This window comes from Medicago truncatula, chromosome 8 (assembly GCF_003473485.1).
Source record: "Medicago truncatula cultivar Jemalong A17 chromosome 8, MtrunA17r5.0-ANR, whole genome shotgun sequence".
Lineage (NCBI taxonomy): Eukaryota > Viridiplantae > Streptophyta > Magnoliopsida > Fabales > Fabaceae > Medicago > Medicago truncatula.
Window position 1 is genome coordinate 31,249,248 of NC_053049.1, and position 72,089 is coordinate 31,321,336.

Genomic DNA, 72,089 nt, shown 5'->3' on the forward strand with positions numbered 1-72,089 from the left:
TTAGTAAAATAAAAACTACAAACTTTACCGAACCATGCAGTTCAGTAAGAAAATGATTTGAATATATCCGAATCAAATACGGTTTTTTGTGGTTTCAATTTGGATTGGTTTGGTTTACAGTTTCGCTATTTGGTTTGTTCTATTTTGAATTCCCTTATCCAAATGTGTGCGGTGTCGGAATCGAAGACGTGACGTTGAAATAGTGTCTAAAAACATTTGGATAATAGTCATTTTAGTCGCTGAATGTGTAACAAATAGTCACAATAGTCCATCGATGTATCAAAATTTTAAAATAGTCATTGCACTCCGTTTGTCAAAATTGTCTTTGACGCTAAAAGAATCTCTTAATGTTCACAATAACTTTTTTCACAGAGGGATTTAAATGACAATAAATATGTACTTATATGACAATAAATAAATATATTGAAGGTTTAATATCACAATATTAACGAAATAACAAGAGAGATAGAAGAGAGAAAGACTAAAAGTAGATGGTCCCATGTAATAAAACAATCTCTCAATTGATGCATAGAAAGAGCCGAAAAAGTGCTCCTCCCTATAGTTTTCCATTTTAAGCTTCATAAAAGACAAATTAAATAATACTTCCTTCGTCCCATAATAACTGAGTCATTTTCAATAAAAAAGTGTCACAAAATAAGTCAGCCATTTCACTTTTCAATACATCATTAACTACTTTTTTCCCTTTATAACTCTAATTAATAATATTTTCATCACTCTCAATTCAATATATTCCACTTTGCATTTATGATAGTGGAGAATAGATCAATACTTAACAAGAGCACTTAAAACCATTTTTCTCTCTCTTTCATTTATACATTTGTCTTAATACGTGTGATTTGAACAAATGACTCAGTTAATCCGGGACAAAGGGTGTATAAAGTTGTTTTGTTTTAAAATACAATTATATTTCTCTCGTCTCTCTTTCTCTTTATATCAAATAATACATCAAATCTATTTTATTTCTCACTTTTTTCTATCTTCTCATACTCTCTCTTATCTATAACTTCTCTTCCAAACCAAACACATCCTGAGGGACCAAAATGGTTGTTAACCCAAGAACATTTCCACATGGAAAAGGGAAATAATCTCATTTATCAAATATATAAAAATATAAAGTTGCCTCATTTCATGCTTTGCCTTTTGTCCTTCCCAAAATCTAAACAAATGTGCTTTCGTGTATATATAACAATCCGCATTCTCCTCCACTCTCACTCTCACTCTCACTAGTCACAGTCTTCTTCAAACTGAAAAACAATGGAAACAAATGACTCCGAGCCCTACCACTCTTCTCTTAACACAGGAGTTGCTATGCTCTCACGTCGACTATTCAATTCTTGCCGCAAGTTCATCGGTCGTCAGCCAAGATCCGACGCTAATATTGATGCACAACTTGATCGCATTCTTGCTGTTGTCGATGTACTGGAAGCCTCTTCACTCCGATTGGGTTCCACCCGCCACCCAGACTACTATTCCATCCTCAGAGTCAAACAATCAGAAGCTGCAAACCGTGACCTTATCCGGCAGCAATTCAAAACCCTCGTCCGACTGCTTGACCCAAACAAGAACAAATTTCCATTTGCTGATGAAGCTCTTATGCGAGTCCGTGAAGCCTGGTATGTTCTCTCTGACCCGGTTAGACTAGAAAAATTAGAACGCCAGATCCGTGGAGATGATGTTTCAGCTGCGTCATTTTGGACTATGTGTCCTTATTGTTGGTATTTGCATGAATATGAGAGAAAGTATGAAGACTGTTCTCTTAGATGTGCAAATTGTAAGAGGACATTTCACGGTACAGCCGTGAATCCCCCGGATTCAGAGTCTATGGTGGAGGGAAAGGAACAATACTATTGCTATCATATGAGTTTGCCTTTGAGGTATCCTGTGGATGGAGGGTCTCAGTTTGAACTTGATGGAAAGAAGATGAGGATCAAAACTGTGGCTAATAGAGTTAGAGTGAAAGCGTTTGCTCCTGAGAGTGAATCTGACCCTGAATCTGATCCAGAAGAAATGGAAGTGGAAATGTGAAAACCTAATTTGAAGTGTATTTTGGGGGAAATGATGAAATTGTGGATTATGTTGTTTTTATGTGTATGAAAAGATGCTATGCTTTGCTTGTGTTGGAGATTTTAGGAGTAGATTCAACATGTTGTAATCTTGTAAATATTGTGTAGGACTAGTTAAGTTGGTAATGCATGTTTAACTTATGACTTATGAGTAACTTAAGAGAATGTGAATCTTTCTTCTTAATGATTTGGTTCTTTTTTTCAGTTTGTTTTGTTGGGAATATTGTTTGTTGGTTTAGCTTGATTGTTTTTTGGATTGTTCATTCAATACTAAGGTCTCTGATTTAGACAGGTATGTATGACATATTATAATGTCGGAGTTTTATTCATTGAATGAATTAGACAGAAATTGAGCAGATTTTTAAAGCATAAAATAGAGTGAAATTGAGTTGATTGTGATATCTTTAATGAAATAATATTTCAGGTGTTTAGAAGGGAAGTTCATAATGCTTTTTGAGATTCTCATATATGCTGAAGTTGATAATGACTAATGAGCCTTGATATTCAATTCATGTGATTTTAATTTTTTGCTTTTTATTAATTAAAGTTGGATAACAGGCAAGCTGTCTATACAAAATCTAGTGATTCAGATTCTTGTGAATCTCCTGAGTTTTGTGCTATCAGCCTATACCTGTGTTGATGCACTTAAATTACTAGGATACAAATCTTAATAAAAGGAGATAATTATGGTGAGAAACTAGATAATTTGAGGTTGATGAACAATTCTTATGTTTTTTTTATCAAAGAAAACTTATGAGATATGAGAAGATTGAGTGACCAGATTGCTAGCTTTTACTGCCAATAGTTAATAATTGTCTAACATGGGCTGCAAGTGTAATTATTAAACTGCTACATACATGACCTAAAGTACTGCAAAATCTTTTTATTTTCTTCAAATTCAATGATTACAACCACAGCTGGAATGTCCTCAATCTCCTCATGAGGATGATGATATGTTTGGCTTCAGTTTTAAAGAGGTTAAAATTGATTTTGAAGGTGTATAATTGACTTTGGTATGTTTGGTTGTTCGAGAATAATTGATTTTGCTTTTAGAAATTATAGTTTTTGATTCTAAAATTAATTTTTACATTTAAATAGTTCAACTTACTTTTATATTAATGTATTCAAACATAAATCATTTTACTTTCAAATCATTTTTATTTGGAATCAGTTTTACAAAATCACTTCACCACTTCACTCAATAAATTTTTGTCAACGCACAATCAAACATACACGAATATGAATTTGTTGTAGTAATTGCATGACAAAGTTACTATTATTAAGCATCTGATTTGGATCAACAATCGAGACAAACCGTATTAAAATTTACAGTGTGAAACTGATCATAAGTAATGATCATAAGAAATTACAGTGTGAAACTGCGTGAAATTCTTCAATAGCACATACACAAGTTTGAGCCGTTGGTTTGCTCAAAAGGCAATATGCAGTGAATATACACAAGTTTTAGCAAAAGAGCAAAACAAAAGGGAGCAAATACAAATATTTCAAACTGAAAAAGATACTCATGAAAGAAAATACATTCATGAATACATATGAGTATGTGACGCACTTTAACGGATCTGGCACATATGAAGACAATTGTAGCACGTGTGCTTCTTCGCTGGGCAGCAATTGAGCTCTAGTGGAGATGTAGTTAGTATCGTAGCGAGCCTACGATGATATTCTAGCGGAAGCACGATGCTTGTCGAGCTTGGCCATGAAATTCAAGAGAAGTGAAATCCAAACCACTTACACATGAAATTAATGGACAATGAAGAGAAACATAATGAGAGGCAGAAAAGCTGTGTAAGGGAGCGAATTTCGGGAAAGACAGAAATTAGGAAGGGAGACAAGAGCTTAGGTTAGGGTTAATGAGATAAAAGATAAATAAGTTAAAATCATCTGTTGAAATGAAAAGTTGGTATGTATGGAGCATAAGAATATCTAACAGTTAAACATAAAATCTCCCTCTATAATTACTTTGGGCGGTTTTAGTGAACTTGACTATATCGATATGCATTCCCAATTTATCTGGGTTATTCGATTTTTAGGTCAGTGACGGGTCCTTATTCGATGATTTTATCTTTGATTTCTTTACTCTTGTATTGATTTTTTTTTGACTGAGTATTGATTATTTTCTATTCATCCATATTTTGCCATACTTTATTTTTTTTCTTCAGTGTGTTATGTCCTAGTCATTCTTATACCCTTGGGTGTCATTTATGCCCATGAATATCATAATTCATATAATGCTAATATACAAATTACTAGCAGGTGCCATGAGAGTTATACCAGATAAATGTTTCAACACTGAAAGCAAATATATTCCCTTATATATAAATAAAGATATGTAAAAGATTCAACTGATTTTACAAAGTGTATCAAAGCTACTAAATTACAATAATTTCCTAAAGCCATGGTGTGAACCAGGTCTCATATCAGAAAACTAGTCTATTGGCAGCACGTAAGGCAAAACCTTAGTATGTACTGGAACCTGTTTGTGCCACACTCATCATCACATCTTCAAACGAAGTTGCATCTACCATGTATCAGAAAAATAGTGCATGAAAAATATAATTCAAATCAGGTGTCAAGTCTCAACGCTTATAAAACTTCAATTCTCTGCTACAATTGGCTTTCAGTGCATCCTCCAATTTCTCAGCTTGGTCAAAATCAACTTTAAAAGTAACCATGGATATGTCCTCTTTACCCGTATCATAATCCTGCTTCATATCTTCAACATTAAAAGACTGCAGCTGTAAATGACAATAGCAATGAGCATGAGATGCGTATACATTTAACAGAAACACAACCATACAACTCTTGCAATTAAAGCAAGAGATTCGAGCGGTAGTTATGACTAGTTTTATCAAAAATGATTGTGGAATGCCAAAAATAATAACAGATAGTGTTGCAGGGTAATAGTGGAAGCCGCATAGCGCAATTAAAGTAAGTCAATTATAAAAATATGTTGGCTACATCAGCTAGCAAACCCCCTGGCGCTGTGGCCCTAATAGAGAAACTAGGATAGTACCATGGTTTCCATAGTGGATTCATTAAAATCTGTTGTTATAGTGTCCATTATCACCGCTATTTGACAACGCCGGTAATGACAGTACAACGTCGATTTGTTTATATACATACCCCATATTTATACAGGTACACTCCTTACCATCTTAAAATACTATCAGCACAAGTACTAGAAGCTAGGTTATATAAAAATTACTAAATTAGAGTTATTTCACCAGCAAAATCTCTAGGCATTCATTGGAAGTTAGGATATAAAAGGGAGGGAGTGGAAGCAAAGGAAAGAGGAAGGGATGCTAAAGACTTCTACCTTGTTTACATGTAAAGAATCAAACAATTTGGCAGAACTTCAGAAAACTTATAAAGGATGATTTTCAAAAATTCCTATCTTGCCAATTGTTTTAAAATGTTTCCAATCAAGAGAACGGTTCATCATAACCCTCTCTTTTCTCTCTTCCACTCCTAAAGTCCTCTTCCAAACAAATCCTAATGAGCAAAAGTCAACAACACTATCCAGACAGAAAGAAAGAAATTGATAAAACAAATCAAGATTTGCGGTTCAAAACCGATGTAGAATTCATTAATTACAACGGTTAAATATGAACATCCAAACATAATTTTGAGAAAATCTCATACTTCTCGCCAGTCTATTTTATTAGCCTACCCAGGTCATACTATAAGAAGGATATTCTTAATCAGGGAGTCATCATTAGAAATATGCAAGAACAAACCTGATGGTAGAGTACTCCAAGTAAGTCAAAGGGAACTTCTACACCCATTGGCACCTACATTTTTCATAATTTTACTCATAAATTTACACATCACAAGTATAATAATGAGTTCCAAAATCAATCAAGAAAGTGAAACTCTAGGTATAGAATCTATTGATAAAACCAAAGATGCATTACAGGCTAAGAAATTAACCACCTTTGTTTTCACAAGGCAGGTTGGAGCATTCTTCAAACATTCTGATGCAACTCCTCCATAAGCCCTGACTAATCCTCCAGTGCCTAATTTGATTCCACCAAAATACCTGAAATTCAATATAGATCACAATACAATCATGTTCTAAATCCAATATCAAAGGATGAAATACTTAACCCTTGAAATGAACGAGAAAAAAAATCCACAAGCACACATACAGCCGCTATTTTGTCAATGGTTAAAAAAAAATAGATGTTGAACTCATGCAAACCAACAGAAGTAATTAGCTTAAATTAATTGACATTGATATACATATGTGAAATGTTAAAATTAGGTTGTTAAAGTATTAACCTGATCACAACCACCATTACTCTATCTATTCCTGAAGTAGAAATGGCAGAATATATTGGTTTCCCAGCCGTACCTGAAGGTTCACCATCATCATTGGACCGATATTGATCCCCTACCTGTTGAACAAAAGATAAGATAAGCAACGTGCAGAAGTAGTAGAAACTCATTAATAACATTATACACTGTTATGTTTTTCTGTTTTCAATTTTACTGTGCCTCTCCTATGTTCCAATTCAATCAAAGAAATTAAAACCAACTAGTGAAGATACAACTTGTGAGTCTGAGACTAAAAGAATTTCTGGTAAAGAACACTTAGAGGTTCCTCATTCCAAAATACAAATCGCTTAGTCAGTGTTTCAACCTATTAAAAATAGAATGAATAGGAAAGTTGTCTTTAAAATCGTGAACATCGATCAAAATAGTTCTAAAATTTTGTGCATTGGTAAATACATCCTTAAAATTATAATGTGTCAGTCAAAATGGTCATCTGTTAACTTCTGTCCTTAAAGCCAGGCTATGACTCGATAAGTAAATATTATATTAAAATAACATTTAGCTCAGTATCATTAGTACACTCTCTCAGCACCTTCGATAAAGAGTTTCACAGGATACCTAATCATGTGCTATAACTAAATGTAAGAAAAAGTACACCAAATTCAAGAGTTTCACAGGATACCTAATCATGTGCTATAACTAAATGTAAGAAAAAGTACACCAAATTCAAGAAAAATGGAGCTCTACTTTGATCCGTAGAGCACTACAGTCTACACAGAAAAAGCACAGACAACATAGCAAATTATTGTTCTTCATGCCCATAGGATATCACCCAGCATTACACTCTTCCTTGGCAAACCATCTCTCATGAAGACTCCATAAAGGGCACATATGCAGTTCCTTACTTCCTTCACACTCTGGTTATGGCAGTAAAAGATCTTCATTCTCCACCGTATTAACACCAAGACAAAAAGGGAGCAACATCACAAGGACATTAACAGCAAACAGCCATAGAATCTAAGTCAATAAAGCTTGTGTCAATTACATGCCCTCATACACCAATACCTTATCAAGATCACAGCACCGTTGAAGCATTTATGCAGTCTAATTTAGAGCATATAAACAGCACTAGAGCATGGTAAATAATAGGTCGGATTTCTGAAGCTAAAAAATTAGATGTTAAAAAAAGGTGAAGCATGATTCGTTTCAGAGGCCACCAAATGCTAAACTAATTGCATAACACAATGCCTACCCGCATGAAATTAAAAATACAAAACTAGATCAATTTAAGACCAAATACTTAGATGCAATACATGTCAACCTCCACTACCATAAATTCATCCAACACAAATGAATAGCCTAATGTAGCGCAATCAAACATCAGTATCATCATTTCATACCATTTCACAGTAGTTTTCACCATAAATACAGCACCAAATTACCCATTTCCCTTCCTTTGCCAAAACATCCACAATACTTTTTGCTTCTCAATTAACATGGACAAAAAGAGAATTGTACCATCAATTAGCATAGATAACAGATTCTGCAGTTTGTTGCAATAAAAACTCAACTTCCACAAACAAAAATCCAATTTATTCACCCATGCTAGAGCATTTCTTGAGTCGTACTCAACTATTATGTCCACACGCTAGAGTCATATTTGAACTCGTCCTCATCATCAATGCGACGTCATTTTTTATTCAAACACATTAGATAAATTTAACTCCCTAATTCTACATGCCATTTGGTCATAGTGATTTGGCATTGAAGCAGGTTCCATGAAGAACACCATATGTTGGCCTCTACAAACATATAGCTAACACGCTCTATAGCACATACACTTTTAGTCGATCACGTGTCAGACATATGTTAGTGTGCAAAACTAACACATACGATTACATTTAATTATGTCATTTTCTCACATTATTACGAGTGTCAGTGCCACTCTTGTGTTCGGTGTCTATGTCAGTGCTTCACAATTTTGAGAATTAATTTGCTTATTATCAATAATTAAAAAAAAAAAACATTTAAGGTACCTTATAAGCCCAGCAATTATGGGTAGCCTTTGGATCCCGAACCTAACAATAAACAAAGTCCAACAAAATGATCAAATTATTCACTATGTTACAAAAAAAAAAAAAAAAGGGAAATAACAAACCTGAGAAAGGAAAGACATGGCAGATTTGTCATCGGAGACGGAACCAGCAATGGCGATGAACTTGCTTTTCTTAATGTCTTTTTCAAAAGTGACTCTTTCTTTGATTGTTGTGAATGCACCTGAATTGTTACTACTGCTGCTGGTGCTGGCCATGGTGGTGAACTTGGCTATGGCGAAGAGTGAAGCGTAGATGCGGTGGTGGTGACGATGGTGATGATGAATGGGTATCGTTGCTGCCACAAGCATCTCTCAACATTTCTCTTTTTCTCAAATAATGCTAAACTATTTAGTTTATTTTATTTTACTTTTTACACATAATTTTTTGTTTGTTTAACACTTTTTTTATTAGATAATGGAGAGAAAGTTTGCATGGTCATATGCTTCTGGGCGCACACGTTGCACGTGAGCGTGTATAATATTTGAAGCTTCATAAAAAACTGATGAAAAAAAATCTATCGTCGCCTGAGAGATTCGAACTCTCGCGGGGAAACCCCATGTACTTAGCAGGCACACGCCTTAACCACTCGGCCAAAGCGACTTTGTTGATACTGCACTTATAGTTTACGATTTTAAATGTTGTTTTCTCTGTTACATAAATTAATTGGTGATTTATTTTAATAAAACGTATTTGGTTGTTTTTTTTATTGAACTCATGCTGAAAAACATATTCAAGTGTATTACTTAAAATTGAAAAGTTAGATTTCTTTCCTTTGCAAAACTACTGAAAAATGAAGTAGAAGGCAAACAAAAACCCCACTGACACTAACACAACGTTGACACAGAAATGTTAATATACACATATCCACGTGTATTACTTAAAATGTATATATATGAAGTGTAAGCTTTGACGGATAATGTATTATTCAAAATTACGGCAATATCACAATTTTTCATAGAAACTCCATCAAATAATTTCTATCAAAATTACGATAATTCGCCATAATTTTAACAACTTTCCACTCAATCCAAACAAACACCAAATTTTCAGATAGATTTCTTGGTGCAGTTGACATACGATTGAAGATACGCATCTCCAATTTTCCATCCCTTGCCTCTTTCTTAAATTGAGGATGTTAGAAAAAAATTGTTGCAACAAGAAATCTTATATGCATCAACAACTTCTGACAGGTCACACTATGTCTACTACACCTTATTTAACCATTTAGTATGTATTAGATTATTTCGAGACCCTTAAAGAGAATCACATTCGTCCCTCATAAACATTTGACAAGGACAATGCATTGTTATATGTAGAGACCAGAGTAGATTCCACTTATTCACCATAAAAAATGAATTCTAACGATTAGACTGCTTAAAAAAAAACACATTCATACGCCTGATTTTACTTTAAAACTTGTGATAATAGAGGTAACGTGTTACAGGGGTGCCATTCACTTAGTTTCATTAGTAATTACCAATTTTTTTTTCTCCCTTGACATGAAATAATTAATCCTCCTTTTCACTCTCTTTTTTCCTATTTAATTCTTAGCAATCATAATAACCCAAAATATAAACATGTTATCATATTGTTGAATCGATAATGCCATTTATATCCCATACACAATCCACATGAATTGTAAAAGATATCTGCGTCATTTGAATTTGTACATATGATAAAGAAGAGTAGCAGCCTAACCCTAAATCATATGAAAATTTCGGTTAAAACCCAAAGAATGAGTTAGAATCTAATCATTTTAGCTGTAGCACCAAATCATTAAACAATTGGTCTGTCACTTCCAGTTTCAAACCCTTGTTATGAAAACACCAAAACACAGAAAACCTTAACACTAAACTTCATCTTCTTCCTGTTGATCCAGCTCGCGGCTTACCTTTAACCTCAGACTCCTGTTCACATCAGAAAAACAGTTACAACTAAAGGTTCAACTTTATCGATGGAAAAAAAAAAAAAAAAAAAAAAAAAGAGAAAGGAACTTATAGAAGAATAAAAATGTATGAATCCATTTTGATACATAAAGACAGGAAAAAACTAAGATGAACAAAGCATCCCTTAAGGCTGTCCATAGGAATGTATGTCGTAGTAAGAATTCATTTTGATAAATACAGGTAAAAACTAAGATGAACAAAGCATCACTTAAAGTTGTCCGTAGGAGGATTCTTCGACAATTTAAACAATGTATTCACATATGAATCTAGGCACATGCACGTATGTACCTGTGGTAAGTGCATATATATGTAGTTCTTTGCTGTAGTTGGATTGTGATTTTCCGCACCTTTGCTCCAATCATAACAAACCTATAGACATGTGTAGAGTTTCAGAGCTAAATTATTGGTAATTGCAATGAAAGTGCATATTAACATGTCCGTAAAAAAGCAAGCATATTTTTGTTTAATTACATTAAAAGCATGTTCATTGAGAACAACATTGGGATTTTTCCACTTAACAGGAACCAAACTAATCACACATCTATAGTATATGCATAAAGCTGACAGTTCCACCACACACATCTAATCTACGTGACAGGTGGGATTTAAGCAACTCGACTCATACTCTGTTGTCTGTTTCAATTATAATTAAATGTCCAAAGATGCATGTATTATGTGATATCCCTAGAAAAGTCATTCAATGTTTGAATTCCTCACTTTAGCATTTTAATTTTCAATATCTCATTCTTCATACAATATCCAGCAGCATACATTGTTGGCTCAGAAAAATTAATAAAATGTCTACCACATAATATATTTAACGAGGAGTGCTAGCAACATACTTTCTAACACACTCTTCTATTGGTTGCAATTCAAATGGATTTCACTAAATCATGTAGATTCCACAGGAAATTAGTGGACCACATGAATTTCAACCAATAAAAGAATGTGTTGATAGCACACACCACAACTGATTGAGTGCACTTTATACACATACACACACACGCATATAATATATATATATATATATATATATATATATATATATATTGTGAGGTTCTATCATTTTTTAGTCGAATGGCCCGTTTATCCATTAGGCATGTCATAAGATGTTATTCATGATTGGCATACTCCTTGAATCTTAGAATGTGCTAATTGCTTGCAGCTTTGCATCATGCTGTTTTATTTTGATTTTTGTTTTAAGTGTGGAGGAATTTGATCAGTGCATTTCTGCACATATTTTATAGCATTGCATTTTGATATTTTGAGAGCTTTTTATGCTTAACATTAGAATTTTAGCATGTATTTGTATTTTGGGTCAGATTTGAGCGTTAATTTCCATTTTTAATGTGTTTTGACCCTTGTTCACTGTGCAGGCCATAACTTTGGTTGCCGTTATCAGAATGAGGCGTAAAAATAAGCGTTGGAAAGCTAAGGAAATTATCTACAACTTTCATGTTGAGCGCGAAGCCCAGTTTGGACGTCATAAAAAAAGCCGTTCTCTGAAGCAGTTGTTTTGACCATGAATTTGGGTCAAATGTTTTTACCGTAAATAGGTCGATTAGCCGTCTTTTGGCCCAACTATTTCTGTAGCTCGTTTTACAACTTTAGGTTAATGTTTATGCCTATAAATAAAGCTGAAAACAGCATAAACGCTCTTCTTTTCCCATTCAGCCGTTTTATTAAACTTTTGTGCAAACTTATTGTCATGGAAGCTTAAGGGTTTCTGCTGACAATAAGTTTGCACAAAAGTTTAATAAAACGATTGACTGAGAAAAGAATAGCATTTCTGCTGTTTTCAGCTTTATTTATAGGCATAAACATTAACCTAAAGTTGTAAAACGAGCTACAACAATAGTTGGGCCAAAAGATGGCTAATCGACCCATTTACAGTAAAAACATTTGACCCAAATACGTGGTCAAAACAACTGCTTCAGAGAACGGCATTTTTTTATCAGGAGGACGTCCAAACTGTGGGCTTCATGCTCAAAATGAAAGTTGTAGATAATTTCCTTAGCTTTCCAACGCTTATTTTTACGCCTCATTCTGATTACGGCAGCCAAAGTTATGGCCTTCACCGTGAACAGGGGTCAAAACACATTAAAAACGGAAATTAATCCACAAATTATATTAACGCTCAAATCAAACCCAAAATCAAAACATGCTAAAATACAATCATATAAAGGGATATCTTGACCACAAATTTTTTTAGTACCGCTAAACTAAAAAAATACCACAGCTATAAGACCTGTAATGTATATAGAATATATGATAACACAGGACAACTTTAGCAATACAATCGTTGGGGAGAACATTGGGATAGCCCCAATTGTAGAGACGGTACAATCTTGTCTCGATTGGTTTTAGGCATGATTGGAGAAGACCTATAGAAGCTCCAACAAGGAGTATTGACTATGAGGAATCCAATAGTTAGATTTAGAGGGGCAAAGGAGATGTATATGCCAAATCATTTAACAAGATCTAGCGATAAATAAATAATTATTTTTAACCTAACACATGAAAAAACTTCAGCGTCAATTGGTCCATATGGCAAACTCCACCTAGTGAAAAAAGCTTGGTTGTTGTTCCCGTATCAACAACGCAAAGGTCTAAATTATTATAAGAGTCCAAGAGGAAAGTTATTGATGTAACAGATCCTAGGCACCGAGAAATGTAGGTTTCTTAATTTAAGGAGGAACAAATTATGAAATGGAGAAAAAAAAAAACATGATAAAAACTGCAAAAGTAAATAACACTGATTTTTAAACAGTGCTATGGAGCATACCGCATAAGCATATATGGAACCATCATTATTGAATGTACCACAAGGTATGGGCTGACTACACCTTTGCATTGCCTACAAAACACATTCAAAGTACATTATAAAATGACAACAGAAAATAGCTTCAAAAAGGTGGAAAGAAGTGTATTATTTTCTAGATGGATACATGACAATACAATTAGGGCTCTAAGAACCCAGAAGGTGATAAAAAACAAATTAGAGACCAAGTGTCCCCACGGCTCCACCATGAAAAAAAATTCTAACGAGAGGAGTAACAACAAACAGAAGTAGGGAAGATATCACTGTTTTTATTAGAAAGAAAGAACCAGGAAAGAATCCCCTGATTACGGTTGGAATTTCAAGGGTTTGTATCTCCTTATCACCTCTGTCTAGCCCTTTCCTATCATTTATATACATCATAGTCTAACACTCTAACCAAACTAACAAGAATTTACCTATCATGTTTATGTTCAGTCATACAAAAAGTAAGAAGAACAAAGTGCAAAAGCTTTTATTCTGTAAGAAAAAATTCTGGCATTTTTGAAATTACGTAGATCACATTCAGAAAGAAAGGATAGTGAGAAAGAGAGATTGGGAAAAAAGCAAGAACCTTGAGTCTCTGTTTACTGTCCTTATCCCAGAAATTAAAAGCACCGTCAGATCCAGCAGTTGCAAAAGTGTGATGTACCTGAAATCAAAGAAATCAATAAGATCTTGGACAAAGAAATAATGAATTTTAAATATATCCACAACCATCCAAATGAAATTCATGTAATTTTGATATTATACAGTGCATTACCGGATGGAAATTTAAGGAGTTGACCGAATATATCTCGTTACTTTCTCTGTGGCATTTAAAAGTAAAATTCTTGCTTTGTTGTGCATCATCAAGGTGATGTACTCCAACCCTTCCCTCTATTGAGCCAACCTACAGGGAAACAGTAATCAATAATCAATAGTATCAGCATCAAGATCAGTGTATATATAGCAAGCATATGTAGTAATAATAACACCAAGAAAAAAATTAAGGGAATAAAAGCAACGCACAAAACTGTTTAAATTGAAAGAGAAGACAAAAACTATGGTGTGTTGTGTTAGTATATGTACAAAACATATACAGAAAATGATAATAGGGGCAGACAATTCAATTAGCATTCCTTGTATGGTTCTAAATAAATAAAGCCTTGACGTTGACATTTGATAGCATCTGATAGCATCGATTCAAAGCCTTCTGACAAATAACACATTTATTACCCAATTGTCTACATACTTCGATATACTATATGAATTAGAGCGTCCTCAAGCTTTAAAGGCTCTTCACAGTATGAACATACAAACTCCAAACCAAGTGGAAGAGAATTGCCCCACATTATTGCAGATATGGAATTAAATAAAATATAAGGGCACAACTAAGACTTCAGGCTTCTCTAACTGTATCTGAATGCAAGTGAGGAGTGAGTACATACCAAAAAACCTTGCTGATCTGGAAAAGCAGCAACACATCTTGTCTGATATTTCAGGGGTGATACTATCCTTTTGTACTCAGTCTGTTGACGTTTTCACACAAGTTACAAGAAAACATATAACATCAATATTTATTGAAATCAATAGCTCCTCAAATAATAAATATGTAATTTGCTCTTTTCAATTGTTCATATTCGAAGTCATATGGAGAAAAAAGAAAGGCATAGAAAAGGTGAAATATAAAAAACCAATAAACTTGGATAAAAACAGAAAAGTTTTAACAGACAGTCTGAAATATGAAACCATAATTGAGAAAAGAAAAATGTGTCAACAAGGACACTTGTTTTCTTTCAGTTTGGGTTGCATGTTCCATGAGTTCCCTTTATATTCGCTCAATTTTCTCTAATAAGTACTTATGTACTAAATTCAATATTTTCACTTGTTGGCTGCTTAAAGAGATAAGGTTTAATCCTTATGGTGGAAGTGCATAATCAAATTTTAATCATAGTAAAGAAAAACATGGTTGTCTAGAAGTCCTAGCTCAACTGGCAAATGCCGAAATTGCAAGGCCGGACGTTGTGACCCGGGTTCGAACCCGGGATCTCACAGTTGTGTGTGAGTTTATTTTCAGTGGATTACCACTTCATCTAAGACCAAAAAAAAAAAAAAAAAAAAAAACATGGTTATCACAACACTTAGAGCAGAAGGTTATTTTAGCATAATACATTCCTTGTATGGATTTAACTGTTCTGTAGGGTTTTTCCTAGGTGTGATACTACAGAGTAAAGTTCGAATGATCTGAATCCAGTTCCAGTAAAGAGGATTGTGCACTTCAGATATCAAGGGATTGCCACTAACGATATTTACACAAATATAAATCACAGATTACACTTAAAAAGGGCAACCCGATGCACTAAAGCTCCCGCATACGCAGGGTCCGGGAAGGGGTCCCACCATTGGGTGTATTGTACGCAGCCTTACCCTGTTTTTTACACAAGAGGCTGTTTCCAGGACTTGAACCCGTGACCTTCCAGTCACATGACAACAACTTTACCAGTTGCACCAAGGTTACCCCTCAAATCACAGATTACACTTGCGTAGAGAAAAAGCAGATAACGCAGATTTCATGTGATGTTGAAAATGTTATAAGCAAGCACCCGTTAACACAAGAGGATACTGAATATAATTTATAGTTGAAACTTCATCTCTTAAATAACAAAACTCATTATTCAATATTCACATCAGAACACCAACTTACTGCTTGCAAAGCTACAAGCAACAACGATTTATCTTAAATAAAATATCACCTGAGGATTCTGCAAGTTGAAGACAATCAGATTCCTATCGGCAGTTCCCACAACCATCAGAGGATGTCTCACTGACATTGTATAACATCGATCAGGGAGTTGTTGAGTATGCACTGGGTTGGATTGCCTAGTATCCCAATACCTAACACAGAAAATAAAGCATAAAATAATTAATGAATAGATAAATCTTTCTAAACCAACATGTGGATAACAAGAAAAGGAACTAGAAACAAAATATGCATTTTCCTCACAAAATTACTAGCAGTCATCGCAGTTGTCAGTGTCATACTTGGGGAAAATTGTACACTTCATAAAGATAAAAGTAAAATAATCAATCTAGCTAATCTAATGAAAGAATCAGTTATCCATAAACACAAATCCATCTTTACCTTGTACTGAAATTCAACTTTTATTTTGAAGAAAGACGACAATAAGTATCATACTCTCACCAACTAGGTCATAGAGGTTTTAATAACATATCCTGAACAAAAAATTACAAAACTTAAGTTGTTGGGTTAAGAACACGAATGGTTTTATTACGTCTCTTAAATTACTCTCAGCCATCACACAAGAGTCCTTTTGGATTCAAGCATATACAATGTAGTGGCCTATTAAATATTCTAGAGTTAACTTAGAAGATTGTAAGCAGCAAAAGCCAGACTCTTGATCATTTGCTCATACTCAGAGGCTCTAATATTATGCCATAAAACACCTACCCAAACTAAAATTATTGGGTGAAGATGATTGGATGATTTTATCACATCTCTTAACATGATCCAACAAGCAAGAAGACTTTGGGCTTTATGTGTGCACAATGAGTTGGCTTGCCTTTTATAAGGAGCAAACTGCTTACCACTTGGTCATGGAGATTTAGGTACAATAGCATGAACCAAAACCACCAACTATCCTAATAGAACTTTTAGATACAACGAGACAAAAATGGATTTATTACATCTATTGGCACTACCCGTTCAGCAATTTTAGAGAAGAAAATACAAAAATAAGAGAAAGATTTGAAATGAAGTCACCAATTCCGAGCTATACTTTTCATATATAATGTTATAAGCTCAGTTTTACGTATTAGGATGCCTAACAGTGAACTTAAGCACAGCACAAACTATCATAATCTATGAAGCACAGACTCAGACAAGCCGAAACTGATAATAATTTGAGAAAATGGCATAACTCAATGCAATCATATGTGTCGGTTTTGTGTCGGTGTCAGACACGATATGTATCCAACACCGGAACACGGCTAATCCGAGGAGTATATGTGCTTCATAGATCATAATTGAGTATGCATCAAATAGAAAAGGCCACCTTACAGGCATTAAAAAAATGAAGTTTCTGTGTTCCTAACTCTAAGAATTCGTCACATGTTCATGGAATGTATTCATTTTTCTTGAATAATTTATACACATAGCCACTGCATTTTAGTGTTGCGTGCTTTTATATTGACAGTGCTGACCATTCTAAAATAACGCTCATCTAAATCAGGGCCCTATTCCTACAATCATGATGTTACATTGGATTTTCAAATTCTAGTTATTAATACAACATAACTAGGACTCTTAAAATGTAACTGAATAAAAAGAATAAAATTGCATACTTTACAGTTTTGTCCAAGCTTCCAGTGGCTAAAAGACTCATCTCCGGTATCCATGCAATCTCTTTAATGGGAGCATCATGCATAGCAACAGTCACCGGTTGCCCTCCAGACAAAAGCGGCCACATCTTAGCCTGCTTATCACAACCTCCAGAAAACACTGTCGTTCCATCATCTTTCCAAGCTGAGCACAAAACCTTCAACAACAACCAAAAACTTGTGAATCCAACGCCACATCAGTCACAAAAAATATATTTTATACAACAAAATTGTCGAAATTCAAAGGCATTACAGGTTGATCATGCGAAATTGAAGCCTTGGGCGTACTGGTAACAACAGTGCCATTCTTTGCTATTTCCCAACACCGAACCTATTAAAAGAATTTATAAATCAGTACCTCGTAAGTTTTCATATTCATTAATTGACGTGGCAACAAATACGCAAAATAAAATAATGATACCTGGTTGTCCCAGGAAGTAGCGACGAGGAAATTGGCTTTAGGACTGAAAGAAAGACTGGAAATAGAATCGGTGGGTGGTTGTGAAACCTGAAAATTGAAGGTTTGTTTGTTGTAAATGTTTGTTGACAATAAAAGTGAAATGAAATACATTGGATATATAAAACGCATAGCATTACCTCATAGGATTTGTTTGGATTTGTATTTGTATTTGCTGCACCGAAAGAAGACATGTTGAACGGAAATAAGATGGCGGAGTTCAGCTGAGTCTAGAATTTGCCGCAATCTTAGTTTCAGTTCAGAGGTAGCTTTGACGAACGAACGGGAAATGGAGAATTCAAAATCGCAGAGTAAAGGTGGGGTTAGGGTTTTTTCTTTTTTTCTTTTTGAAAAAATAAAATTTGATTAATTTATGTTTCTCAAATACAATTGGGCTTGGATCTCTATTGGATCCTCCTCAATCCAAAAGTGCTCATGAAAATTGTTCAATAGACCCCTTCAAATGTTCACATGCTCCTTGATTGTCTTGAAATGTCAATATCAATTTGTAACACTCCTGATCGCTATAGTTCAGAGTTAACTATTGATTTTTGCATTGAGAGTTAGGATCTGATACGTATGAGACTCCAGATCGGAACTTATATCAGTTTATAACACTCTTGATCTTTATTGAAAAGTGCGCATTTTATGAAATGGAAGAAATGGAGAAAGATACAAATGGAGAGGATCTTAACTTATACTAAACATACCATAACACCAATATACCAAACTACCAATACACATACAACAAAATACCAACATAGACAAGACACATTCAAAATCATTCAATTTCAATATACACATTCAAAATCGTTCAATTTTAATATATACACATTCAATTGTTCATCAGAGATAACACACAACAACCAAATGCATACATAAAACTAAAAAGTTGTCTGAGTCATAAAAATTCATCTAAGTGATGAGACTCAAAATTATTGCGGTATTAAAATACCAATAAACGTCACTTATCAAAGACATTAGGAAAAAAAATACAAAAGTCATCGGAACAACTTCGTCATACACGCAACTAAATACTTAGTGACAGGCTTTGTTTCATAGGAAATATGTTGTATAGTACTATACAGATCATCATAACAGAGACAAATTTCCATGGCATCAAACATCATGTTCCTAACCATCTTGTAATTGCATCAAGAGTATCATTGGCGTTCTCCTCCTATATCAAAACCTCTACATTTGTTGGCCTAGGCAGATCTCCCTCAAATAGAACCACTAATTTGGGATGAGATGCCCTATAAAACCAGACAATGTAACCAGACGTGGATTGTCATGGTCCTTCCACAAAAAGGCCTTGCATATCCTTAGGTATAACATGTAACAAAAATATCTTGGAATGTCTGGTCTATCTAAAAGACATTCATCTCTGGTATGACAGAGGGACTCCACAAAATAGTCTAAGTATGTTTGTACCGCTTCATCACACACTATGACAAGTGGTGATAAATTATCTTGCGGTCGCACTTTATCCACCAAGAGTACCGATCAAAGAAGGTCATGTAGTTGTTCGGTGACTTGTGGCCCTTGCCAAGACTGAACAACGCTACTGTGACCTCTTGACAGTATAGTTGGGATAAATATCATATGGATATATCTCAACAAAAGCCTTCATAGCCCAGACCTGAAAAAATACATTCAAGTGTTCCAAACACATCAAATTAAAAATACATCCAAGTATTACAAACACATTAAATTACTAAATTGTATGTGGTAATCAATACAAGACGCAACTAGACGCACAACCTCGATTTTTGTAACAACCATGTTTTTTAAACCATAAATTTTCTCGATCAAAAGTTTCACAACGGACAAAATCTAAAATACAAAGTTTGAACCTAAAATAGAACTTTAAATAAAAACGAGCAACATTTCTCATATAAGGGAAAAACTTAAATTACAATTGAGAACCCTGGACTCTAAACTCTTGTGATCCGACTTTGAATAACTTCAAAACAACTTACGCCTAAAAAAGAATCAACAGTGTGGGTTGAGACACTACAGTCTCAACGAGTTATCAAATTCGAGATAAAACATAATATGCCACATTGATCAGTATTAGAATACAAAAGCAAATGCAGTAATGTTTATGTAATACAAATTCTCCCTCAACAAAGCATTTGAAGTTAATCTAAATCAAACATATATGATAATTTTTCTTAACTAATGTGAGCACACTTCCTATGTGTCTGCTAAATCACTTGAAAGTGGGCAATCCAATGTATCTATTATGCCAATGAGTTGCTTACAATAAAAGCTTGCAAGTGATGCTACACTTACCTGCCTATATCGTAACTGACATTTAAGGTTTTCCTTTGTGCTCGTAAGGTTGTCTTAGCTTACTAATTTTACCCTTGCCTTGTTCCAAAAAACTTAACGAATAATATTATATGATGTTCTTCTCTAACATAAGTAACGATCTTGACAAGTTTAGAAAATGCCCACACATTAATTGTCTTATCTCCGATCTTCAGAGTTGTATGAATTCGACAAAACCAAAACAACTATTTATTGCCACTTTGGCATTGCCTTGGATTGTGCTAAGAAATCTAGTTTTCTTTGAAAATGGTGTATTTTAGAGGGGTTTGGAGTGAAAGGTGAAAAAATGGTGAGATGATGTTTGATTATGAGAAACATGATTATATATAGGAGTATTTTGAATTATATAATCTGAAGTGAGTTTTTTCGAAAGAAAAAAAAAGTTGAATTGCAAGAGGAGGGGATTGAAAGGGAAGAACATACATTTAGAATTTTATAATTCGAAAAACGTTAAATACGCTTTAGATTATAAAATCCAAACGAGGGTAAAATGAGTGAAACAAAGAATGCGCGAGAAAGACAGAGGGGAAAAAAATTGTCACACACAATAACTTCAACGTTAAAATTTTAAATCTAATTTGACTTCAATAATTTGTTACTAGATTTGATTGTGTAAGACGGAAGATAATCTCTCAAAGAAAATAATAATAATAATAATAATAATAATAATAATAATAATAAATGGTCTACATGTATTTTGTTAAGGAAGTATAAAATGAGAGTTGTGTTTAGAATAATATTTTTTAAACTTTTAAAATGTTTGTTGGGAGCTTTGAGAGTTCATGTTTAATTTTAAAGGTATTTGTTAAGGAAGTATAAGAAGAAAATTGTTTTAAAATAATATTTTTTTTCAACTTTTAAAACGTCTGGGAGTTTTGGTAGATCATGTTCCTTCTTACATTTATTTAACTTGAGAAACATCTTGGCTTTATCATGTTTGATTAAAATAAGAGCAATGTTATATATTAAGAAATTTTTGCCAAGGGAAATGCTGGATTTAGTGAGAATTCCTTTCCCGATACTTTCATGACATGAGGTGGGGTGTTATAGTTGGCTATTTAACATCATCCTTCCATGTTTTCCGCCAAGTTCAACGAGTCAAACATTTCAACGTTAAAAGCTTTCACCGCTCGTGATGTTTTCGGGGTTAAAATTACGCTGTATATAGCAGTCATGTTTTGCTAATGAACTTGATTCAAATTATGGATGAGTTTTTAAGAATTATTTTTTTTAAATGAAGTTTTTAAGAATCATTAATGATGTGTTATATCCAATTTAAGTACTGGAATTTCATGATTTTGAACAATCAAGTGTCACAAGTGAGTCCATTGTTCGTAAAAATAAAGTGTGTTCATTGATTTTTTCTTTCCTACATTACCTACGAACCCAACACACAACTCATTGACGATTGAATTGACTTGGTTTGGTTTTAGCTTTAAAAATATGGATGGATTGGACACTCAACTCTAACTAAAGACAAACTAATATTTTAACGTTGAGTCAAATTTAGCATAACTTAGTTTGCGAATACTTTTACAACAATTAAAACTTTATCCTATGAAGTAAGGTCGGCTATATCAAATTACATTATAATGTTCTATCATAAGATATATTTTGATCTAGCTAATTAATCTATAATCTTTCTTGAAGATTGCTTTTTAGGCCCCCCCAATATCTCTTTAGGCCCCCTAAAAATACAAAAATAACCTTTATAATACATCCGGTAGTTACATACCGGTAGTGCATTTTAAATTTTCACATTTTACACCTTCGGTATGTACATACCAGAGGCACATTTACAAATTTTCGCGTTTATCGCATTATGTTATTTAAATGTACATGTTCTGCTATGTTGGAAAATTCACAAACTTTTGGTATGGTGCATAAAATTTATAGAAATAAAAGGATCAAACTTTTCATTGAATATGACAGAACTCTAAAAAAATTATGCAGAAACAATACGAGAGAGGAAGAAGCAAGGTTTACCTTCTAAATGATTGCAATTGAGTAAAGATTGACGCCATTTGTTCTATTAATTGTGATGAAAACACAACAAAAATTGGCCAAAAAACGCAAGGTATGGAACAATATTGAAGCTTAGAAAATAACTCTTAAAAAACGCAAGGTATGGAACAACGTGGGTGGAGTACGGTATATATATACCGGAGGTGTAATTGAGAAATCGCAAAATGAATGTTCCTCCAGAACATAACTACCGAATGCGATAAACGTGAAAATTTGTAAATGTGCCTCCAGTATGTACATACCGAAGGTGTAAAATGTGAAAATTTAAAATGCACTACCGGTATGTAACTACCGGATGTATTATAAAGGTTATTTTTGTATTTTTAGGGGGCCTAAAGAGATATTGGGGGGCCTAAAAAGCAATCTTCATCTTTCTTTAACAATGTTTCTTATAGTTTTTCAAGATCTAGAACTAACAATCTAACTATTTCGATATAGCTCATTAATCTCTAAACTCTTTTAATAGTATTTCTTATACTAGTTTTTAAGGTCTGAATTTAATAATCCGACTATCTTCCATATACTCTCTTTATCATTAAATCTAAAACTCTTCCCTCTATATATCCAAATCAACTAAATCTATTTTCCACGGTCTTTTGAAGAGTTGTAATTGTGAGTGTATATGCCTTGTGTAGACGGTAATTGAAGAGTTGTAATCAACGCCATATATATCAAGCTACTCCTCTAGTTGCAGCTTTGACCCGACAAGCATGTATCTACTTTCTGATGAAATGATATTGATGTCCCTCTTTTTCTTTACTTCTTTTTTTCTAGAGGGTAACCAAAGTCAGGAATAGCATTTCAGTCCCTCAAACGGACGTTTACTAGTTCCCTTCTTTCAGAATTTGGTATTGTTTTGTGTCAACCATCAAGTTTTCTATTCATTTTTGACAATCTCTTCCTCCTCCAAGTGCCAACATTTATATTGGACAGTGATTGATTCTATACGTCCCTCTTACGTATTCATGGCCAACTCGAAAGGTAATAGTTTACGTGTAAATTACTAGTTCACCATCAAAATTTTCTGGATTTACCTTTTGAAAGTTCATCTTTTCATATTTACTTTAACTTTTACGTTGTTACTTTAACTTTTCCGAATTATTTAAGGATTTTTAAATAGGTCAGTCAATGAATCAAATAATTGATAATTGGGTCCTTATTTTGTATCAATACTTATGGAACTAAATCCTTACAAAAAAATTATGGAACTATATATATTTAGAATCTGATCACTGAATTTTCAAATGATTTGTAATGAAGTCTCGCACTTTTAAATAATTTGTAATTGAATTTCTAAGTTCAAGAGCCTAAAGAAAAGAAAAAAGAAACTAATAACAAATCATATTTTAATGGAAATATATAATTTCCAACCATCGAAGAAAATCTTCATATGTGTCGGTGTTTGATTTTTCTGTTTACCATGTTATGGATACGAAATGTCTACCGTTATTTAGCTTGTTGCTAATCTACATTATAATATGTGAAAACATAATATGTGGACACACCAAAGTCACCACCGCAGCTGATTTTTTTTTTTTTTAGAGAACTGCAGTTGACTTTTTATCGAGGTCAAATACATTCATATAATAAAAAAATTGTGAAATCTAACTAGGTGTAATTTTTTAATGGGCACATTTGCAACATGTCAGATTTAAAATCACACAACAAAAAGTGTTGCGTCACTTGCCTCTCAATAAAAAAATAAAAAGTGTTGCTTCACTTTGTAATATAAAGTTTAAAGTAAACAATATTTTTGGAGGATATTTTTGAAGTAAACATTAGTTTTTTTGTCGCACTCTGAATACCCTTTCAAACTTTTGTTTTGGTAAAGTTAGAGAAGATATAAACTAATATATTTTTTTTTGTTGACAAAATATAAACTAATGTTATATAGTTAACATTAATAAAACAGACATCAAATCAACGACACCGCTCAACAAAAAATTAAAAAGTTTTGACAATCAAACCACAAGTATAGTCACTCACTCCTAAACGTCTAAGAAGTTGAATGCTTTATTTATAAAAATCATATGAAAACTCTTTAACTTTGGACGTAATCCGAGACCACACCAGAAGTTTAACTATGTCCAAAGTTGTAGATGTTGAATGATCATGTTGATCGAACACAACAAAATTAAGTTGCCTCCAAATTAATCAAATACATGCCATCCAAATCTCATTAAAACATCCATTCACTTTCTTACCATGAGAAACCAAGCATATGAATTGAGCCACATGATAACAACTAGAATTTGTCATTACAATACTAAAGCTAAACCAAGACAAAACTTTCAACCATAATTTTTCAAAAATTAGACACTAAAAAGATAAATGATTAGCCAATTCAATTAAATTACATTCAACAACGCACAAAGGTGATGCTAACTTTTACATCCCTCTAAGAAATAAATTACCTTTGTTGAAATCAAACTCTTCAAAATAATACCAGTCATAAGATAATATGATATATTTCTTCAAAACTAGAAATCATCTCATGATCTTCTTTAGCAGAGAACAAACCATCGAGGAACTTAAACCCCAAATTCAATTGTCCTCCACATTATCCTGCAAATAATGTTAGACAATAAAACCCTACACTCCTCCAAACAACTGAACCTCCCAAATAAATAAATTTATTCTCCAACTCCAACAACCTCCCTCTATACCATTACCTAACATCATACCCTTCACATAAACATTTTTCTTCAATGCTAAATTAAAAAACCTACTAAAGCATTCCTTTAATGCCTCCTCATCTAACAACGACACGTGCCAAAACAAAGTATTAGTACAATTTCCTATTTTCTTAGTAACATTATCCAAAAACCATCTCCCTCCATTCACCTCGTCACCTCTCTTAATAACTAATATATTTCCACCAAATATAATCCTTGCTTCCTCCCCACTTTTCCATCAAGAATCCAATATTTATGAATCAAAACTTGGCACCAAAATGCCTCCTTCAACCTCCTTAACCTCCGACCCCGTTTCCCCGGAAGGCAATATCATTCCTTAACCTATAAATATCTTTCAACTTAACATTTACAACATCCCAAAATATCATATTAAAGTAACAAAAAAGAAAAAACAGTATAACTAAAATAATGCATTCAATGCATTGAAATTTTGAAAAGCAACTTTTTCTATTTAAAATTTACTAATTTTTTTCCATTTTTGTATCCTTAACAAGACTCATCTTTAAATCATAAACCGTTGTTAATTTCAACTCTAAAATTATTATTTTGAAATAACCTCAAAATCCTTTTTTTACATTATCAAACCTCTTACGTTCCATTGGCTACAACTTTTTAAAATAAATTTTTACTGGTGTTTCATTTTTTTAGAGCCCGTTTGTTATAGCTTTTTTAAGAAAAAAATCATTTTTTTTAACAAAATAATCACTTTTAAGAATGTTGCATCCGTTTGTTACAACTTTTTAAAAAAACCAGAATCTAAAAAAAAATTTAAAAACAGCTTCAATTGAAAAGCTGTTATGAGCAGCTTCTCAAAAAATAGATTTTTTTTATAGGAGAGTGAAAATATGATTTAAAAGATTGAACTAACTTTGTAACGAAAAAAATCCCTTTTATATAGTTGTATCCAAACAAATTAAATTATTTGTTTAAAAAAAGTGATTTTTATTACGGTAAACAAACGCAAAATAGATTCTGATTTTTTATAAAATCTCTAAACTATAATCTCTAAATTATTTTAGACAAAATTACACTTTTAGTCCCTTAACTTAATTTCAAGTAACAATTTGGTCCTTTATCTTTTTTTCATTTCAATTTGGTCCTGTTTGTCCATTTTCATATATATTTTCAAGCTTCAAATTAAATATTCTTATGCAAACATAGACAAGGATCATAGATTTGAAGACTGAAAGACCATAAGAAAATAAAATCATGAATTTTAAGCTTAAAAATTCATATTTAAATGGATCAAAAGGACAAAATTGAAATGAAAAAAAGATAAAGGACTAAATTATTACCTAAAATAAAGTTAAGGGACTAAAAGTGTAATTTTGCCATTATTTTATGTCAAAATCACTTTTATTTTAATCCGTCATAACTTTTTAAAAGAGAAAATTTTAAAGGAAGTTTCAAATTAAAATTTGGTTTAAAAAGCTTCTCAACAGCTACAACTTTTTTGGATAGTAAAATTTTAAAAAATGCTTAAAATGAGAAGATATTTTGAATTACTTCTCGTAAAAATTAATTTTGAGAGATATCTTTTTGAAAAGTATGTGATTTTGATTATGTTAATCTCCAAAAATGAAAAAAATATGCGTCCAACAACAGTCCGATGAACAACTTCCCAACAATTACGAGGACAATGAGTTTTTGTAGGAAAAAGTTTGACAATCCAACTAGACCAATGTGATTTTCTGATTTTTAAAGATCTTTCCAATACTATTCAAATTCAAACAACAAAAATAAAAATGAAAAGTCCATAATTACCAAAACATAAAATAGGAAGGCCCCCACCATACAACGCGTTTAATAATTAATAATTTGGCGAAGATTTGACAAAGATATTTTTCTATTTTTCTTCTAATTTGTTACCTCATGACAGTGCCAGCTTCCACAATCATTCTTTTCCCTTCCAAACACACTTGCTATAAATTCCTCTATTTCCCAATATAACTTCACAACACAAACCTCGTTTTCGTTTTCACACATGGTTTCTTCTTTTGTCACATGTCTCAAACCTTTTACGTTCCTCAATCTTGTTTCATAGTAACTTTTGATATTCATTCCCAACCTAAACTTCAATTAGTCCTCTCTTACCACCTTCCCATAATTTGAGATCCGTTTATTTCGTTACATAAACAAATCTCATAGAAAATATTTCCCAAAAATTCTATTGACAAAATCAACACAACCCTTTTCTTTCTTATTCGTTGTCGCAAACTTTTTGTGCCAATTAATCGCAATGGGTGTGAAAGGTTTCGTCGAAGGAGGCATAGCTTCCATCATTGCAGGGTGTTCAACACACCCTCTTGATCTCATCAAGGTTCGAATGCAGCTTCAAGGAGAGAATGCTCCTACAACCAATATCCGACCAGCATTAGCTTTCCAACCCGGTTCGGTTCATCGGTCACCAGCGGTGACGGCCCAACCGCCCCGTGTTGGGCCGATCGCCGTTGGTGTTAAGCTAGTCCAACAAGAAGGTGTAGCAGCACTTTTCTCCGGTGTCTCTGCCACCGTTCTCCGGCAGTGTCTCTATTCCACCACTCGTATGGGACTCTATGATATGATGAAGAAAAAATGGTCTGATCCTATCTCCGGTACTTTGCCGTTGACAAGCAAGATTGGAGCGGGGCTGCTAGCCGGTGGGATTGGCGCGGCTGTCGGGAATCCGGCTGATGTGGCAATGGTTAGGATGCAGGCCGATGGAAGACTTCCATCGGCCCAAAGAAGAAACTATAAATCTGTCGTCGACGCCATCTCCAGGATGGCGAAAGACGAGGGAGTTACTAGCCTATGGCGCGGTTCATCTCTGACAGTGAACCGCGCCATGTTGGTTACCGCATCACAGCTGGCATCCTATGATGAGTTTAAGGAAAAGATTTTGAAAAATGGTTGGATGAAGGATGGGCTTGGGACCCATGTGGTAGCGAGTTTTTCGGCAGGTTTTGTGGCCGCGGTTGCATCGAATCCAGTGGATGTGATTAAGACTAGGGTGATGAATATGAAGGTGGAGGCTGGATCGCCTCCACCTTACTCCGGTGCCATTGATTGTGCTTTGAAGACTATTCGTGCTGAGGGTCCTATGGCTCTTTATAAGGGTTTTATTCCTACAATTACAAGGCAGGGACCGTTTACCGTTGTGTTGTTTGTTACATTGGAACAGGTTCGTAAGTTGCTTAAGGATTTCTAAGGTAGATGCATGATGATGAAGAATTATGTTTCGAACAACCTTAATAATGCTCTTTTTAGTCAGATTTTTATTTTTAGATTTAATTATGGTTATAATATAATGTTATTTAGTTTAGTGATTCCAATAGTGTGTTACCGATTGTGATTGAATTCTGTACCAAGAATTGGTGCTTAGAATTTGGATTATGAGAAATTATTACTATAGTTTTTAATTTTTAATCTTGAGATTCTAAAGTTCTTTACGTTTACGTGGGAGAATATTATCACTAGCTTCTTAATTAATTAATTTTTTACAAAATGTTATCCTTTTTCGATTTAAGTGTGACAGTTTAGATGCAGATAAATTCAAGAAAAAGTGAATAAAGAAAAGAATGTGATTCTGCTTAGGAGTTAAGTTCCAATTTCATTCAAGAAAGGAAGCACAATTGTAAATTTTGGTCCCCTTCATTGAAAATGCCTTTTTAAAAGTTGATGGTATGATACGTTTGGAAATTTGTCCAATGGATCGATCTCAACAATTTTCATGTTTAAGCTCATGATTCATGTTTCTCATATCAGCTGAATTTTTATGACCATCATATTCATTCTTCAGTTTTCTTTTACTTCAGAAATGCTTGTGTTGTCTCAAAATAATACAAAAAAACTACACAACCAGTAATTGTGTCTTGAACTAACAAAAAGTTGCTTGAATTTTTCTTCAGCTTTTTTCTGATGAAAAATCAAAGTCAAAGTTTCAAATATAGGAGATTGGAGATTAGGGGAATGAAAGTAGGAGTTAGAAGAGTGATTCAATATGACTTTTTAGAATGACAATTGCATATTTGACTTTGTTTTGGATTTAGAATGACAATTGCATATTTGACTTTGTTTTGGATTAAGACCTTTTCAAGACAAATTTCTTTAGTCCAATTTTTTCCAAAGAAAAAAGATTCTGACTTAGAGCACCAAGTGGCATATATTCACAAAGTAAATTTTTTTCATTGCCTTCAATAGAATATCCCAAATGAGATACAATGATGTTAGTGACGAACATAGAAAGAACAGCTATTTTGGTTCTATCTTTTAAATGACCTTTGTAAGTACAGTTCAAAACCCGTCATGGCCAGGGCCAGCCGGCCAAGCGACCCAAGCAAGGATTTTAGGCATCAAAATTTTGGGTGAAAAAAAGGCCTCTAAAAAATTAGTTTGGTTAGCGATTTTCGTTCAAAAAAAAAAAAGTATAAGCGATTTATGTGCATTATTCGAAATTTTAAACTATTTTTTAAATTTATGTTTAGTACATTAGACCATCCTCAATGGGTGATGCGTAACTCATTAAGAATTGGTATCCAATAGGTACCCTCTTGAGGAGGAGAAAATCTATTTGTGTAACATTAGTAAGCATTTGAAGACAATATAGATGAGTTTTAGATAAGTTGCTCATGATTTAAGGAACAATTAGTATTATTTTGATTTGAGTCGTTGTAATTTTGTTTCTTCCCTAACTAGATATCTCAGGTGTTTTAAGTCATTTTTATTGATAAATTGTGAAAGTCGGCAGATAAGACATCTCATGGAAGTTATGAAAAATAAGGAACAAAGACCAACGAGGTTTCAGAAGGCTTGGAAGATAATACAAGTTGGGGAAATTCAATCATATGTTCAAAGAACATGTCGAAAAAGGAAAACACTCAAATAATATTGAAAACCGATATTTTCCACACATGACACTAAAACCATGCCCCAGGCGCATAGCTACTAGAGCAAAAGTTCTCTTTTACACTGACCATCCGCCCAGTGCCTGGCCCACACGCCTTCCCGCCCTGAGTGAGAAAAAAAAAATCAGTTAAATGCTTATTTTCACTTACGGATCAGAGGAAAATACCCATAATTTTAATGCAAACCATTTAGAAATATGCCTATAATTAGAACTCATTTCACTCAGAAATATTCATTTAAAACTCGGCAGTTCAAGGTGAAGCAAGCTGTCGAGGCATCAAGAGGAGTCTCAAACCTCCACTTTTGTTCTAGAGCATGTTTTACTATTCTTTGGTTATGTATTTTATTATGATGTATAATTGAACACCTTTTGATTAGGGGTCTAAGATAAATGTCTATTTATTTGTTGGAGTTTATTAATTCAAGCTATTTATTCAGTTATGATCTGAGTTATATTTTATTTTTATACGTTTTACACTTAATGCTTTTCGCACTAGGAAGTGACGCACTTAGACCGTGAATCTATCCTAGGTTACAATTCTATAGACTGGACTCTTGCTTTAACTAGAATCGTTATATCTGAATTTTATCCAAGAATCTTTAATTTATTAGGGAATCTTAGTGTATGATGGTTAGGTTTTAAGAAGCATGTGCAATATGAATAATTTAGATGATAATTTAAGATCCACACATTTGTCTTGTGTCAATTACTTGTGAGAGTGTAAGTCTCCAAATTAATAACGACACCCATGCATACGCATCCTAGATGAGTGACGATCCTTTACAGATAGTGCACATATGAACTTTAAAGCGACAAGGAGCAACATGACATCTTGAGGTGCAATTGATTCCCACAATGTTATAACCATGTTTATATAATCCTTAGCACATATTAGTAGGTATCTTGCATTAGGCCAACAAAGAGGTAGAAGGGATTGGAAGAATCCTAATCGTCGCTAAAACTCTTAATCAAACTTTTTTATTCTGTAATCAAATCATCTCGCTTTGTGAAATCAAACAAAACTTGCAAATCCCTCCAATTTACAATCAATGTTCATCACTTTGTGGAAATTTAGCCCAATTAGCCTTTCTCTCGATATGAAATACTAAAAACATTTAAAGGACTATTATTTGAAGATTTTTTTTTAGAGGAACTCAAAATATCCTTTGTTTAAAGATTCAAAACTTTTTTGGAATAGATTCTTATAAATAGTCTAAAATATGTGTCAAAAAATTCATTCAATAATATAAAATGTATACATGAGTTGTTTATAAAAAACGGGAACAAAAAATAATGACTAAAAACATTTAAAGGACTATTATTTGAAGAACTTTTTTTTAGAGGAATCAAGGTTGTCAAACTCGTGAGTCTACACATACATAGAAAGGGTCTGTAGACTCAATTCGTAAACTCGACTCGTAAATTCGTACGTGTTTATGAAAAATTAAAAATGAAGTTAAAAAACCTGTAAGTGACACATAAATGACAAATATATATATATATATATATATATATATATATATATATATATATATATAACAAAATACCAATTAACATAAAAATTAAAACTCCATAAAAATTAAATCTCCATATTAAAGCTAGTAAATTTGCAAATGTAAATAGATAAGGTCCTAGTTCCTTTCCAATTGGTTACTACATAAAAGAAAAAGAACATAAAACATATATGATAATGTATTCAAACATACATCCAAAGCTCCAATGAAATCTTGCCCATCATCAAAATCACCACCACCATCGTCATCTTTACCAGCATCTTGACCATCATCATCATCATCAAATTCTGCCCTAGATGAATTACCTTCATCATTATCTGAACTTGGATTCCTTAAGCTCCCATTTAAATCAACATTGCCACCACGACCACCACTTTCCACAACATTAGTAACAACATCAGCTCCAAAAGCATTGTTAACATTTACATTAGCTTGCTCAACATTGTCATGAATTTGCATTTGCACAACATTCTCGTCATTAGCATCTTCAATTATCCGCTCATCATCATAATTAATATCTTCAAATGAAGTAACTATTAGTTTCTAGGTTTATAAAAAAGAAAATTACTCTTCTCCCATGAAAACACCTCCCACGTGACTTAAATTACGTAGGTGTTATCCCCAGCGTGACTTAAGTCACGTTGACCTCTAGCTTGATTTAAGTCACACTCTGCATGTGTCCAGTACCAGAATAGCACAAACACCTTTTTTCACCCTAATTTCCTTCATTCCTTAATTCATTCATACATCCATTCATTCATTTTCATCCAGGTTTTCATCAATCATTCATTCATTCATTCATAATTAAAATATACACAATAACAAAAAATTACGCAAAATATCATAAAAACGCAAAAGCGCAGGTGTAAATATAATGCATCCATATCCGCCAAAATATCATAAAATAACTACAAATGCACAAATTTCATAAAGTAAGACCCCACTCCCACGGACTATGGCTCCTAGTCCTCCTCCGCGGAACCGTCTCCGTCTGGATAATGCTATAATCCGATCGGATGAGATACACGGTAATACCATTTGATGTACCCCTTCGGATAGCTCCACAGTTTGTCCTCCGGTGTTTGATGACCCCTCTCCGTCTGGGTAAGGACATGGACCATGAAATTCTGAAAGGCGACAATCACATCCGCTGGATCAAGAGCCCTAATCGTCGAAGGAGGTATAGGAATGGTCTGACAATAGCAATACTACCCGAGAACCCATTTCGGCAAGTGAAGGCACATCCTGTCTTTGTTGGCTATGATCCAACAGGAGTACCAGCAGATGTCCGGAAAAGGCGTGATGTGATGATGTCTTGTCGATCCTTGTACGACCTCTAAATGCCATCATCATTCACCATCAAATCAATGAGGCCTATGTAGTGTACATGATCAGAATATCCCCTGGGGGGTTTCTATCTAGCCGCAAGCGGTCATCACACTCGTAGCCCTTCAAAAGCTTCCTCAGAATGAAGTAATAATATCGTAATTCATTTATGATCCGCTAAAAAAAAGAAAAAAAATATTACCACAAGTAAGATCATGTAACCACCAAAGGCGCTAATCTTCGAGTCCGAGGTAAGAGAAAGCTGAGATTATAAAAAAGCAAGTGGTATCCCCCATGACCATTTGCCCAACATGTCTAAGTCCTGAAATGCCATTAGCCATATCAGATGAACACTTCTGCTATTCTTGTTGGAGAAAATGGTGAGGCCAACCAAGAGCAACAAAAACGCCTTAATGAAGGCGTTCCTAGCAAGACCCTGCTGCTGCTCCTCCTCATCATAAACAGGCTCCTCTAAATGATTACACCTATTAAGTAGTCTTTCATAACATTCCTTCAGGTGAGTTATGCTGACATATCCACTCCATTGTTTAATCACCTTCTTCTAAGCCTCCTCCTCCGTAAAACCCAGCCCAGTCTGCAGTAGCTGTATACCGTCTTTGTAACGCTCCTATTTCTATTTAAGCAATTAAACATGCGAATAATACATTTATTCAAGAAATAGAGGCTACGCCACATTCAAAATTTAAAAACCAATAAACATGTATATAAACCTCAACAGTCGCAGCGGAATATAAATCAGAGTAAATTCAAATATACATGTTATGAATAAATAAATTACATCAACATAGATGCATCTCAAAAATCCCAACAAACGGGTAATCTCCAAACATAACAAAAACCAAAGTAAAAGATAATCTAGACTGACACAACTAAGCCTAGATCAGAGCCGACTAAACATCTAAACACCGATATCGGAGAAAGCTCCAGATATCCACCAAGCACAAGAACTCACCAAGCATCTAATCCTGCACAACGTCTACCCATCCATACAGATAGGCAGGCGGTCCATAACAGATCCACTGGGGGTAAGTATTACATTATCATAATCCAAATAACAGTTAACCTGAATATTTCAATTTAAACATCATGCAATTGATCAATAATAATTACACATTAATACTTACATCACACCCCGATATCTCACATCAATATTCGTCAATCATATGAACAATTATCAATTTACAATTATTCATTCACAATCACCAATCACGTTTATCATGAATAATCATTAATCACATTTCATGAACAATCGCCAATTACTTGTATCATAAATAAATATCAATTCACAGTTATTCATACACGATCACCAATCATATACGTCATGAACAATCATTTATCATATACATCATGAACAATCACCGATCATATACATCATGAACAATCACCAATCAAAAGTCATGAACAATCATTATCTCCACAACATTGCATTATCAAGAAAACATGCCCACACAAATAAATCATAGTATTCACCATCACACATCAACATGATTATCAATAATCAACAATGTCATTCAACATCAACTATATCATATAGTTTCACCATTCCAAACAATTCTCATATCCCAAGTAAGAGAACATACAACATCTCATGACAAATATCATATCCAACATATACCCATTCAACATCAACTATCACATATAGTTTCACCATTCAAGCATTCCTTACATTCTAAGTAAGATAGCATACACATCTCATGATAAACATCATATCCAAAGTATAATCACTCATTCATACAACTTCACTTAGTCATACAAGAATGGTCACAATAACTCACAAGACATTTGGCTAAAGAAACATTTTTGACAAAAATCTAAATCATATAGCAAACGGCCAACATTGATAATTTTCAAAGTTAGGCAACTTATTCAAGTTTGAAAACCTACAAATCAATCTTAATCAATCACGTAGTCAAGGACATAAGCCACTCACAAACTATTAGAAATTAGTTCAAAGGATAGCTTAAGTTCGTATGAGAAACCCAAGACAAATCAACATTTAGCTCAAAACCCGTTTCCACCGATTATTAAAATAATTCTCACCAAAATTACCATTTTACCCTTATCCGCCAAATGACCAAAATACCCTTCTAATACAGTAATCCATGTAAATGCACCCAATGACAATTAAATACACACAAGCACAATTAATCACACACAAACACATAATAAAAGTAATTAAAATAAAACTAGCTAAAAATCGGGCTGTTACAGTCTTCATACTCTATATCCACCTCAACAATGAGCCTCAAAATGATGGAAATGTCTAGAAGACACGCCACACCGTCTAGTGTGACGACCATCTTCCGAACGGGCAGATGGAAGCTGCTGGTATCCGCATGCCATCTCTCTAACAAGGCGGTAATGAGGCCATGACTGATGTTCTCGTACCCAGTCTTAAGGAGGGGGCAAGACCAGATGCATTCACCCGTTGCTAGAACAATTTATTTCCATCTCCCGGGACTGTCAAGCTCTTAACCTTAAGCTTCTTCCTGCACGATACAGTGGTCAACTTACGCGTCTTCTGAAACTGAAATACAAAAAAAAAATAAACAAACATTACACTGTTAAAAATATAAACATTTGAATAAATAAAAAAGACATAACAATTTAATCGTAAAAAAAAACAATAATTAAAATAAATATTAAATATTTTAACATAAATATAAATTCATAAAATTAAATTTGAATAAACATTTAAATTACGCGCGTCATTTAAATTGACGCGTAATTTAAGTCAATTTAAATGTTTCGACATAAAAATTTTAATTGTAAAAATTAACATATCAACTGTCATATCATTAAAATAAAATTAAACAATTATACTTACCTCGATATCATCCCATAGCTTGCATGCCATGTGTCTACCGAAATTCCGTCGATGCGTCAAGTCAGTAGGGCCCCTGGGAAAAACCCGCGGACCGGCATGCTCCTCCCTGAGCCTCACCCTCATGCTGGTGAGCCTGATCATATTGAGGCTGATACGCCTCATGTTGATACTGATGATGATACTACGTGAGTTCCAGTATATGGGACGCATTCGCATGTGACGTTGTCCCCTCCACATCATCACTCCTACTAATCCTCGTGTTGTCCCCCTGTGTCCGTCTACCAACCTGGGCCTGATGAGGGCACGAAGCGACCTTTTCGGCCCGTGCACTCCTTGTAGCGGTTTCCCTCCCTATCTTAAGTCTGTCAGGCCTCTCAAACATATCTACACAATATTTTAAAAAGCAAAAAATCATTGATTTTTTTTTTCATAGAAAAATTGTGTCATTTCTAACTATTAAATGACACCAATAGTTAATTTTGAGAGTGTCATTTCAATCTGTAAACTACCACATTGCACTCAAACTCACTATAATCAACATTAACAATCCAATTTCTAACTAATTTCATCATTAACAATATAAAAAACAAACAAATTTTCATTGAGATATTTTATCAAACACCTAGAGTTCAACATAATTTCTACCAACTCCTAACTCCAACCTATCATATTTCAATCAAACCTTTAGCATATTAGAACTTTTAGCATATTAGAACGAAAATGAGCTTAAATTATATAAAGTTTTAGCATATTAGAACTTTTAGCATATTATGTAATAAACTTTTAGCTTAAATGCCATTATATAAAGTTTCTATGCAAAAAATGAGCTTAAATTTCAATTTTTAGGTCATGATTTTCATTATATATGTAATAAACTTTTAGCATATTAGAACGAAAATGTCTATTTATCCTTTTAAGTATCAAAAGAAGTAAAACAACATACATATAAGTTAAACCTTTAACTTGAGTTATAAAGGTGGCTTGGTGGTTGGAAACGTGGAATAAAGTTGTGCGTCATAATGTGCATAGTTCAAATTCTAACAATTTTACTGAGATATTTCTTTTATAATTTTTTTTTAACTTGCACTACATTTTTTTTCATGATTTTCTTAATCTATTTCTTAGATTTAAGTAAAAAATATATAGTTTTAATGTTCAAATGAATTAATTAATTAATTTATTTCATTTTTCTATGTTAACGAATTAGTATGAAAGTGAGTACGTAAGTTATGTGTATTTCTTTCATTTTACTCTGACCACCGATGCCATGTGAAAGTTACTTGACATTATCGAATCGAACAAAACTCTGGGTTAGATGCTTACTTTATCAATGGAACAAATTAGGGAAACTTTTATTTTTCCAGTACAAATAAACGTCGGTGGCCGGTGGTTTAAAATACTGACGTTATGCATCAATAACTTGCGTTAGACTCAAGTTATAGAAATTAAGGAATAAAAATAATAATATTACTCTTCTAAATTTTTAGGATGTGTATTTTCCCAAAGTAGTTTTAGAAAAATAAAAAAGAAAACGAAATAATTTGTTAACATCAATCATATAAATTAATAATACAAACACACGTATATATTTACGTGTATTTTGTTAGAATTTTATTTGTTAATTATCAACTTTTAGAGTGCATTTTACTTTGAAGGGATCATTAGAACATAATTTCCAATGTAATTTTGTCATCTAAGAATTATAATTATTAGATTCTATTTATAATATTATAAATTTAGGTATCATGAAAACTTAAACTAACATCATCCCCTAATATGTTGATCTGATCTATATAAATGATTTGTGTTCTCTTTAACAATACAATCAAAGGTCTCTCTCTCTCTCTCCCTCCCTCCCTCCCTCCCTCCCTCCCTTTGCTCTCTCTAGATTGATTTTACGAAGAGTTCTTATATAGAAGCCTCACGCTACCTTTCCAACCATATTCATTCAAATACTATATATGTTTGTATAACATAATTGATTATGGTGACATGTTCTGAACGGAGTACACAAACTATGGCTTCATTTTTCCAAGGTCGATACTATATGTATAACTAACACAAGTTATTCCTATTTTTCCATCACAAATTGCATACATATTTTTTTTGCTTTTCTCTTCAATTAAATGTTTTCTATTATTTTTTTCTCAATTAGATCCATTATCGAGATAACAAAACTCAGTTTATGGACCGATTGCGTGTGTATATATATTGGCTTTTCCTCATATTTAATATTGTATACTTTTTTTCTTTTCAAATAGATCCATGGCGAGATAACAAAACCAAGTTCACGGACTATCATGGCAGGCTCGACCACATGGAATTCATTACCATTATCTCATATTTCTGTGTCTTCTATGAACTTTGCACCTTTGTTTGTTTTTGGAAGGATCAACATAAATCTCAAACGAGTGTGATTTCTTTGATTAAGTATGGGTACACCTGTCGGCACAAAACAAGGTAATTGATTTTTTTTTTTAAGAAATTATTAGTTAATGTTATGCATAGTCACCTTCATATAGTTTATTTTTAGGAGTATATCTATAAGATTTCTATCTATTTTGAATTAATTGTTTTTATTTACAAATTTGTTTTGAGCGCTATCATATTTTGAGGAGTACTTATAAGTTATAACAAATTTTAGTCTTGATGTTTCATGTCTTCTAAATCAACTGTACTAAAAAAAAAATTGTTTTGCAACTGCATGCCTATAGTTAATTTTTTTTAGGGGCTTAAAGTTAACTTGTTTCATGTAAGAGAAGAAATAGTCCATAATAGTGTTTTTATAATTTTTGTTTTAATTAAAAATAGTCCATAAAACAAGTGTTCGCCAATGAAGTGTGGTTTGATTATTGAATAATTGGTAAACTTATATGTTTTGACTCTTATATGCAGATGTTGTTGAAAATTACCAAGAGATGGGTTGTTTAAATTTGGTTAAGGATATAATATTGGAGCTAAGCTTGGCATAGGATGAATGGTTGCTCCACATGCAGGAAAATTATACGCTGCCATATTATATCTCAGACAATATGTCTATCTAATTTGTCATTAATTTGTACGTACGCAAGTTAATGCAGCATAGCTATAGAGGGATTACTATGACTTACTATAGCATTTCTACTAAGTATTTATCTTATAAAAGTTACGCATGTATTATGTACTTGAAGGAGTTAAAGAAATGTGAAGAGTTACTACCAAGAATAATAGTATTTTTTACTTTTTTTTTAATAATAAAGGCAAAATTTATTAATAAGAAAAATAAAGAGTACAAAGACAATGGTAGGACATCCAAAAACCAACTTCAAAAAGTAAAAATCCTATAAAATAGTTGTGTTCGAAGACTTGGTGAGGGACAAGGCGGTTTTACAACCCGACGAGCCTGGACATATGCCCAGATTTAACCCATACTTTTTTTGTATCACTACAAGAAATTTATAAGAAATTTGAATTTTAGTGATAACCGAAATCCGTCACTATAGAGTTAATTTCCGTAGCTAAATCCGTATGTCATTGTCAAATGGCTGTCACGGCATATTTTTCACCTTTACCTACGGACAAAATCGTAGGTAATTCTAAAGATACCATTTTAAAAATATTAAGGACCTCTGCCTACAATTATCATTTTTTTAAATATTTTCTAATCTACTATAAATTCTAAAAATGAATAATTCATAAAATTACCATTAATCAATATCATTGAAATTTGAAATTGATTAATGTAATCAATTTTTAGAATAAATTCTTAATGACTTAACTAGAATAATTCTCCATAACTATCTATCTATCTATCTATATCTATCTATCTATCTATCTATCTATCTATAGATACATGTATTCTAAGCTATACTTTGCTTATGTGTCACCTCACCAATTCCCCCCTCTCTAACTAATTTTCTAAGCATTCACCATGTGGCTCTCTTTTTCCTTCATTTTTACCTTCTTTATTATGTAACTTCCATTACCTTCTTTATTATGTAACTTCCAATTAATTTGTGTGATTCCTTCCACTACTCATTTTTTTATTTATAACCTACAAGTTATTATGTAACTTCCAATTAATTTATTTAGCTCTTTCCACTACTCATTATTTTATATTGATAACCTACAAATTGAACAAATTTAGTGCATAATTTTATTTTCTATAAAAATCATTGCAAGAACATGCAAACACTTGATTACTCATTTTTCCAAAGGGTGAAGAATATTTGGAGGAGAATGAAGGAGGTGGATTTTTGTATATCCCATGAAATAACCATGGGATAACCATATTTCATTCAAACACATGCATAAGTCATAAGGTATATCATATTTATATTACCAATTTCTTTTTTTTGGTAGTTTTTATTTTTCTCTTCCAAATTCATGTACATTTCTTTCTAATATTTTGTTATCTAATGGATATCCTTTCTTTGTAGGGTTTTCGAAAAATGACAGTTTTTGAAAGGGTGCTTCTTATGTGAAAATGTGGTTATCATCATACATTAAAATAGAAGTTTTTTCATTATGGTTTTAGTTTAACTTTGTATCGGTGATCTTTTGACTTTTATGTTAACTATTTTTGCTGATTTTGTAATATGGTGGATGGTTATATTTATCAACTAATTTTTTGTAATATCTGAAATTATTCCAACGAAATTATATCTACTTTTTTAGTCATTATCTCATTCCTTTTATTTATTTCCCCTGTCTATGATAGAGCTGTATATTTCACTCCATACATTGCATGGTAAAACTCCTATTGTCTTTACGTTATGTATTTCAATGTGTTTTTCGTTGTTTTTGGAATTAGATTTGAGAGAGTTCCTTTGCAACAAGATTTGTATTTTATCACCTATTTAATTACATGCATTTTAATGTATAAGTATATAAAATTGTTTGTTTTATTGTTTTTATTTGTCTACTAATATTTGTTACCTCACAAGAATTGCTTTGAAATCCTCCATATCTTTCTATCTGTTTATTTATCTATATGTTCGTGTCTTCTTCTTCTTTATTGTAAAGTAAACTTGAGTCATTCTCATGTAAATTTTGTGATGATGTTGCAACACTAGACAACTTTTCACCCCTTAAAACTTTCCACTCTCTTGAAAACTTTTCATTCCACTTAAATTACTTAGTGCAATATTCAATGTCAATATATTACATAAGCTTCCTCTAATTTTGTTTTCTTACATAACATTTAAGAAGAAGAAAAAAAAGGACTTAACCCCTCTCAAATTCTATCTAATCTAATAATTAATAATGGAGAATGATGATGGTAATGATGTAGTTAAACTTAAGTTACAAAAATCGGCCACCCCTTCTTATTTCACTGTATTATAGTATAGTATCTCCTTTTGTGCTATTATATATAGGGCTGATTTAAAGTCCCCGTTCTAACGATTCTATGTATAGGCATTGCAAAATTGAAGAGATTATACAAATTAATCATCTTTATAAGTATAATGGAAATTGCCATCGGATCTCTATCTATCTATCTATATATCTTTGTAATAGAACCTTGGATTGTTCTTATGCTTCCATTGTGCTAATGTGGCACATCTAAAATAGCTCCACACCTTCTCTTAGCAACAAAAAAATCTCATTCATTCTTATTTAGTTGGTGACTTTTTATATTCTTTAGTTAACTGTTGTGTATATATGTTGCTATTCAATTACATTAACGTGGGATTTTAATTCATATATTGTGTACACTCATTTGCTTGCTTCACATTGTAACTTTCAATTAACTATTTTAGAATATGTATCATTATCCCAAGTAAAATGAGTGAATGTTGCTGTACTAATGAAATGTGAAACCGTACACCCCCTTTTAATGTATATTTTGCATATTTCTTATTAGCCTTTTAATCAATAATGAATAACATTGATTAGGCTAATAAGAAATATGCAAAATATGCATTCATTGTTTATTAGTTTACTTATTTGCATATCTCTTGATTATATGGTCAAGTATCCTAGGTAACTAATTGTAGAAGCACACATCTATTCAAGGCCTAGGTAACTAATTGTAGAAGCACACATCTATTCAAAATTCTAATGGAATGTTCTTGATCTTCATGAAATTGGAGAGTCAAAATTATGTTTTGATGATTTACATGGAAATTTAACCTTTGATCATGGAATTGGCTGACCTTCATACTTTCCATCAATTGAGTTTCCTACAATTAAGAGTAAATTTGGATGCATCTTATGAAATTGTCTAACTATACTCACATTCTTTTAGGAAAGTTTTATTATTACTTTATTTTAAGGATAATTAAATGGCATTATTGCCATTTAGTTGTTTTCTTTTAATTAAGATTTAATAAATTTATTAGCGATATTTTTAGATTTAATTTAAGAAAGTTTATATGGATTTTATATATTTGAAAGTATGAGGTTAAGGTTGAATGTATAAGTGTTTATATCAATTATATATTTGTGTTCTATATTTATATTGTAAAGTAAGTTTGAGTTACTCTTGATCTAGCATTGTGATGATATGGTACCTCAAAGATATTCCCATAAATTAAATATGACTCATTATTCTTAGGCTATGATTATGCATATGCGTCACCTCTAAAAAATCATTCTCCCATATAGTATAATAATTTCTCACCCTTTCTTATTCTATCTAAGTTTAAGTTACAAAACTTATCATCCTTTCTTAATATATTTGTAGTTATTATTTATCCTCCATTAAAAAAGGCATAGAGAGTAGAAAATGCGAGAAAGAGTTAAAAAAAGAAAAAAAAAAGAAAAGGAGAATGAGAATGTGAGGTAATCATGTAGCGTATAATTGATGAGTTGTAAACAAATAATTTCGAGGTCTATTTTAATATATTATAAGTTATGGGAAAAGAATGTGTGAAGATTAGGAACCATATTAAATAAAAGGTTAATAGGTTTTTTCCCCCTGTAAAATTATTTTTTTGATTTACCCCCCTGTAAAATTATTTTTTTGATTTACCCCCTAATAGGCCAAACAAAAACGAAAAATTCAGAAAAAAAAATAAAATTCGTTTTTAAAATACAATGTAAATCAAGAAATTGTTCATATATAGGGGGTAAAGACCTATTAGGTCTTAAATAAATTATTATTTTTTACTTGAACCATTTGAAATACAATGTAAATCAAGAAAAAAATTATAAGTTGTCATATTTTTCTCCAATCTAATTGTTAAACTTAAATTAAACAATATGAAACTTTACATGTCTAAAAAAATATTGTGACATTTTACCGTAAACACATTGAGACAATGAATCACGAGATCAAGTAAATAAAAGGAGACTGCAACCGTTACATTGTCATACTGCTATATATGAAGCAGACGTTCCAGCAAAATTTGTGAAGCATGACAAGTTTAAGGAGCTGAGGAACAAGATGAGTGTCGCATCTTTGGAGCATCTACCTACCTATCTATCTACCTATCTATCTATATCTTCTTCTCTTTGTAAACTAAACTTGACTATCTCTAATGCTAGGATTGTGCCTATGTGACACCTCTAAAAAAGGTTTAATTTCTATTCTCTAATCATTCTATTTAATAAACTAATCTAATACGTAACCTCTCACATTTTTTTTTCTTCACAATAATGCTAACTCAATTATACAATGCATTAGAATACAATGGGTTAATGAGCATAAATATCATTGTTTTTCTATAGCCATGTTTTAAGAATCTAATAGTAACGGTTTATGCACCTACAAACTATTCAAATGTTCTGTAATTTCTTACACCATCATCATTGGATGTATCTTAACATTCCTTCAGTTATAACCTACAAAATGGAAAAATTTAAAGTGTATTTTTTTTATAATTCACACTCACCGTTTATAACCACAACTTATGCCACATTCATTTTCAGTCAATCCCGGGATGTTTCCACCATGCCTTCTATTGATATCAATTTCACAACAAATACTTCTTTACACTTTTGTTGAAAATTGGTTGGTTATAATTTTAATTAGGGGCTATTGTCATATCCTTCTGTGTATAAATTTTGGTGGTATTGTTTTGGTTTTAGATCACCATTATCACTTTCTTCAACCAACTTTTGGATGATATTCTTCAATTTTGTATCATTATATATTGAAAGAGCACATTATTTTCTTAACAAGATTGTTGCTGTGTTTTATTTTTAGAGAGAGCACATTATTATTTTTAACAAGATTGACGTTGTTTTTCTTTTAATTTTGTTTTTAGGTTCTATACATAACAATACGAGAGAACATTTTAGAGCTTTGTTATAACAAAGTCATATAAAGAAATTTAAGCAATTTGTTTGATTGGCAACAATATGGTGCATTTAAAATATTAGAAACAATATTATATTTCAAGGTGGGATGGATAATGTGGGAAAATTGGTGGATCCAATTAAAAATATTGTTTGGGTATGGTTCTTGGGCAAATTATATTTTGATCAAACCCGTGCAACGCACGGGTTATATACCTAGTGAACTATTATACCATTCACCTAAACCATTACTCAATACTCATAGAAATAGTCAATACTCACAGAAATCAAAATCTATATATACTCCATTGCTCATTTAATTTATGGTAACAAAATTTGAATCACTATTCATAATAGCTTATTAGACAAAATGACATACTATCAAGTTACAACTTACTATCACTTTTACAATCACTTCATACAAAAAAAAAAATCTTACAATCATTTCTACAACATGACATAATAAATCAGATTTTAACTTCTAATTTGTGGATCTTCAACAATATCGGGTGCACCAAAGCTATAACCAACATCAACAAAAGTTGTAAGTCTACCAGTTGCCAAACCCTGTCAATAAGCTAGTAAAATAATCTTATAAGTCCGTGAGAAAGAATTGTTACCAACAAGATCAACGATGTGTGGTTCAATGACTTGATGATGTACATCGAGCGGGAGATATTCAAGTCACTTGATGATGTTGATATTATTCGAACATTCACCGCAAAGGGCATTTACCTCATAATTTTATTTAGCACACTTTTGACAGATTATGTTTCATCTCTCTTATTTCAAATTGTACTTTTATTGATAAAATGACGAATCTCTTTTATTTCGATTTATGACTATTTATATATTATATCACATGTGAATTTATGGTTAAAATTTTGCACAAACTCTATAAAATTCTTGACTCCACCACTGATGAGGGATCCTAATAAAAATGATTCACTTGACACGAAGCTAACGTGTGAAAATGCTTTATAAAGGAGGGATTGATACTATCAGAAAATTTATTCCTAGTCTTCTTGCAAAGGAGTGCAAGCATCAATGATAACTTTTAAAGCACCTTATAAGAGAAAGCACAAATGAAAAAATAAATGGAAAAGGTTTATAAAAACGGTGGTTAGGATTCTTTGAATTCCCTTTATTTATTTGTTTGGAATTATTTAACAGTAAGATCTTAATAAGCTATTCACATTTTCTATATAAGTGATGAGTTTATGGGGTTTTACTACCTAAAAGCTGTCAAATTGCACTTGCTGATCACATGAATACGTACGTGTTGTGTCTTACTCTCTCGGAGGTATGTGTTCATTTTCCTCTAGCTGTCAATTGCCACCTTCCACCAGAGTTTCTACAGGTTTCAGTGTTTAGAGTTGTTAGTTCTGCAAGGAGATGCACTTACGCGCATATATGGAGGTACATGTAGGTTTTTACTTTCTTAGAGGTATTTAAAATAATAACGGATATTAGGGTTCCAAAATTCTTAGTGTCCTAAAGGTACCTTCGTCTATTGAATCTTAGAAAGATGTGAATACAATGTCCCTCTCGATATTTCTACAAACTGGCATCCCTATCTCATCTACCTTACAAAGGATGAAAGAAGAGTGAAGTTATTGGGATGATTTAAGTCATGAAGTCAGTATGGTTTGCTAATTAGCATACTCGTTATCTTAGTTACTTCCTGATTCGGGCATGTATGCACAATTGTTATGTATGTCACCTTTCTAATTAAGTACCGTTATCTCAGGGTAGTTCGCTTTAGAGGAGACAAATTTTATGAACTACAGTAAAATTAAATAGTGTTAGGTTTATAGACATGTATTGGCTGCATTTTCTTAAAACAAGAGTTCTAGCAAGATGTCGGACAAGTGGTCTTGACATGTTGGTACAACATCATAGCGTGCCTTATTCTGCTTTTTTGAAGTTTGTTTTTAAGTGTGAGTTTCCTGAAGATTCTCTGAAGATTTGTTTCACGGGAAGAGTGGACCAAGAAGTGTGTTGCTTCTAGAAGCAGAGATAGGCGGTTTGTACTTAGTGTGTTTCTTAAGAATGTTGTTACAACATTTAAGAAAACATCTTATCTATTTAAGAATATTTGTGCTGAAATGGAGTATTATGTTATGAACTAGTATTCATTGTTAGAGCATGTGATATCTTAATTTATGTGAGTATACCTTAAAAAAAAAACGAAGGAAAAAAACAGAGAGTAGCATGCATGGACTTGGATTGCTGTTTTGAACACGTGAACACTCGTTAAGTTCATATTTATTACTTATCGATGTGTTGATTATAATTTACTAATACATACATACAGTGAATTTATTACAACTACAGTAAACCAAATACATTACAAACAACCACAATAATTTTGATTACTTTGTGTGCGCACCTTCGCGCACACATTCTTCACTATTTATTTCATTATATATATATATATTAATTTAAAATATCTTAGTTTTTGCGAGCATACAACATAAAATAGAAAAAAATTGAGAGTACCAATGAATTTAATATTGATGTTCAAAGCACCTGAAGATCCGTTTAGACCGTAATGATTATTTGTTGTTTTGACGTTGAATATGATGAAATTGACGCATATTTACAATAAATTGAATATAATAAACTAAATATATTATAGCTACGTTAATTTTGACTACTTATAAATATATATACATTGCTAACTATTTTTTTCCACGAGATAAGATCAATAGTCTAAATCGATATCAAATTAAAGATATCATAATTTATGAGTCAACGTTCAATATTAAAGGGTTATATATGTTTTTTATCCTTCTAAATATACAAATTTTTATTTATAATCCTTCTAAAAAAATTCTACGAACTTTGGTTTCCTCTAAATTTTGTAACATCAATATAGATCTTATGAAATCGATATAAAAAAAAAAAAAAAGTTGTGTCGCCTTTCCGCTACAGATCTATAAAGATAGGACATATTCCCTCCGTCCCAAATTGTATGTCGCTTTGGAAAAAAAATTTGTCCCAAATTATATGTCGCTTTACAATACCAATGAAATATTAATGTTACTTTTCCTATTATATCCTTAACTATTAATTACCATCTCTTCTTTCAATTATTTCATTTATCTTTCCCATACCATTTATTAAGGATAATTTTGTAAAACAACTTATAATTTCTCTTCCCCACACAATATTAATTACATTTCTTAATACGTGTGAAATGATCAAAACGTCATACAATTTGGGACGGAGGGAGTATTTACAATTAATCGAATACATAACACTAAACAAAATATATTATAACTACGTTAATTTTGACTAAATTATATAAAAAAAATACGTTATTTTTTATTTTATAAGCACCAAAATGTTTATTATTATTATTTTGGGTTTTCCAAATATTTTATTTTTCTTTCCGTTTCTTAAGGATTCCTACAAAAACCCCACTCCATTCCCCACATTTCTCACTCACTTCCCTCTCACTTTTTATACTCTTATGTCTAATACTTTTTTTTGTTTTGTTTTTATTTTCATAAAGTGTACTTCTTTTGTTACTTCCATTGAAACATTGTTTTCTTATTTTGATTTGCATAAATTTTTATCTTTCTTTTTGTCACACTGATGGAAGAGACCGATGATAACTCTGATTTATCAAGCTTGATGTGCTTTGAAAACATCTCTGAATGCTTAGATAATTATGAAAGTGATGTTGATGACGAGTCTAGTCTTTCATTTAACAATCCATGTTTGAGTTATAACAACATTGGATCAGAAAATTTGTTGGCTTTTCGCGAACTTATAAATGAAACTGTTTTGTCTTTGGTTAAAAGAGAAAGCGAACATTTACCTCGTGATGATTATCTTGAGAGGCTTCGTGGTGAGGACATAAACTTAAAATTTAGGGACTTAAACTTGAACATGAACTTGAACTTGAATGGTATTAGGAGGGAGGCTATTGAGTGGATGTGGAAGGTGGGTTTATTGATTTTTCTTGTTTAATTCATAAACAATTTTTTTGAATCAAGTTCTTTTTTTTTCTTTTCAATTTAATGAATCAAGTTCTTATGACTATGGTTTTATTCTACAGGCTGCTGCATGTTATGGTTTTGGACCCTGTATTTTTTCTCTTGCTGTGAACTACGTAGATCGTTTCCTATCTGTATACAAATTTGAAGTAAGATCAAATACAACAATCATGCTAGTGTTTTATAATTTCATGTTTCCTTATATTTTTATTAATTTTATCATATGTAATCTAATTGGTTTTATTAACTTTTCAGAGAGGCCATCTTTGGAGTGAGAAATTGTTGGCTTTAGCATGTTTGTCAATTGCTGCTAAACTGGAGGAGGGTAAAAAATTGCCTAAATCAATAGACTTTAAGGTATATTTTTCATATATTGTCAAATATAATTTGTTGTGTAAACTTTTTTGCTCTATTTTTGCCGCTTAATAATTTTTGTAATTTGCAGTTAGGAGAATTAGTGTTTGTATTTGAAACTAAAGGCATTACAACAATGGAGCTATTGATATTAGATCACTTGAATTGGGAAATGCAATCTTCAACTCCATGTTCTTTTGTGGATTACTTCCTTAGTAAGATTACTTCTGAGCAGCAGTTTCCGTCAGGGTCGTCCATGTTGAATTCAATAGACCTTATTCTTAAGATGCCTAAATGTATATATCTATCATATGACATCATGATTAATTTAATCTTTGTATTAAGTTTAAATTAATATTCCAAAAAATTTAATCATATTGGAAAATCAATGCAGATATTGATTTCTTGGAATTTAAGCCTTCTGAAATTGCTGCGGCAACTGCAATTTGTGTTTCAAAGGAGTTGGAAACAAATGGGATTGATGAAGTCTTGACTCGTTTTGCTATTGTGGAGAAGGTAAGATGGTGAAAACCTATGATGCATTGATACTAGATACAACACGAATTTGGATTTCCTGCTGTTACAGCAGGATGCTGTAACAGATCAGGAGCATTCGGTCTACAACGTGCGGCTTATACTGTTTTAAATGATTTTATAACTGCATTGATTTGAACCATTTGATCTTTAATTAATGGCTGAAATTCAATACAGCGTGAAAACTGTGTGCTTTATTACAGCACGGAATCCCAATCCGTGGTTTTGTTGATTTTCGCTTGAAAAATTGATATTTGTTGCTTATTAGTGACACAAAAACATATAATTACATTCAATCACTTTCATTTGATTAAATTATTGTCATTATCTACATGTTAGTATCAATGTCATGTACTGTTCATGTTAGTGCTTCATAGCTTAATAACATCTTTACATTTTATCCGAAAATTATTCTACTTATTGAGTTATGAAATTTTTGTTATGCAGGACAAAACTTTGAAGTGTCTTGAACTGATGAAAAATTTGGGCTGGATGGAAGTTTCTTCTGATTTAAGCAGCATCGACTTTGGAACATGTGTACCTGAAAGCCCTGTTGGAGTGCTAGATTCTTCATGGGAGAACTCTAAATGTGATGAAAAAACAACTGATGAATTATATCCAAATTCTTCTCCTGAAAGTTCACATGCAAGCAAGAGGCACAAGTCCTTCCATGACGATGAAGCTTTTCTAGTCATGAAATTTTAGCCATTTTCTCTTTTTTCCAAAGCTCTTTTGGTTTGGTTGAATAAGTGCGTTTTGATTAAATAATACAACTGTTAATGTTGAGGAGATGTGGATGAAATAAACATTTTTTTATGAAATAATATGTTGTTGAGTCTAAGAATGCTACAAATGTCTTCGTTAGTTTAGCTCAGTTGGTAAGGACAATGCATTGATATATATATATATATATATATATATATATATATATATATATATATATATAAGGTTCGGGGTTCAAACCCCGGCCACCACCAAAAAAATAAAAAAAGCATGCTACAACTGTATTGTTTTATGATTAGATTTCAAACTCGTTAATCGGTTTTTGCAACACACGTTACAAATTTCAATGTTGCTTTCCTTATTTTCATAAAAATATTTGCGATTATAAAATAAATAAACATAAAGCGGTGATTTCAACTCAAATGTTTGGTCTAATGGTAAAGTGACATGTCTTGAATCCGAGAGGTTTTAAGAAATAATCATATAAAATATTTTCGTCAAAAACAAAGAGATCAAAATTTTGCATTTAATATTTTGTAGAAAAATAAAAAGATATTTGAATGTACAGTAAAAATTGTAATGTAACGATCGTTAAGTTCTTAGCTTTCAAATTTTTTTTAAAAAAAAAAAAAGTTCTTAGCTTTCATCTACATTAACTGCAATATAGAAAGGGTAAGGATGACCTGATGCATTAAAGCTCCTCGTATACCAAGGTCTAGCAAGGGGTCGCACCATTTTCAGGAATTGCTATATATAAGAACATAATATTCATTCAGTTCAATATACAAAGTATAAATTTTATACTTCTCTCTCCGTGGAACTTTTTGATGGTAATATAGTAGTTAATAGTGTCCGAAAGCGACGCTATAGTGGCCTGCGTAGTATAGTGGCGATGAATCGCTACGCTAATCGTCGTAGAGGCGCATAACCAAATAGCAGTTGTTTCAGCTGCTATAGTAGCTTAACGGAGCGGAGCGGATAACGGCTGCTTTAGCCGCTATTTGATTTTAGTAAGAATTTTTTAAATTTACCCTATTTTTAAAACCTTTTTGACGATATTTTGGGAATTATGTAACCCCTAACATTTTTCAAGTCTTTCTTTTTCTCTAACACAATATCTTCTCTTCCTCCCTTCCACCGTTCAACTTCATTTTGTTCTCTTCCTCTGTTCTTTCTTTATTTGTTCCTCTATCTTTTGTTTGATGGTTTCTGTAACACACCGTTTCCCAAAAATCAATTAATTAATAAAACATGCATCAGAGTAATTCCCAAACGGGCATGTCACACTACATTTTCAAAATTTCTTAAATAGAATATAAAATCTATTTAATAACATCCTTCAAAGTCATTATTAAATTTGCAGCGGAAAATTTGCATCAAAACAACAATAGCAATAGTTTAAATCTCCATAATTAAATCTTTGGCATAAAGCCTTATCAACATAAATTCAACAACCATAGGGCTACGTCAGTAATATTCAAAATTGATACATAGGAATGAAAAACAATAAGAAAATCTCATCCCGTACGTATCAGAGCCCTAGACACTTTGAGCCACCACTTCTAATAAGCTTCAATACCTGCAAGTTACCCATACGAAGGGCAACAATTCCAAGCAGAAGGGGTGAGATTCACAAACAATAATAATAGATATATAAATCATCAACTTAATTAACGTAATAAGCAACATGTATTTCAACAATAATATTCATACTTCTTCAACTTTAGTAACTCTTACTAAATCAACCAACAACGACAACAACAACTCGACCACAACAACAATATCTCCCTCAACAACAACGACCACAACACAACCTACAACAACGACAATCTCACCATCAACGACAACGACAACATCATCCACTACATCAACGACAACGACGACGGGGTACTATTTTCAACACATTGAATGACTAAGCATTCCGGGGCATAAGCCCCCAACAATTTGAATGATGGACATTCCAGGGCATGAGCCCTCAACAGATTGAATGATTAACATTCCAGGGCATGAGCCCTCAACAAATTGAATGACAAGGCATTCCAGGGCATAAGCCCTCAACGGTTGAATGACGAGCATTCCAGGGCATGAGCCCTCAACGGTTGAACGACAAAGCATTCCAGGGCATGAGCCCTCAACAATTTCGTAATCATGAAAGGACTCCACTTGTGTATATCAGCATACAACTCAACTACGACAGCAACAACATACGCGACGGCAACGATCGTGCATCATAACTCACTCACTCCCCAACTTGGTCAACATCAACAACCTATGACTCCGTTACTTAGAAACGACAACCCGCCACTTACAACTTGAACCAACACATTGTACATTCTAACTGAATGCAATTAAGTATAAACCAGCGATCATTAACAATCATAATCAATCAACAGCAACACAACAGTATACGTCAGCATGATATAACAATATCTTATACAATCCAACGATGTCTAGCATTTTCACATAAACCAAGTATTACTTATACGATCTTATCACATTAATAACCTCAATTTGCCATAACCAGCTTCACAGTTCATCATTTATATCCTATACATCTTCCATTGCTATCTCAAAGTTCAACTCACAATCTCTCGTGCGACAGAGTCACATGAAATCCTAAACAAAGCAGTCTGTCAAGCACTAGCTTGCGAGGCGAGAGCCTCTACTCGCCACGGCGAGTTAGGGTAAAACACTCTAGAATCCATTCTGACTCTATTCTGAGTTCAAACTCAATCTAAAACTTTGCCTAATCATTAAGGTACATGTTCAGGCCCTCATAAACACCCAAGGTTAAACTCACAGCTCAAAAACACAAAATCTTGCAAGCTCTCTGCCCACACTCGCTACGGCGAGTAAACTTGCTCGCTATGGCGAGCTGCAAAATGCAACTCGCGAGGCGAATAACTCTTGCTCGCGAGGCGAGCGATGATCTTCATCACTCGCTAAGGCGAGGATCATCACTCGGGAGGCGAGCGATGAATAACAGTACGGCCAGGTTACAGTTTTTCTCAAAAATTCACCCAATCCCATGGTTCTAACCCCAAAACCGATTCTAAACATCATTACATGAAACATCTAACGTCTGTTCATCATTTCTACCTCAATTCACCCTAATTCCAACATTTAATCATCAATTCTCAATCATAACCCTAATTCCCAATTCTCCAAATTTGTTCATAATCTTTATTAAAACAGAATCAGAATTATATAACTAAAATCATTGCAAGTTAGCCTCACCCTTACCTTAATTCAGATGAACAAAGCTCTACAAATCTGATTCTCTTCACCTGGCTCTCCCTTGGTTCTCTTGCTTTCTCTTGTTTTCTCCCAAAACTGATGTACGTGAAAAACAGTTTCTCTCTGACTTCCCCCTCTTTCTTAACTCCCCACTTATTTCCATTTAACTCCCCAATTAATTCTATTAATTATTAATTAACCCCACAACTCCAATAATTACTAATTCCCACTTATTCTATTAAATAGTAAAATAAGTCATTTAATAAAATATAACACACCACATAATCAACATAATTATATAAAATCATATATAAAAAGACTTTAAATCAACCAATAATAATTAAATAAAATTGGGGCGTTACAGTTTCTCTCTTCTTTGTTTTTTTCCTTCCTCTATTGTATGGTTTCTCTATTTTTTTCATCGGTTTTCTTTTGTTTTATGGTCTCTCTTGTTTTATGATTTTTTTTTTATTTGTACCTCTATCTTTTGCTTTTTGGTGTTTTGATTTATGAAGGTTTCATGATATTTGAGTGTTATATTAAATTTTATATTAAATATAAGTTTTTTTTTTTCTTCTGAGAAATATTAAAGTTTGTTTATACTCTATAATATTATTCATGTAATTTGTCCAAAAAAATGATCAAATATTGATGACCGCTATTTGTCATACAGCTATACACTATGATGCTAGCCACTGTTTATATCATATCCTTGTGAATAATACAAATCCACCTTAATTTCACGAGGAAGTAGATTTAAACTCGGGAAATCGGAAACCTTTGTATTTGGGTATGTAGCAGCAAGATCAACCGTAACATTTGTTGCAATGATGAGGCATCTATATATAGCCTTACAAGCTATGTAAACTTATACCCTGCATTGTGAATTTGAATCTTTTGATAGGCTAAAAATTACCCTTTCCTATACGTAATCTAGAACTGTTTATCAATTTCTAACATAAACTTTAGTTGTTTCCTAATTGACGTAGAACGGAAGCAATATTAGGAAACGCTGAACCTAAAAGATAAATCGATAAGTTGTAAGCAAAAGGGCTTTTAGGAATCCATCAGAATTAAAAAAAGTTCTCGATATTTTGATTGAATGGGAAAAACTGCCCCTTAGAGTGCGAAAATTTATTTTAAATACTAGGGAAATAATAAACCTTAATGGATCGAAAATAACAAATTAAAACAAAACAGAAAAATAATAAAGTTGCTGAAATAATAAAAATTGCGGTAACCGAAAAATAAAAATAAAAATGGCTAAACTTACCCTTACATCTTGGCTTAGCCATGTGTTATGCTCTTTAGCGAATTCCCTTTTTAAAAAGGTATAATTCGAGTCAATCTAACGACGGATGTCAAATCTGCAATATTTTCGATGAGCCTTTCTTACGCACCATTTTATCTTTGATATGTGCAACCAGTTTACCTACATCACTGACTCACATGCATTAACCATCCGGATTTTGCTAAAACTATCTTGTGCGTGACACGGATATACACGCTAGTATAATAGAAAAGAAAACATGTAGGACACATTAAAAAGGAAACTTGTAAGACTTTTTTTTTTTTTTTTTTTTTAAGGGAACTTGTAAGACTTATAATAGCTGGTTTTTCCAATGAGACCATCATGATCACATCTTGCCAAAACACCATACTAGACATCACCAATTGATAAGTTAAAACACTCCCTTAAAACTTCACCTTTTGTTTAGCCATGGCCAATATACATGAATCATGAAAATTAAATAGAAGCATAAATACTTATTTTTCTGGTTTGGTCAACAAGACAAATAAATATAAGGGTTAATAGGTGTTTATCTCCATGTAATATAGGTCATTTTCAGTTTTTTCCATTGTAATTTTTTTTATTCACCCCCTGTATTTTTATTTATTTACCCCTAATAGGCCAAACAAAAACCTATTTTATTTTATTTTTTCAAGAAATTTTCGTTTTTTTAGCCTATTAGGGGGAAAATCAAAACAATTTTTTTTAAGGGGGTAAATAAAAAAAAAAATTACAGACTGTAAAACCGAAAATGACTTATATTACGGGAGGTAAAGACCTATTAACCCTAAATATAAATACTACTACATAGCACATATTTTATACCAGGAAACCTAGCTATTGGAACAAAAATGATTCATACTATTCCTCTAAAATTTTGATGATAAAAAGTATTGAAGAATAATTAGAATACTAATATATATTCAAGTGTGCAGAATCAAAGAATGAATCTATTATTGAAGAATGAACATATGAAGAGCATCAGAAGGATTCCTACTAAACATTGATGTATTGCCAACCTTCCTTCCATGAATCAAAGAAGATGGGTACTAAGCAGAACTATTTATGTATTCAACATAAATAATCATTTTTTTTAGAGACCAAATTTTTTGATGTTTTTGGCTCTTGATATTTTTTTCTTTTTCTATTTTTTTTGTGTAGACCAATAGTAATCTACATTTTTTTTTTCTTTTTGATAAATAAGTTCTACTAGTACCCCACCCCAAACTTAAAATATTGCTAATTCTAAAGAGAAACCCTAAACTTAGCTTCAAACCATACCAAGTTGTAAAAATTTCTATCTAACTCCAAGAGAAATCAAATAGATGACATTAATGTCCGGGATTGTGACATTATTCATCACTTAGTAACAACAAAAGGAATTATTGTTGGAGGCTCAAAGGATAATAACAATATAAAAGGGTGGCGTGAATGACTCAAAGTACCAATTTTTTTTGCCTCGTGTGTAATATAAAATGATCGATCGATGCAAAGAACGACCGCAAATTCGAGAAAAAATAACATTCAGATGGAACACTCAAGTTAAATTTAATTATAGTAGCAGAATGGATGGAAATATTTGGCTCAAAATCTCACCGGTTATGCTATTCAGAAAAGAGATGGTGACTAATATGAGTACCTTCAGTAGTAAGCCCCAAAAGTTATCGAGCTCTTGAATGTAAGGGTAAACTAGCTTCCACCATAAATGTTATGAAATAACTCTCTAAGACTAAAACAAATTAAGCATAAATGGAAAGGTAATAAATGTAATGCAAAGAAATAAATTTTTATATGATAATACTTGAGGATTAGCAACAATAAAAAAAGGAAATTGTTTAGAAAGGAAATATCAACTAAGCTTTTTGAAAAGGAAAATTAATGTGGAAAATAAAATGATGAGTTGTCTCTAATTCAACGCTTCTTTCAAGTCACTAGGTTGACGAAATAGGTTGCCTCCTATTCAACATGTGTTTTACATCTCGAGCCTGACGAATATGTCTAACTTGTGCTCGGGAGCCCCTAACCTTCAGGCTCCTTGCCTTCCTCATCATCTTCGAAGTCAGAATCTTCATCTGGCAGATATCCTCTTGCTTCTTCTTCTTCGACTTCATTCTAGCATATGCATCCACAACTCCTTTAAGAAGAATTAATTCTGGTGTTTGACTCAAGTCTCCCTTGATAATAGTTCTCCCTTGTTCACCTTCCAAAATAAGACCAGCCTGAGCAAAGAACGATCTCCCTAGGATAATTGGGAAATCATACATGTCTATGATATTAGCTATTACGTTGTCCAAACTAAAGTCGACACCCCCTATGTTGATTGGAAAGTCATATAATATGTCAATTGCCATTTCGTTCTCGCCATTAGCATATCCAATTGTCTTGTTGTATGGGCTTATTTTTTCGATGCATAAATATTTGTTTTTCTATCCTTTTAGGTGTTTACTTCCATATAATATCGACTGGGACCCGATAACATAATTTCTCCCTTCGTAAAATCTTTTGAGGCCTCTTGAATATTCATTCTTGATCTTCCCAAAGTCTTCACTAATCTTCAGATGTCTTGATTTGCCGATCTGTATGATTTCTTCGTGAATTACATCAAAAACATTATAGAATTGCCATGTTTCAAGAAGAATATAATTACAGATTCAAAATTGATAAAACATTCAAAATATCCCGAAATCATAAGCAATTGATATAATATCCTCTATTCTGCTTGTAAAACCTACTAAAAATGACTGAAAACATGCTAAGAATAATGTAAGATGGCCTGTCATCAAATACTTAGGGTTTAAGAGAAGAAAACTCGGTTTTTTTCTACCGATCCAACTTGGAAAACAAGAAAAGAGTGATTTTAACACGTAGAAATTCGCAACTGCGCATCCCTGGGTGCAGGATGGGCATGAGGCAGTGACAAATACTTTCCCATGCACAGTGGCACATGAGGTAGCCCCTCGTGTGCGAATTCTTCACTTTTTATTGTCTTCAAAAACCATCTAAGAACCATTGATCTTTAATCTTGATATCCTTGATCCTTCATGTGATGTTTAGGTTTGTCCATTTACATGATTTCTTACTACAAAACCCTCAAAACACATATGGTGTTGCGTGATTTAGGATAATAGTGTATTAAGGATAATAGTGTATTAAAATAATAATTACTATTTCTTCAAAAAAAAAAAATTACTATTCTTTTCATCGTTATCATATATTTAAAGTTAAATAACTATTTAAATACTACTATTATGTGTGTTCTATTTTATGTGGGATCATAACACTTTATTTAAACACTAGATATAAGTTCAACTCTCATTCCAATTTCTTTTCAACTTCACATCAATGTTCCAATAGTGAGGGACAAACAAAGCAAAGCAAAGACTGACTTTCGAAGGAAGAAGGAAATGGATATGCAAATCATAAAATGCATCAATATCGTAGCTCAATAGAAATTTCGCTGAGCTTTCTTAATGAAAGACAAAAGGTGTAAATCAGAGATATGGTGTGTGAAAAGATTGACTCCAAGTGAAACACAACAATTGTTTTTTTCTTTTCATGAACGCCCGCATCATTGTTTTGTAAAGGAGTGAAGAAAAATGAAACCATGTCAATCAAATAACTTTTTTTTATTTTATTTTATTTTATTTTATCTTGCACACATAATTTGAAAGTTACAGCTTCAAACATGAACACAAATGCCATATTTGGTTTTAACCGATTGAATGATGCAGCTCATGCAGGTGATGTAGATCTCCTATACACAGTAATTTAAGATGATCCATACGTTATGGAGCGTATAGATTTAATACTATCTATCTATAAGGTTGCTAATAAACAAATATGTCGCCTACAATTTGAACCTTTGCATAGGGGATAATATTCCGATTTCACAAGAGTTGCTTACAACATTGAACCTTATCCCAGACATAGAATCCGCACACAAACCTTTTTCTAAGGTGTATTCTAAAAGTCTGTGTGTTTATGGTCATACACGTCTATCCCAGTTTTATCGAACACTCTAGCTATTCTGCCCCGAATTCCATAGAATCCGACCTCTGTTCCACATTCGTATAGACGAGTTTATCAAGAGTACTCATGTAGTTATGTACTCCATTCAACATACAATATAGATCTCATTAAGAGTTTCTATTATCTTATCCTTCTGTCACTACCAGAATCTTTTTTTTTTTTTTGAAAGAGTCACTACAGGTGTGTTTGGTGTAGAAGACAAGTTGTGAAGAGATAAGTAGGTAAGAGAGAGTTTGAAAAGAGAGAAAAAGATGAAAAATAGAGTAGATTTGATGGATTGTTTGGTATAAAAGAGAAATTAGAGAAATAGAGAAAAGAGAAGTGATGTTTATATTTAAAAGTACTATAATGTCCCTATGTTAAAATAACATTTCCATTCAAACTAATTTGATTATTTTGTTTAAATTCAATTAATTAATTTAACTACTTATTTTAAATGAAACAAATATATTTTTTTTAAATAAATTTGAGTATTTTTCTATTTTTTTTGGTAGATAAATTAAGTATTTTTTCTATCAATAAAAATAATAGTATTAGTAAAAAAAAATTTGTAATATTTCGTAAATGTATTGTGAAATAATAAACATCAGTACACTTGTGAAATAGCAACACTTTCTATATTTATACTAGAAAACAACCACTTCATATGAAATAAAGCTTTTTTTAAGGAATGAACGAAGCACAGTTGTCGTTAGAAAAAAAATTGCAGTACAGTAAAGTATAGTATTAGTAAAGGCATAAAAAATTAATTGAATAAAAAGAGAAATGAGGGATATAATAGGAATATGAAAAAGCATCCCATCTCTCCTTCTATTTCTCGTCAGTTATGGGGAGAAAGAATTTTGTTTGGGATCCCTGCTTTTTAGTCGCTCTCCCCTATTTCTCTTCACTACTAAACAGGAGAAGTTCACCATCTCTCTTCAACTTCTCTCTTCCTATACTCTCTCTTCCCTATTTCTGTCCTACCAAACAGAGTGTACAAGAATCATATTTTCTTAACTTTAACATAGCATATTCTATCACTTGCGACTTGTTATTACCCACTGAACATATTTCATGGGATCTTCAATCATGTCGGTCGGGTTACCATCACTCGTGGTCATTAGGCATTAGTCCCAACATATTAGATGTGTTTAATACTTTCTTAGTTATTCCTTTCGTCAAAGGATCAAGTAATTCTTCATCAGTACGTGCACGATATATACTTTAACCGTTCCTTTAGAGCTCTGTAATTATTTTGTGTTCGTGCCTTAATTGTCATCTCTTACCATTGTGGTAACAATTCTCAATTTTGTAATAGTTGCAGTATTGTCACAATGATTTAACACTTCTTGCAACGGTTTCATCCACTAAGGGTTCTCAATTAGTAAGAATCTTATCAACTTGCTTCTTCACTAGTTTTCTCAAGTGTTATCATCCCAGATACATTTCATAGTGGACAGAGTCAAAAATATCATTTGTTTCAACAAAGAACTCCTCCAGTGATGCTCAATGTGTAGCCACTGACCACTAAATACTCATATGAAGGATGTTCTATTTTGTATAATGTACCATTCAAGTATAATAGGATACTTCTCATAATGTAATTCTAGAGTCAATGCTTCTTACTTGGTCTACTAAAATCTTGAACAAGAGTCTCACGACGTGAACAACATTGAGTCTAATACATTCCATGGCAAACCTTAGGACTGCCAATGATGCTCACATATTTCTATTTGTCTAAAGCCATCTCAAGTATTCTTAAAGCGTTTTAAACTTGAATCATAAGTTATGCTTACAAATTTACAGTCAAATAATTACATTTTCTTAAAATTTTCTTAACTTTGTGAGATTCATCAAAAAAGTTCTTTTTTCTGATCTAGTAATCTTGAAACAAAATATTACTTCAACTTCACATAGGTCTTTCTTATCAATGTTGTTGATAAACAATGATTTCACATAATTGGGATCTTTGAACCAAATATGAGCAAGTCGTTGTTAGATTATATATTATCTTGTGTATATTCGACAGGTAAAAAAATGTTCAAAGCTGCAAAATTCTCTAAGTCCATGTTGGAAATTGCTAAGTTTGACAGGCATGGAAAGCTTTCGACAGAAAGTCGAAAATTGACAAGCATTTAGAGGAAAGAGGCAAATTTCAAGTGTCCAAATATGTGGAAGACAAGCGATTTATTGTCGAAGAAATGTAGTTCTTAGAAGTTTAGTTTTGCAGTTATTCTATCTATTTATATATATGGTTTTTCATAAGAAAAATGGGTCACAAATCATTATTATAGAATTCTAGCACTCAAAGTATCTGCGTTTAGAGAAAAGAGTCACAGAATGTGTGCAACTTAATTTGTCAAACCACCTTTGAATTCAATGCAATGCAATTTACATTTCTTTAAGTTTCTGAATATAAAGTTTTAAGCGTTTTACTTATATTGTCTTCATTGATTCTTGTCGAAAAATAGTTATCTTCATCACAAAACAGTTTTATTCATCTTGTTCTTAAAGTAAACTATGAATATGATGAACATTCATGTATTTTGTGAAAAACGATTGCACAACATGCCCTAGGATTTCTAATTTGGTCATGCAAGTAACATTTGAAAACTAGTTATATTGTTTACCAAAAACACTAGTAAACAAATTGGCACGCCTAGTAGGAGACTGTTTATGCAACTTTTGGAACAAATTTCCATAAATCTAAAATATTTTCTAAGTGTTCTTGTGAAAACTGTTTCTTGAAATTTGTAACTATCTTTGGTAAACTTTATTATGGAAAAATATTTGTTTGTGCATGTATTTAAGAAGTGGTAAAGTCTTGAAAGAAATGGCTCGACCCACCAATAATGGTACTTCTGCATCATCACAATCATCACAATATACTTCACAAGCACAATCCTTAATGAAATCTGCCCCTATAGTTGGTGTTGATGTGTCAACTGCCATGGGGGAAACCATGGTTGTGCCAATTTCGATAGAAATGGAGGTAACTACTCCTGCAACTATGTCGACAAGTGCTGCTGCCATGACCCTGTCATGAATGGGGGCTTTTGTGCCCCCATTTACTACTAATATTCATGTGACTACTAGTATTCCTGTGTCTACCAGTATTCATGTGCCTCCTCATGCCCAAATTACTGCTAGATTGGATGATAGGTTTAACTACGCAAAACTTCACAATGTCCATGACCACAAGGGAACAACTTTATGATATGACAACATCAATAATGAAAGGCTTGCAAAACGCCTCCATGTTTGGAGATAATGTCATTCCTTTCCTACCATATAATGCAAATATATCTTTAACTTCTAGCGTTTCTGGTTGAAATGCTCCGCAAATCCTAACCTCATATTCCACGATGTCTTTAAGACAACAAATGGATGAGAGCAATCATGATATGGTTAATATGTTAACACAATAAATTGATACAGTTTTTAATCCTCTGATTCAAAACACAAACCAAAGTTATCAAGCCTTAGCCACTCAAATGGGGAGAATATCATATTTCCTTGCTCATGTTCAGCCTGTCCATAACCAAATTCCCCAAATCAAAAATCCTAGACGATTGCAAATTGTCGAACATGTGGTTCAATTACAACAACCTGTGCCTTAGCCCCAACCTGTCGAATCAGTAGTCCAGGCACAACCATAAGAGATTTTGGTAAATATGAATAATGATACTGATGAAGTTGTTAGGAACGGCCAACAACAAAACTTTGGGGCCCATAATAATATAGCCAATTTTGGTCGAAACAATTATGGCTCAAAATGGCCTGAAAGAATAAGAAGATGAGGAGAAGAATAGCTCGTTAACACAAGCTGGAGGGACAAGAGAGAAAGATTATATCAACTAATTTGGAGTAACTTAGGAATTAAGTAAACTTAAAAATTAAGCAACTCATATATCAACTAGTAACAAACTAATTAGATAAGTTCAAAAATAAACAAACCCACAAAATTAGATAAAACAAACTAATGAAGGAAAGATATGAAATTCAATTGAATTCTCAATATTATCACAACCAATATAAATTAAAATTATAAGACGTGATATATATGAATAAAAAATAATAATTACTACTCCCTCCATCCCTAATTATAAGACCCTTTTGTTAAAATCAGAGGAATTAAGAAAGTGGATATTTGTATTAAAGTTGTTTGTAATCACTATTGTTTTTACAATTTTATCCTTAAGAGAGAGAGTTAGTTTATGTTTTCCATATGCTATTTATTGCTGATTGAAGAAAAATATGTATAATAAATAGGGGCATGTATGTAAAGAAATAATTAATGTAGTTGGAAATAACAAAGGAGTCTTATAAAAAGGGACAAAAAAAATTCTCAAAAGGGTCTTATTAGGGACAGATGGAGTATTATTTTCGTCATTATCAAATAAAGTTAAATATTACTATTTAAATGCCTAATACGTGTGTTCTATTTTACGTGGGACCCTCGTATTTTTTTTTCTTTTCATAACACTAGATCAAAGTTTAACTGTTTAATCTTTCAACCTTACAATTTCTTTCCAACTTCGCTGTTCCAACCGTGACAAGCAAAGAAAAGCAAAGACTGACTTTTGATGAAGAAGGAAATAGATATGCAAATCATAAAAAGTATCAATATCGTAGCTCCATAGAAATTTCGCAGAGCTTTCTTAATGAAATAATTTGGCCGAAAGACAAAACGTGTAGAAATAGAGACATGGTGTGTGAAAAGATTGACTCCAAGTCAAACACAAAAAAAAAAAAAAAAAATTATGAACGCCATCATCATTGTTTTATAAAGGAGTGAAGAAAACTGAAACCATGTCAATCAAATAACTTCTATTTTGTTTAATCTTGCACACATAATTTGAAAGTTACAGCTTCAAACATGAACTCAAATGCCATATATGGTTTTAACCGAATGAATGCTGCAGCTCATGCAGGTGATGTAAATCTCCTCTACACAGTAATTCAAGATGATCCATACGTTTTGGAGCGTATAGATTTAATACCATTTGTTGAAACTCCTTTACATATCGCTGCATCTATGGGTCACCTTCCTTTTGCCACTGAGATTATGACGTTGAAACCTTCGTTTGCCTTAAAGCTAAATCCGCAAGGATTCAGCCCCATCCATCTCGCTATGCAAAATGACCAAAAACAGATGGTGTATCGCTTTGTAAAAATCAACAAAGACCTTGTTAGAGTTAGAGGACGAGACGGCTTAACTCCTCTTCATTTTGCAAGCCAAATTGGTGAGGTTGATCTTTTAGCTCACTTTCTCTTATTGTGTCCAGAATCCATTGAAGATTGGACTGTGAGGTGTGAGACCCCACTGCATATTGCTATTAAGAATGAACAATTTGAGGCCTTTCAAGTGCTTGTTGGATGGCTCGAAAAAAATGAACGGAGTGGCGCTGAAGAGCTGGAGAGTAGAATATTAAACGAGAAGGATGAGGCAGGAAACAGTATTTTACATGTTGCAGCACTAAGTAGTGAACCACTGGTAGTGCAGGAGCTTCTATCGTTGGTAAAGACTAAAATAAATTTGCGCAAAAAGAATTTGGAGAATAAAACAGCATTGGACATAGCAAGCATTCCAGAGATTAAGAGTATATTATTCAGTGCTGGATCAAAACCAAGCTTAGAAGTCACAGATGCTCCCACACGTGCACATTGGCTTAGGTCAAAGACCACAATTTTGGATAAATTCTACACTCAGAACCTTCGTAGAACTGACATAACAGGGGAGGAACGTAACACTTGGTTAGTAGTTGCGACTCTTATTGCAACTACCATGTTCGAATCAACTCTGAGTCCCCCTGGTGGATTTTATCAGATTAGTTCTGATGACAATAATTTGAACATCACTTCCTCCAATTCTACTATTTCTACCCTAAAAAATGTTGGGAAATCTGTCTTGTCTATAAATGATTTCACGTCGTTTTCAGTTTTGAATATGGCTTCCTTTTTCGTATCATTTCTAACAATACTTATTATGATACCAAGTCGGCGTCAAGGTCTTTTTTTGTTCCCTGGAATGTTCTTTTTTCTCATGAGTTATATAATTTCCATGTCTGTGATATCCCCCGCAGGTGTCGACCCCAAACATACTCAAATAACTTTCTTTTTAGCTTCCCTGATGTTTGGTTTGGTTATAACTGGGACGGGTTGTCAACTGATTTAAAAGGAGAAACACAAATGAAGGTTATGGATCAGAGATAGATAATTCGATCACTAATTAGATCCGCAACTCAAACAACTACTGCTGGCCGAATTCAAAGACTACTGTATCAACTTCAATTTCTAAATTTTCATTTTGATTGTTTTCATTTGTTTTTGTTCAATTTTAGGAAATTGTGAGTCAGTGTATTAAATATTTCAATCATATCTTGTATTTTATTGAATTTATGTCTCTATTAAATATGGTTTTGAAGAAGGTTGATTATTCAAGATTAAATGTGTGTTTTTTCTTCTAGCTTTGTGCTTTTCGTAAGAAACAATGACGAATTTTCATTAAAATTAATGTTGAAATTTCTACCATACTCCAACTATATTATTGATGTCAGTGGATTAACGTAACGACGAATGAGTGTTTTAGTCTTGAGGAGTTAATATTTTGTTTCTTATAAAATGGTCAGAAGTAGCGTTATCTAGGATTTAATATAATAACGTTGATTTTGAGGTTCGTATAGAGTTTGAAACTTGATATCTTATGAAGGTGTGATGGAAGAAAAATACAGGGGGATGAATCGTGTTTGATTAAAAAAATCTTAGATTTTTCTATCATGTGCAAATTTGTATATATTAAGAAGTTTAAAATAATATGTTTGTATTTTTTAATAAATAGTTGTTAATAACTACTATTTTTAATTACGGCAGATGTTAGACAAACCCATAAATCTTTATCGATGATCCAAAATCAGCATCAAACCCGAAAAGTTGTGCATTTTCTCAGATCATTACATTCGTCCCCAATCTTCCAGCTTCAAATTCATTTGTGCCTTTGTTGATATTTAGATGAAGTACAAACACATGATACGGACACATCGACACAACTAATGTATAAAACATAAGACACCAACACTACTATCTATATATTAATTTATTTATAAAACATTTAAATTGAGAATCAAAATACATATATATGCATCTAACTTAAGTAATTTATTTCATTAAAAAAAGATATATCACAAGATATAATAGCATTTTGCTTTTAATTTTTGGTTATGCCATTCGGTGTGACCAATGCTCCAGTTGTGTTCATGGATTATATGAACAAAATCTTTCAACCATAATTAGATCAGTTTGTCATTATTTTCATTGATGACGTTCCAATTTATTCCAAGAATCCCCAGGAGCATGCCCATCACCAGAGGATATAGTTTTAAGTGTCCTTATAGAGCAGCAGTTGTATGCCAAATTCAATAAGTGTGAATTTTTGTTATCAGAAGTTAAATTTTTGAGACATGTTATTTCTCAAGGAGGAGGAGTCGTAGAGCCCTCGAAGGTTGAAGCCATCCTTAATTGGGGTAGACCCAAGAATGTAGCTGAAGTAAGAAGTTTTTTGGAATTATTAGGTTACTATCGAAGGTTTATTATGAAGTTCTCCAAATTGTTTTATTTTTGACACGTCTTACTAGAAAAGATGTGCTTTTTGTTTGGGATGAAGAATGTGAGAAGAGTTTCAGAATGTTGAAAAGAAATTAACTAAAGCACCCGTGTTAACAATATCGGATATTCACAAGAGATACATGGTGTTTTGCAATGCATCTTAACATACTCGTTGTAATTTTTTTTTATCAAGATCAGACTTTTCCTATTTTATAACTTGGTATCTTTTTAAAAATCAAAATCAAAATTTGCAGTAAAATTTAATTCGTCACTCCAATTGTACTGACTGCCTCAATCTCAACTTTTGACAGCAAAAAATCCTACGCTTAAACTTACGAATTTGGTATGTTGCTTTAGCCTTCGTGCAGATTTCAACCCCCGTACCGAAAAAAGCAAAAACCAAACTCACATTTATTATGCTTTAAGATACAGAAAATAAAACATGTTAATCTAATCAGACACCAACGGTACTGCACTAAAGAAAAGTGTAGGGTCAAAGAGTGTCGTTGGATGCCCCATATGACCCATTCTCTGCAATGAAAGAGTGAAAGCTGCATCTTATCTTATCTTGTTGCTCTTTAAAATATGCCCAAATAATGAGAATCATCCAATCTTTATGGATCCCTTTACCACCAAATACCAACCTGGCATTATTTGTCACTACAAAAACCATATACCGAATTCAATTTCATTCACTTATCAATATCCTAAAACATCGATGACCGTCCGATCTTAATCTAATAATTTATTTGTATAACTTAAAATATACCGAGTTTTAATTCAGACCATTCAATCTTGATCAAACGAGTACTAATATTCTACTCCATCAATTTAATGAGTGCACCAAATCAAAATCTATATACCATACACCAATTTAATATCATTAGCATAGACACAAATATGCAAGTGATTAATCTCTCTAACATGACATGATTAGCATAAGAATAAAAATAATACTCCCTCCGTCCCAAATTGTATGTGCTTTGGAAAAAAAATTTGTCCCAAATTATATGTCGCTTTACAATACCAATGAAATATTAATGTTACTTTTCCTATTATATCCTTAACTATTAATTACTCTATCTTCTTTCAATTATTTCATCTATCTTTTCCATACCATTTATTAAGGATAATTTTGTAAAACAACTCATAATTTCTCTTCCCCACACAATATTAATTACATTTCTTAATACGTGTGAAATGACCAAAACGTCATACAATTTGGAACGGATGGAATAATATAGGTATAGTCATATAAAGATATACATATAGAAATATACACATTGATACCACTCTCATCTTCCCTCCTTACTAAGTTAGTTGCTTCTTTCACTTTCCACTATCTTCCAAAATGAAGAAGCAACTAGCACCACTTGTTCTATTTTCCCTCACACTTATAACATCACTCATTCATTCCACCACCGCCGCTGCCGCCACCTCTGGCAACCACAACATCACCCACATTCTAGTCAAACACCCTGGCTTCTCCACCTTCAACCATTACCTCACCATAACCCACCTCGTCGACGAAATACCTTTAATTCAAGATCACACAATGAATATTAGAAGTTATATGACATAGCAAATGTACCTTTAATTTGAGATAAAAAAATTCACAAGTTTTAATACAAACATATTACTTTAAACTTCTTAAAACTTGTGAATTTGTGAAGAAGTTTTTATTTATTTTTTTGGTTACATGGCTAATAAAAAGGAAGAAACAAAACGAGAAAAAAAGAAATATATTTGTATTAAAACTTGTGAATTTTTTTATTAAATATATAATTTTTTAATAAATAGTTGTTAATAGCTACTATTTTTAATTACTGCACATGTTAGACAAACCCATAAATCATTATCGATGATCCAAAATAAGCATCAAACCCGAAAAGTTATGCATTTTCTGAGATCACTACATTCGTCCCCAATCATCTAGCTTCAAATTCATTAGTGCCTTTGTTGAGATTTAGATGAAGTACAAACACATGATACGGACACATCGACACAGCTAACGTAAAAACATAAGACACAAACACTACTATCTATATATTAATTTATTTATAAAATATTTAAATTGAGAATCAAAATACATACATATGCATCTAACTTAAATAATTTATTTCATTAAAAAAAGATATATCACAAGATATAATAGCATTTTGCTTTTAATTTTTGGTTATGCCATTCGGTGTGACCAATGCTCCAGTTGTGTTCATGGATTATATGAACAAAATCTTTCAACCATAATTAGATCAGTTTGTCGTTATTTTCATTGATGAGATTTCGATTTATTCCAAGAATCCCTAGGTGCATGCCCATCACGAGAGGATAGTTTTAAGTGTCCTTATAGAGAAGCAGTTGTATGTCAAATTCAGTAAGTGTGAATTTTTGTTATCAGAAGTTAAATTTTTGAGACATGTTATTTCTCAAGGAGGAGGAGTGGTAGACCCCTCGAAGGTTGAAGCAGTCCTTAATTGGGGTAGACCCAAGAATGTAGCTGAAGTAAGAAGTTTCTTGGGATTAGCAGGTTACTACCGAAGGTTTATTATGAAGTTCTCCAAATTGTGTTGCTTTTGACACGTCTTACTAGGAAAGATGTGCCTTTTGTTTGGGAAGAAGAATGTGAGAAGAGTTTCAGAACTTTGAAAAGAAATTAACTAAAGCACCCATGTTAACAATACCAGATATTCACATGAGATACATGGTGTTTTGCTATGCATTATCTAAGGGTCTTGGTAGTGTACTTATGCAAGGTAAAAATGCAATAGCGCATGCTTCAAGGCAACTCAATTCACATGAAGAGAATGTACTCATGACCTTGAGGGCGACAATTGTTTTTGCATTAAAAGTGTGGAGACATCACTTGTATGGAGCACAATTTGATTTGTTTAATGATCACAAGAGCCTGTAGTAATTGTTTGATCAGCATGAACTAAACATGAGGCGGAGAAGATGGATGGAATATTTGAAGGACATCGACTTTGAATTAAAGTATCATCCAAGAAAGGCGAATGAGGTAGCTGATGCCTTAAGTAGAAAGGCCTTGGTTAAAGCAGAAGTGATGATGCATACTTGTAACTTGTATAAGAAATTTAGAGATATTAATCTCAATGTCACAGAAGTCGATGGTGGCATTTCGTTGCGTAAATCAAAAATTTCCTATAAATTAAAATATAGAATTTTAGGAGCTTAAAGTATGGACATGGATCTTTAGAGGAGAATTGGTCAACCACAGTTCGCTATGGCATCAGATGGGACTATATTATTCGAAGGTAGAATTTGTGTTCCGAATGATGTAAACTGAGGAGGTTGATCTTAGAGGAAGCACACAAGAGTAGTTTTTCTATTCATCTTGGTGCCACCAAGATGTACCATGATTCGAAGAAAGAGTATTGGTGGCCAAGTATGAAAATTGAAATCTCAGAGTTTGTAGCAAGGTGTGTCGTGTGTCAGCAAGTTAAGATAGAACACCAAAGGCCTGCATGATTGCTTGAACCTTTGGAGATTCCTCACAGGAAATAGGAATAGATAACCATGGATTTTGTAAGTGGACTACCCCATACTCAGAGTGGTCATGATTAGATTTGGGTAATCGTAGAGCGCTTAACCAAGTCTGCTCATTTCTTGCCAGTTAAGTCCACTTTCAGAGAATCTCAGCATGCAGAGTTATTCATCTCCGAGATTGTTAAGTTGCATGGTGTCCCAGCTAGTTTTATTTCAGATAGAGATCCAATCTTCACTTCTCAATTTCGAAAAGCGTTCTAGAAGGCTTTGGGAACGCGATTGAAAAGGAGTGCGTCTAATCATCCCCATACGGATGGTCAATCCGAGAGAACTATTTAGACTTTGGAGTATATGTTAAGTGATTGTATCTTCAAAGACGGAGGAAGTTGGAGAAATCATTTGCCTCTTATTGAGTTTTCCTACAACAACAGTTATTATTCCAGCATAGGAATGACACCTTATGATGAGGCCTTCTACGTCAGGAAGTGTAGAACTATGTTATGTTGGATAGAGGTCAGAAATAAAAGTATCTTGGGACCAATGTTTATTTAAGAAACCACCTTGAAGATTAAGTCTAATACAAGAAAAGATGAGAACGACGCAGTGCCGTCAAAAGAGTTATGCGGATTGGAGGCGAAGACCATTAGAATTCAATGAAGGATATCATGTGTTCCTGAAAGTTACACCTAAGTTGGGTTTGCGATGAGTTTTTAGGACAAAGAATCTTTTTCCAAGATTTATTGGACCCTTCCAGATACTCAGACGTATCGGTCCAACAGCTTATCAGTTAGCCTTACCTCCAGCTATGTCAGGATTGCATGACGTATTTCATATTTCTTAGCTAAGAAGATTTGTTCCTCATCCTTTCCAGCCAGTAGAATTGGAGATTCATTGAGTAGTTGATGTATCCGCTCTAGAATATAGACCAGATACATTAATTATTCAATGAATAAAAAAAATCAATTGCTTCTTTATAAATAGGACTGAAGGGAGTATTAAACTTTTCTGGTCTGTGGTACGTTTTTTAGAAAAAAAAAATGATTTTTTTTTTATTTCTTAAATATTCTAATTTGTTTCCACTTAACGTGCAGACTGTTGATCATAGTATAATTAATGTTGTCGTGCATAAAAACCTCTGCACCCTACAGGAGTAACCCTAGATCTCATCCTTTGCATCGTGACCCCACTGGAAAAAATAATAATACAAATTACTAAACAAAAATAAATCACAAAATATAATTAAAAAAAATTCTTAAAAAATGAAAAACGAAAATAAATAAATAAACCAGACAACAATGTTTTTTTTTTTTTGTCAAAAAAAACATTGTTTTAGTTTTATGTAGAATACTCGATGCAAACATGATCTATGTTTGGAGCGTGTACTTTTTTTACGGATATGATTAGCTTGAAAGAGATTTCAGTGGCGTTTAACCGACGAGGAATGAGGATTTGGAATTGGCGTCGGTGAGTGGTGAAGAAGGTGGAGGGGGTCATGAATCTTGATTGACGGTTGTGTGTCAGTGGAGGTAGTGGAGGAGAAAAGGGAAGAGATCTAGAGAAGAGAGCATTTGGTCATTTTTGCATAGGTTTGTTTTATTAAGGGCATTTTAGTCCATTTATGTCAAAAAATTGAGTCAGCATGCCCATATCTTAGCCAAGAGTAAACACATCAGCTAATCACAACCACATCAACGAGATTATTAGCTTAGGCATCAAAATTTAAGTGATTAGTAATATCATGGTCTATTTGAAAAAATTAGCATTTACATAGACCAATTATGTATTTAAGTCTCCTTTTAGTGGACATTAGAAGACGTTGTTCAAGCCTTAGAAATATCCTCCTTCATTTTTTGGGTTTCATAACATGAACAAATTAAATAAATATGTTAAAAAAACTATTCGACCAAACAAAAAGGGTTTTTTTATATATATAAAATATACATTCTTAAATGGTAAAAAACAATGTAAAGAATAGGGTAAGGTTGCGTACAATACACCAAATGATGGAATCCTTCCCAGACGTAGCGAAAGCTTTAGTACAGAGTGGAACAGAGCAGAATGGAACGGAAAAGAACAAAAGTTCCATTCCATCGTATGCACATTAAAAATGTATTATAATTTCTCTACCTAATTTAATAAAAATGCTTCACATATAATTCCAAGTTGGTGCACCTGTCACCTGTGTAGCAGAAATTGGTGTAGGTTCTATGGGATGATTTTGTTTAGCTTTGGCTCGTAGAGATCTACTTCACATACCACCTTATTTTTGTTTGTGATTCTTTGCACCATCACAGTCATTTGCTAATTCATGACAATATGCCTACTCATGAAGCACACGCGCAAGAAGGAAGAAGGAACACATACGCAAGAAGGAAGAAGAAGGTGAAATAGAAAAGTAGAAATAAAATTGTAATTGGATTATTAATGTGTTCCATTCCATTAAATACACCTTAAATTGGAGGGAATAAAAAATTTGGATGAAAGAGTGGTGGTATTGGATGGAATAGGTTCCATCACACACCATTCCATTTCATTCCTTTTTTACAAAACCAAACAATAAAATTTGGTTCTATCCCACTCTATTCTATTCCATTTCATTGTATCACTCTCCATCAATCAAAATATCAAGTTTATTAGAAATGTCGTCCATCACTAACTTGCTAACAAGAAGTGCATCCATAAAATGTTTAAAAATCTAGGCAACGAACACATTAAGAGTAGAGATATATCCTTATCACCAAATTTCACTTCAATGTTCCACAAGTCATCAATAATTTTGTTGAATTTCATCAATTACTCCACAATAGATTTTAAATGTACCATCTAAATAAATGAAGTTGTTGTTTTAGACAAAATTTAAAACAATTATTAAATGTATATCAACATGATTTA

General features: G+C 32.8%; 6 protein-coding genes, 1 long non-coding RNA gene and 1 other non-coding gene across 8 annotated transcripts; 5 read left to right on the plus strand and 3 right to left on the minus strand.

The window, feature by feature from the left end:
- Positions 1 to 1,152: 1,152 nt before the first annotated feature.
- LOC25501434 (uncharacterized) lies at positions 1,153 to 2,291 on the plus strand. The gene has a single exon (XM_013590662.3). It carries the CDS (start codon positions 1,276 to 1,278, stop codon positions 2,044 to 2,046), a length of 771 nt encoding a protein of 256 aa, XP_013446116.1. The 5' UTR covers positions 1,153 to 1,275; the 3' UTR covers positions 2,047 to 2,291.
- Positions 2,292 to 4,382: 2,091 nt separating this feature from the next.
- On the minus strand, positions 4,383 to 8,825 carry LOC25501435 (IMPACT family member in pol 5'region). Its single transcript, XM_013590663.3, has 6 exons — positions 8,539 to 8,825; positions 8,417 to 8,458; positions 6,387 to 6,502; positions 6,039 to 6,144; positions 5,843 to 5,896; positions 4,383 to 4,840 (listed from the first exon to the last, which is right to left on the minus strand). Exons 1-6 carry the CDS (start codon positions 8,782 to 8,784, stop codon positions 4,682 to 4,684), a joined length of 723 nt encoding a protein of 240 aa, XP_013446117.1. The 5' UTR covers positions 8,785 to 8,825; the 3' UTR covers positions 4,383 to 4,681.
- Positions 8,826 to 8,994: 169 nt separating this feature from the next.
- On the minus strand, positions 8,995 to 9,076 carry TRNAS-GCU (transfer RNA serine (anticodon GCU)). Its single transcript has one exon. It is a non-coding gene; the product is annotated as a tRNA-Ser (tRNA).
- Positions 9,077 to 10,062: 986 nt separating this feature from the next.
- Positions 10,063 to 18,427, minus strand: LOC25501437 (protein RAE1). The gene is made up of 11 exons (XM_013590664.3): positions 18,218 to 18,427; positions 18,042 to 18,128; positions 17,874 to 17,951; positions 17,585 to 17,778; positions 15,976 to 16,117; positions 14,671 to 14,751; positions 14,004 to 14,132; positions 13,815 to 13,892; positions 13,208 to 13,279; positions 10,711 to 10,791; positions 10,063 to 10,383 (listed from the first exon to the last, which is right to left on the minus strand). Exons 1-11 carry the CDS (start codon positions 18,269 to 18,271, stop codon positions 10,333 to 10,335), a joined length of 1,047 nt encoding a protein of 348 aa, XP_013446118.1. The 5' UTR covers positions 18,272 to 18,427; the 3' UTR covers positions 10,063 to 10,332.
- An 8,620-nt stretch (positions 18,428 to 27,047) lies between these two features.
- On the plus strand, positions 27,048 to 28,555 carry LOC11441517 (mitochondrial uncoupling protein 5). Its single transcript, XM_003628854.4, has one exon. The coding sequence runs from the start codon at positions 27,375 to 27,377 to the stop codon at positions 28,320 to 28,322; it is 948 nt and encodes a 315-aa protein (XP_003628902.1). The 5' UTR covers positions 27,048 to 27,374; the 3' UTR covers positions 28,323 to 28,555.
- A 9,001-nt stretch (positions 28,556 to 37,556) lies between these two features.
- On the plus strand, positions 37,557 to 38,912 carry LOC112417110 (uncharacterized). Its single transcript, XR_003007624.2, has 3 exons — positions 37,557 to 37,744; positions 37,970 to 38,168; positions 38,604 to 38,912. It is a non-coding gene; the product is annotated as an uncharacterized lncRNA (long non-coding RNA).
- Positions 38,913 to 47,534: 8,622 nt separating this feature from the next.
- LOC11443522 (cyclin-D4-1) lies at positions 47,535 to 49,531 on the plus strand. Its single transcript, XM_003628859.1, has 6 exons — positions 47,535 to 47,885; positions 48,001 to 48,087; positions 48,194 to 48,295; positions 48,384 to 48,588; positions 48,687 to 48,808; positions 49,274 to 49,531. The coding sequence occupies exons 1-6, from the start codon at positions 47,535 to 47,537 to the stop codon at positions 49,529 to 49,531; spliced, it is 1,125 nt and encodes a 374-aa protein (XP_003628907.1).
- Positions 49,532 to 62,719: 13,188 nt separating this feature from the next.
- On the plus strand, positions 62,720 to 64,510 carry LOC11441519 (ankyrin repeat-containing protein BDA1). The gene has a single exon (XM_039828631.1). It carries the CDS (start codon positions 62,968 to 62,970, stop codon positions 64,264 to 64,266), a length of 1,299 nt encoding a protein of 432 aa, XP_039684565.1. The 5' UTR covers positions 62,720 to 62,967; the 3' UTR covers positions 64,267 to 64,510.
- The last annotated feature ends 7,579 nt before the right edge of the window (positions 64,511 to 72,089 follow it).

Coding starts and splice junctions, on each gene's coding strand:
- LOC25501434 (XM_013590662.3), top strand. CDS start 1,276: ATGGAAACAAATGACTCCGAGCCCTACCACTCTTCTCTTAACACAGGA.
- LOC25501435 (XM_013590663.3), bottom strand. CDS start 8,784: ATGCTTGTGGCAGCAACGATACCCATTCATCATCACCATCGTCACCAC. Junction 8,459..8,538: donor CCATGTCTTTCCTTTCTCAG/GTTTGTTATTTC, acceptor GTTTATTGTTAG/GTTCGGGATCCAAAGGCTAC. Junction 4,841..5,842: donor TTGGAGTACTCTACCATCAG/GTTTGTTCTTGC, acceptor TGTCATTTACAG/CTGCAGTCTTTTAATGTTGA.
- LOC25501437 (XM_013590664.3), bottom strand. CDS start 18,271: ATGTCTTCTTTCGGTGCAGCAAATACAAATACAAATCCAAACAAATCC. Junction 18,129..18,217: donor ATCCAAACAAATCCTATGAG/GTAATGCTATGC, acceptor TTCAATTTTCAG/GTTTCACAACCACCCACCGA. Junction 16,118..17,584: donor AGCTTGGACAAAACTGTAAA/GTATGCAATTTT, acceptor TTTCTGTGTTAG/GTATTGGGATACTAGGCAAT.
- LOC11441517 (XM_003628854.4), top strand. CDS start 27,375: ATGGGTGTGAAAGGTTTCGTCGAAGGAGGCATAGCTTCCATCATTGCA.
- LOC11443522 (XM_003628859.1), top strand. CDS start 47,535: ATGGAAGAGACCGATGATAACTCTGATTTATCAAGCTTGATGTGCTTT. Junction 48,088..48,193: donor TATCTGTATACAAATTTGAA/GTAAGATCAAAT, acceptor TTAACTTTTCAG/AGAGGCCATCTTTGGAGTGA. Junction 48,809..49,273: donor GTTTTGCTATTGTGGAGAAG/GTAAGATGGTGA, acceptor TTTGTTATGCAG/GACAAAACTTTGAAGTGTCT.
- LOC11441519 (XM_039828631.1), top strand. CDS start 62,968: ATGAACTCAAATGCCATATATGGTTTTAACCGAATGAATGCTGCAGCT.